Source organism: Hibiscus syriacus, unplaced genomic scaffold (genome assembly GCF_006381635.1).
Source record: "Hibiscus syriacus cultivar Baekdansim isolate YM2019G1 unplaced genomic scaffold, ASM638163v2 tig00111151_pilon, whole genome shotgun sequence".
In the NCBI taxonomy this organism is placed as follows: Eukaryota; Viridiplantae; Streptophyta; class Magnoliopsida; order Malvales; family Malvaceae; genus Hibiscus; species Hibiscus syriacus.
Window position 1 is genome coordinate 1,573,824 of NW_024062999.1, and position 72,089 is coordinate 1,645,912.

General features: G+C 33.7%; 6 protein-coding genes, 1 long non-coding RNA gene, 1 other non-coding gene and 2 pseudogenes across 8 annotated transcripts; 6 read left to right on the top strand and 4 right to left on the bottom strand.

Moving 5' to 3' along the window:
* Positions 1–4,966: 4,966 nt before the first annotated feature.
* Positions 4,967–6,426, bottom strand: LOC120154793 (PRA1 family protein E-like). Its single transcript, XM_039166444.1, has one exon. It carries the CDS (start codon positions 6,305–6,307, stop codon positions 5,744–5,746), a length of 564 nt encoding a protein of 187 aa, XP_039022375.1. The 5' UTR covers positions 6,308–6,426; the 3' UTR covers positions 4,967–5,743.
* Positions 6,427–7,530: 1,104 nt separating this feature from the next.
* On the bottom strand, positions 7,531–11,932 carry LOC120154792 (annotated as a pseudogene).
* Positions 11,933–13,144: 1,212 nt separating this feature from the next.
* Positions 13,145–15,035, bottom strand: LOC120154896. The gene is made up of 3 exons (XM_039166526.1): positions 14,981–15,035; positions 13,706–14,341; positions 13,145–13,224 (listed from the first exon to the last, which is right to left on the bottom strand). The coding sequence occupies exons 1-3, from the start codon at positions 15,033–15,035 to the stop codon at positions 13,145–13,147; spliced, it is 771 nt and encodes a 256-aa protein (XP_039022457.1).
* Positions 15,036–15,040: 5 nt separating this feature from the next.
* LOC120154897 (receptor-like protein kinase ANXUR1) lies at positions 15,041–17,617 on the top strand. The gene has a single exon (XM_039166527.1). It carries the CDS (start codon positions 15,041–15,043, stop codon positions 17,615–17,617), a length of 2,577 nt encoding a protein of 858 aa, XP_039022458.1.
* A 456-nt stretch (positions 17,618–18,073) lies between these two features.
* Positions 18,074–18,144, top strand: TRNAG-GCC. The gene has a single exon. It is a non-coding gene; the product is annotated as a tRNA-Gly (tRNA).
* A 13,752-nt stretch (positions 18,145–31,896) lies between these two features.
* On the top strand, positions 31,897–32,801 carry LOC120154794 (histone H1.1-like). The gene is made up of 2 exons (XM_039166445.1): positions 31,897–32,071; positions 32,152–32,801. The coding sequence occupies exons 1-2, from the start codon at positions 31,970–31,972 to the stop codon at positions 32,671–32,673; spliced, it is 624 nt and encodes a 207-aa protein (XP_039022376.1). The 5' UTR covers positions 31,897–31,969; the 3' UTR covers positions 32,674–32,801.
* Positions 32,802–36,549: 3,748 nt separating this feature from the next.
* On the bottom strand, positions 36,550–38,931 carry LOC120154898 (protein WVD2-like 2). Its single transcript, XM_039166528.1, has 6 exons — positions 38,731–38,931; positions 37,880–38,023; positions 37,637–37,710; positions 37,404–37,497; positions 37,139–37,321; positions 36,550–36,977 (listed from the first exon to the last, which is right to left on the bottom strand). Exons 1-6 carry the CDS (start codon positions 38,929–38,931, stop codon positions 36,672–36,674), a joined length of 1,002 nt encoding a protein of 333 aa, XP_039022459.1. The 3' UTR covers positions 36,550–36,671.
* A 4,291-nt stretch (positions 38,932–43,222) lies between these two features.
* On the top strand, positions 43,223–44,922 carry LOC120154842 (uncharacterized protein At2g34160-like). The gene is made up of 5 exons (XM_039166490.1): positions 43,223–43,422; positions 44,140–44,188; positions 44,350–44,412; positions 44,502–44,566; positions 44,658–44,922. Exons 1-5 carry the CDS (start codon positions 43,312–43,314, stop codon positions 44,748–44,750), a joined length of 381 nt encoding a protein of 126 aa, XP_039022421.1. The 5' UTR covers positions 43,223–43,311; the 3' UTR covers positions 44,751–44,922.
* A 489-nt stretch (positions 44,923–45,411) lies between these two features.
* Positions 45,412–56,370, top strand: LOC120154843. Its single transcript, XR_005518912.1, has 3 exons — positions 45,412–45,421; positions 49,914–49,919; positions 56,187–56,370. It is a non-coding gene; the product is annotated as an uncharacterized LOC120154843 (long non-coding RNA).
* Positions 51,799–56,179, top strand: LOC120154841 (annotated as a pseudogene).
* Positions 56,371–72,089: the final 15,719 nt, after the last annotated feature.

The window sequence follows — 72,089 nt, forward strand, 5'->3', positions numbered from 1 at the left end:
TTGATTGTTTAGTGTTTAGAAACTATATTTTACAACCAATTTCATCAAAATCTCACAACTTTTCAAATAATTTTTGAATTTTCGAAATATTTAAAAAAATTTATTTTTAAATTATTGTGTTTTGAATTAATTGTGTTATTTACATGTTAACTATACATGTGTTTTTCAAAATTTATTTTCAATATTTTTCAAAACTTTGCCCATTAGATTTGTTTTAGAGAACCTTGAAATATTGAGGACTCAATTGAGTTTTGGGATTGATTGAATTGCATACATGTGTTTCTCTAAATTGCAAGTTATCCATTCTATTCCGATTTCTTAAACCATGTCAAAACGAGCTAGGTCTAGTCGTTCAAACCGTCAATCAAACATTCTTCCAAATCCTCCTCCTATCCCACCAAATCCTATTCATAATCCCATTGATCCTAATTTAACTATCCAAAACTCGTGCTTCAATCAACCTGGTCCTAGAAATCATCGTTTTTGGTATTATCAGTATTTTGACTCGTATAAAATTAGAGAATAACGTATCCCATCTTTTCAAGCGATGATTGATATCAATTTTAAATATATCCTTATCTTACGAGAATGGAAATTTGATAAACTCTGTGATATTGAACCTAAGGTTTACCATCAGCTTGTTCGTATCTTTTATTCTAATGATGTTTGTATTAAAAACCGAAATTAATTCGAAACCATAGGAGTTCGTTCCTACCTTCTAGGACAATACTTCTATCTTGACCCGGCTTACATAGCCAATGCATTAGGATTAGATAATGATGGTTTATCTAATGAAAAATAGTTATTAGGTTCCCGATATAAAAGAAGGGATAGTACAAGTGTCTTAGATCTTCATGAGCGTTTTCTTCATCTAATGATCACTTGGTGGTTTCGACCATCCGAAAGTCGTTACTCTACTCTTAGAGCTTTGGATCTTTGGTGGTTACATTATTTTGAAAACAATATTAAAATAAATCTTCCTGAGATTATTTTTGCTGAAATTGTTGAAACCGTAAACTTAGTTCCAAATAAGAAACTTTGTTCTTCTCTAGTTTATGGTTACATTCTGAGTAATCTTTTTTCTAAAGCCGGGCTTAGATTTGGTCTAGATGCCTCCTTTCCTCTTAAAAAACAAATCAATATTCTTTCCTTAACGAGATCGGGATGGACCAAGAATAAAGAAACCGGTTAATGGGTTCGATCTTCTGAGAATACTCCGGGAGCTAGTTCTTCACAAGCTCCACCAGAAGCTGACGACGATCCCGAGCTTGAACAATTAATGCAAGATATTGACGAAGCCGACGATGAGCCGGAGCAGCATGAGGAACAAGCTCAGCAAGAAGATCAAGTGCCTCCATATTTTCAATCATTTATGGAGACATTTGATTTCCGTTATGCATCATTGGATTCTCGCTTCACTTCCATAGAATCTCACTTCTCGACTATGGAAGCTCAACAATTGGAAATTCTCCGGGAGATGCGTGCAAACAATGAAGCAACCAACGCTCGTATTGATGCACTCACTCATGAAATGGCAGCTATGCGAGCTCATTTCCCTTCTTCCGATCCTCCTACGGATGCTTGAACTTTGATCTTTTCTTTGCTTGTTTGGATTGAACTTGGATATTTGCATTATTGTTAAAACATTTTGAATGCTTTTGGATTGTTTATTTTTGGTTGTTCGAACTTATGTTTAATACATTTGATTTGGATTTCGTGTTTATTTTGCATCTTTAGACATATATGACCAATTATCCATTACATGTTTATGAATATTGATTATGAAACTAATGGCTAACCTCTCTTTTGATTGTGATCTTAGCAGCTTAAGCTTTATATCAATAAATCAATTGGCTTACGTTTTTCAAAATTCTTGTTTAAAATGTTTTTATATGGTCTTTTTGATTTAACAAAAATGGGGAGAAAGTGTTAAAGTAAGGGGGAGAAAGTGTTAAAATAAGGGGGGGGAAAGTGTTAAAGTAAAGGGGAGTAGTATTTTTCAAAATCAAAATTCATTTTGAAATTAGAAAATCTTAAAATGTTTTGTTATATCAAAAAGGGGGAGATTGTTGAAAACATTTTGATGCTTCGATATAACAAATTAAATTAAAAGAATTTTAATTTTGAAAATGATTTTTCTAAGCATATTCGATATATTAAATCGAATATCAAAATATTACTGAAAGTATTTCAAAGTTCATTTTAAATCCTTACTAAAGTGTAAAATTAAGTTTTAATCTTAAAATAATTTCAAAACAATTTTATAAAGTATTTCGAACCGTTTCAAAGCCAAAAATTACAGTTTGTCCAGAGGGAACCGATTCCCCCTGAATGGTTTTGCTCCGAGAAATAACAGTTTGCTCGGAGGGAACCGATTCCCCCCAGGGGGTATCGATCCCCCCCACTGTTCAACGATCGAATATTTGAATTTTACACTTAGGGAACCGATTCCCCATGAGGGGGTAACGATTCCCCCCACGCTCCAAGCAGAAATATTAATTGTTTTCACACTTAAACGGCTCCATTAACTTCATTAATGATCCCCAACGTTCAGAAGTGATTCAAGGTGTATTTAAACAAGCTTAGAAGCCATTGATCAACAACAAGAAACAACAAGCAACTAGAATCAAGAGAGAATCAAAGAGAAAGCATCAAACGTCAAGTTTGTGCATTTCAAGCCTATTTTTCATTCAATATTCATTTTGCTTTCAATGACACTACTTGTACTCAATTGTATTCATTCTTGAGTGTTCTTTTCTTTGTTCTAGAATTGTGCAAATAATCTACCTTGTGAGGATTTCCTTGTAAGTTTGCAAATTTGTAATATTCTCTTTGGGAAAGAGTGTTCTCAAGAATTGGGGTATATTCTTGAGGGTGTTGTAAGGTTATCTGTTTGGCCTCAAAAGAAAGAACAAAATAGTGAATTTGTTGGAAAATCCTTAGTGTGGATAGCTAAGGTAGTGGACGTAGACTTTGATTGAGAAAGTTGAACCACTCTAAATCGCTGTGCAATTACTTTCAATTTTCTGCAAAAGCTTCCACAAAATTTTAATTGCCAATTCACCCCCTCTTGGCCGATTCCGTCAATCAATTAACTCAACAGTATGGTTCAGGGAAACCTACACATTTCAGTGCTCGCATGGGGTATTGATTATTATTTTTAAAAAGCATGTTTTATAAATAAACTTTTATTGAAATATTTATCTGAACATTTTTACTCACCATATGGAGCACACTGAGCTTTTTAGCTCACTCTTTAAATATTTACTTTTCAGATACTATCCGACAGTAGGTTAGTGGATTTGGCATCATAAGGATCGATTGTTCTCCCTTTTGATTATTGTATACTCCTACATGCCACTTTTGATATATTTTGGTGAAACGTGTTATACTACTATCCTGATATATTGTATTACCGGTATTTTGTTTTATGACGTTGGTAACTTTATATGTTTATCGTATGAATATTTCTAATGGATTATGTTGCACCATACCTATTATGGATTTTATTAAACGTAATGAATTTTAAATATGGAAAAGAAAATATATTCGATGTGACCGTCTAGATTCGATCGTAACGTCCATGCCGAGTCTATAGGGTTACACAACACTTTTAGCTCTTGGATTTATTTGGTAAAAAATACATGGTACATAAAGTTTTGTAATGTGGTATTAAAAAAACTCAAAACTAGCTGAAATTTATGACCTTTGAAATTTTTTAGTTATGCTTAATTTATTTTTTTAAATGCATAAAAATAAAAGATGAAAAAAATTCCTAAAAATAAAAAATCGATTACTTTAAATTAAATTCTAGGTTTTTTTAAATCTTTTAAAGATTCTTTTCATTTTTGTAATAATTTTTTAGTTTCTATTCTTATAAAAAATTATTATTCTTTATTTTCTTAAATTTCTATGTAGTAAAATCTAATTGAATCACATCATTTTTAATGAAAAAAATAAGGGCTAAATGTACTGACGGAATAGAAGTTGAAGATCCAAACTGACACAATATAGTAAAAGGGTAAAGTGAATATTTTATTGAAGTAGAGGGGCTAAAGTAAGTATTATTTCTTTTTATGTTAATAATTTTATTTTTTTTCTTATGTTTAGGGTCTATTTTTTATTCAAGTACGGATAGTTTTACAATGTGGATGTCTTGATATATCCCTTCAAATAAACGGTTGAAATTTGAGTGGTACAGAGTCGAGCAATGAAACATGATAGTAATCAAGAGTAGACACCTTCACTTTTACCAGTAGGAGAGGACTGAAGTCTATGTTCTGAGCAAGGATTAACTTCACAGTTTTCGTACAGTTCGATTCCATAGATCGGCTTGAAGAGTTATGACGATGTCAAGAGCTTTTTGAAATTCAACAATCAAACTATCAACATTACACCGTAATAGATCTTCGATGTGCTTTTTAAAATTTATGTGTTTTCTTTTCAAAAATTTTTTATTTTTTTTTATATAAAATTTTTAAAAGAATCATATTGTGACATACGTCACTTAACGGAAAAAACTAACACCGTTGAAGGTCTGGACACTTAAAATGATAATGTTTGTAACGTTAAGCACCTAAATGGACCAAAAAATAATGTAAGCACCTATTCAACACAAAAGATATAATTTGAACACTTATTTTGGACATTAAGCCTGATTTAAATAATTTTATAATTTTCAAGTTAAATAAATTTTAAATATTGGGATGACATTTTTTATTTAACAGAAAACTAACGAATCATGTTATAAAATGCTTATATGCCAAAACAAGCTCCTAGCATAGCATCATGCTTTATGACACCAATATATATGTTAAGGTAAAACCATTCGGCTTTAGCAAATACAAAACAGCCAAAGGTTATATTATGCTGAAACAAACCTGTGAATTAAGGTTATCAAACAACCATTACGAGACATGCTCTGAGACACAGAGTTTGCAAGGAAATAATTCATTTATCTTTAGATTCATTCAGATTGTATGCAACGAAATCAGTGATTACACTTTTGTGACTAAAACAGAGTTACTTCGGGAATCGAAACAATCCGATAACAAACTAATCACCTCAAAGCTTCCATGGTGTCATTCTTGTCAGCATTTGCAACACAAGTTCATCATCATCATCATCCCTATCCACACCCACATGATTTCATTTAACAATTATGTTAATTGGCCACAAGACATAACCCAGCATTACCATCCAATAAGCAGGCAGCCACGCCTTCTCCTACATTTCCAGGATATACAAACTATTAAGCCACAAGATCTCATCTCTTCAACCAGATAAACCAGGACAAAAGGAGAAACTCCGAACAAAGATCGATCAAGGGGATCATTTCATGAACGAAACAACCCATACCTCAAATACTAACCACTAAAAGGAGAAACCAGAAAAAACAAGGGCCAAAAGATACCCTTCGATCCCCATGACACAGTTCAAAGCAAAACTCCAAGAAACCACCAACTTCCACACCAGTGCCAAACCTAAAAACACCATAATATCTGCTCCAAGTTCGATTTCAACCAACCACAAGGATGAATTCATGCATGTAACAAGTAAGAACTCAAACACTATCGACCTCAAAGATTAAACTAATAGTACCTAACCACTAATAGGATCATTCAACAAAAATGAAACAACCGATTCCTCCACTCCAATTTCCACACCCTCAAAGCTAAACCCCACTTCAAATCGACACCCATAAAACAACTTTTTGCAACAATTGGACACCGAAAAGATCGAATCAAATCCTATTATATCCAGAAGTTGGCCTCAAAGGCTGAGTTCCAACAACAGAAAGCAACCCATTTTCCTCCTCTTCAACAGGGGATCCCAAATCTTCAGTTCCTCTAAAGGCAGCATGAACACCAATAACAACCACAGCAATAATCAACCCAACCAACACATTAACACCCACATGCGTCAAAACCAGTAAAAGCACAGTAGCAAAACTCAAAGCCCCCAAAACAACAGTATCATCCACGGTTTTGTTGAAAATAACTAATGGGTTATCATTAAACAGGTACAAGAACCACCAGAAAATGAAAGTTATAAGAAAAACTATCATCGAAGTAGGGTTCCAAAGGAGAGTCAAGAAGAGGATCGTCAGCGCTGTAATTACGTAATTTACCCGGAAGAAGGATACATTAAGCTTTATCCGGTCTTTGGCGTCGGCGGCGGAGATAGGGAGGGAGAAAGTGGGGAGGGAGAAGAGTTCCGGCCATGGGCGGCGCGTGTGTTTGGGGTGTGAGGAAATGAGGGTTGGGGCGGACGAGATGGTGCCGTAAGTTGTGGTGGTTGATGGCATTTTCGGACAAAGATTGGATCTGTAAGTGATTCGGGAAGAGAATGGGGAGATTGGAAGGGATATTAAACCCTAAAGTTTGGATCATGTGGGAGTCTTTTAAAGAGTTTCTTCTTTGTGAAGAAAATCTCTGAGGAAATCTCGAAAGAAAAACTCCAAGCTTTCCAATTTATTGAAATACCAAAAAAGAATTCTTGTGGGACTGAAAAGAATTATCGAAGACACGCCGTCTGTGGGAATCGAACCCACAACCTAAAGCCACGCGCCCAACCAGCTGAGCTAAGACTGCAAGGTTGACCCATCTTTTCATTAATATTTTAATTTGCATAATAAAACCATCAAACCACAAAAGCCCTGAGTCTTAATTGTATTATTATTGTTGTTATTGCTTATTATAATCATTGTTTAAAAGAGAATATATTTCAAGATAGGGGTGTAAACGATCCGAGTCGAACTCAAATATTGTTGAACTTAACTCGACTGAAAAACTCAAATGGAATTCAACTCGACTCGAAAATCCACGAGCTTAAAGTTTTCAAACTCGACTCGAACTCCTGAACTGAAACTCGTGTGCAAGTCAAAAAGACTCTAAATGAAAAAAAAATCTTAAACTTAACTCGATCGAAACCTCAAACTCAAACATAAACCTTAAATACATGAAAATATTACTGTATTTAAAAAAAAAATCAATACATAAATGTTAATATTATTAATAATTTATTTTAAAAAAATAAAATCTAAATATATTATATTTTCGAGCTGCTCACGAGCTTTTCGAGTCGAATATCAAGTAGCTCATTTCGGCTCGTTAAGAACTCGAGTCGAACTCGAGTCCATTCGATCCAAGTATTTATCAAGCCTTGATTGAGTCGATCTCGAGTAGCTCGCGATCTGTCTCGTCTCATTTACAGCCCTATTCAAGGATAATAACCTCAGCAAAAGTATTTAATAATCTTATCAATAAATGATTTAAACTACACTTTTGAATTTAATGATCTTTCGATATGATACTTGTACTATTAAAATGTTCAATATGCCCTCTACCTTTGGCATTAGTCTATACATCTAGCATATCTACACACATGAACCACTTATAATATCATCAATCCAATAAGTCAAAGGACTTTGAAATGATTAAGCCACTTTCAAAGGACTAAAAAACAATTTACTCATAAACCCCAAAGCATGTAAACCTCTTTTAATTGTGATAGAAATATGTGCAATAGTAATAAGAAAGTGTGTAATCATTGATGGACAAAAATGTTCATAAAACATGCTTCTAACGTACACTCGTGTTCATAAAACTTCCGCATCTTTTCAATTGCTTTTGGTGTTACCGGCAGCTAAGCAGAAACTTTGGGTTGTTCCTTTTCTTCACTATGAAACTTCCTCCCTGCTTCCACAGCTTCCCTGTAAATTTGGCGAACCCGTAAACGAAGCTAGAATCTTTTAGCCCCCAACGCATGAATATTACTTAGATTCGAGTGCGAGTGTCAAACATGAATATGTTCAAAATTTTCCTAAATGATTCCATGTATTTGAAAAGGTGTTTGTTCAAAATTTCCGTGTGTTCGAGTGAGTGTGTCAAACATGCATGTTACCTCCAGCAAAAGGCAAAATCAATTCACTGGCAGCAAAACATGGAGAACCTAAGTAGAGAGGACAAGGAGGTGAGTTTACAAACCTAAAAGCATTTACGAGTTCCTTATTTTCGGGGTCGAGCTGCACGCCCTCATAAAAGCATTGGCTGCTTCATCATATTTCTGCAGTAAAAGGAACAGCCGAAAATGGTTAGGAAACAAAGAATGACAATACTAGACTTTGACAAATTGGTTAACTAGATAGTAACATGCCTGCAACAATCGTAGAGCGGCACCTTCCCGATAGCAGCTTTTGGCCAGTCTGGTCTTAATGCTCTGCAAGCCTTTGCATCGGCTAAAGCCTGCTCAGGTTGTCCAATACGGATCCAACAAAGGCTTCTATTTGAAAGCAACGTAGCATCAGTTGGATCAAAATCAATTGCCTGTAAATGCACCAACACATGAGATTAAAGCACGTGATTACGGCACATAAACACTCAATCAACCAAATGCCAGAAAACTTTTCCTTCATGCGATGTACCACGCTTAGAAATCAAGTGCTAGCGTATGCAGTTTTGGATCATTTGAACGGAAAAGAGGCAGAAAAACAAGCCAAAATGCAAATTAGACACAATTAAAGTGAAGGTTAAATTTTTAGACGCAATTTCTAGTCTGGGAGTGGGAACAATAGGATCCAAGTCCAATCTAACAATAGAATAGCGGAAACATTGTTAATGCTTTTGCACGGGATGAGATTAAAGTCTTACTTGTGTATATGCATCCACAGCTGTAAGAAAATCTTTTCTTTTGAAAGCCTCATCTCCTCTTGACTTGGCTTCTGCAGCTTTCTTCTTTGCTTCGGGCACCACCTAGATAAATTGTTTATGGTTATACAAGGAGAATAATATATATGTTCTTTCATTACTTCAAACTCTCGGGTAATAAATCAGATATAGATTCCAACCATGGAAATTACTGAGCAACAGCTAACCACAAACAACAAAAACAAACACGGGAATCAAATCATTTAAAGGGAACCCACTCAAAGTCAAAGGGAAGAAAGTAACCTATCTAGAATGAAAAAATCAACAAGATAAATCACTGAATAGAAAAAAGTGGACACCTCAGGGAGATTGCTAGTTGGCAACACGGTGTCCCTCGTTCCCTTAGCTTCCTTCACATTTTTCATTTCCTCCTGCCAAATTCACCTCAGAAATAAATGTGAATAAGCGGTGTATATAGACATTTCCATTCCGATAAAAATAAGAAAGTTGAACAAAGTAGTGAAACTCGTGGCAATCCACTTAAATACGATTGACAAATCTAAGCAATACTAGACAATATGTTTTCTTTAGAGACAGATTTCCTCTTCTACCTCGTAAGTTATGTAATCAATTTCCTAGCATATGTGCATATTAGCTAAAAAGCAATCTCAAATTTGCCATACAAAGATGTAATTAGTTGAAATTTTTTATGACATCCATGTGAGACTTGAAAGGCACATGAGAAGAAAAGAGTACAACCACTTCATCACATTTTAAAAAAAAATCACAATGCCAAATGAAAATAGGAGTAAAAATAGATAATTGTACCAGTTGTTTGCTAGTTTCGGATTGCATGTATTCAAGAATACCATCTACTGTCCACTCTGGAATGGCGTCGATTCTTGATGTTAAAGGAAAAAGAATCTCAACAGCCTTGCGTTGGCCTCTGGCTGCTGCAACCTGTATGGGCTTCTGGCCATCCTGCGATGAGATGACAAAAATAAAAAATGCAGAATAAAGTCAACTAATAAATCTATAAAACCAGCACTCTTTACTTCGGTGGGAATTATACATTAATTTCCTCAACAAGAAGAGAAAAAAAACTAAAAATCCACGTGAAACAATTTTTGACTAAAAATTTTCTCAAAATAGAGAAGTAAGTTTGGTTAATCTTATTCTTATCAAACTTATGCTCAAGGTTCCAGTTGAAAAGGAGATGAGATTGCATTAAATAACAGCTTGGTACTGCACCATCCGACACATAAATGTAAGAAACTTCCCACTTCCTTACTAATAAATTCATATAGATCAAGAAAGTATCCCTAAAAGCAAGAAGACGACAATTATTGTCTGATAAATGAATGCATTAGTGATCTCACCTCATCAATGAGGTTAGGATCAGCTCCAGCTTTCAGTAAGCTGTTTATTAATTCCAGGTTACCATGGTCTGCCGCAATATGCAATGGGGTTGCTCCCCCAGCTGTAATATTAACTTTGGCACCAGCCTGCATGCGAGAAAACGCAAAACTCAGTGACAACGATGAAAATGTTTTGTGAGATGGCATAAAGTCGAATACAAAAGTTCCGTCTTGCAAGCATTATATTAGAAACAAAATAGTATCCAATGAACTCGAGAACCAAGAAAATACAAGACCTGAATAAGCAAGTCCAAGCATGCAAGTGAACCTGCTGCTACAGCCGACAATAATGGAGTGACATTATCCTCAGTTTCAGCATTAGGCTTCATAAGTAATCATAAAAAGCAGTAAAAGATTAAATCACATCAAAGAAAATATTAAAAACCGAAGCGTCTAAATAAAACACAGAAATTCTCTACTACTCAGAATTTTTGTATGAAAGTATTATAACATGAAAAGGGAACATACATTAGCATTATGCTCCAACAAAAATTTTACAGCATCGTGTTGACCGTGACCAGCAGCCCAAACTAAAGGGGTGCCAGCATCACTTTGCAAATCAACCTTAACACCCTTGGCCAGTATATGATTCAACAACTCAATATTCCCTGCAAGCAAAGTAGTGAATTTGAAGTAAGAATTCACAAAGATCCATGTACCATAGTAATATCGTACCGATATAAGATTAGCGAACTACCAAATCAGAATTGAAGTAAAAAACAGAAACAAGCCCCACTCTCAGAAAAGGAACACACAAGCTAAAACGAACACACCTATTCCAGCTGAATGATGCAACGCTGTGGCACCTAAGTCACTAGGAATAGTAGGATTGGCACCGCATTCTAGAATGTATTTCGCAGTGAGAGTATGACCTTGTCGGGCAGCATGAAGAAGAGGAGTCTCTCCTGCATTTTTAAGTAATTTAAAAATGTAAGTCAACAAAGCATCTTTAGCATACAAAGAACAAAGTAGTAAGAATGTTTTGGTCGTGTATGATGTAAAAAATCAAATGCATACCATCTTCATCTCTTGTATCAACATCAAGATTCAATTCTTCCAACAAGAATTTGCACACTTCAGTCTTTCCCTCTCTTGCTGCAAAATGAATTGCCCCTCTTTTGTTCGCATCCTTAATATCAGTCACTGTTTTTGCCAGTCCCTTCCCATCGTCAAGTTGAGAAGCAATCTCTACTCAAAACAATCATCCAAAGATAAAAAAATAAAAAATAAATTCATAAAAAAGACATTTCAGATTAACATTTAACCATTGGAATACTAAACTAAAGACAAAACATGAGTCGCCTTACTCTTGAGAAGATCAAGATTCCCGGTACAAGCTGCATTCAAAAAGTTTTGAACTTTCTGCCTCACTGCAACATAAACACAAACAAGTCCCCAAATTCAAATTCAAAACCATCGAATATTTGCATTCAGAGCACAACAAACAAAAGAAAATTCTTCAGCTAAACTACATATAACCCAAAAATCATAAACTTCCATCTATAATACACACATAAAGAGGCAAAGAATCCCACTAAAATATTCAATTTTTATTGCTCCAAAGGAATGAACGTTCTATCCTGAAAGAATTAAAACTTCAAAAAAAAGAAAGAAAGAAAAACCCAATAAACAGCAATGCAAAACTATATGCATAAAACACAGATAGCTGAAGAAAGTGGGAACCTGCAAGGGCAGCCGAAGCATCAGGAGCCATGGTTACTGTTTCCTCTGTAAAACCCTAAGCAGAATTATTTCTCTTTTTTATTGCTTTTTGTGGGGTTTGCTCTTGAAGTAGAAAAAGTTGCGAACTTGAATTGAAATAGTGGGCTGTTATTTACTAAAAAGAGGTTTCTGGGTCTTTTAGGGTAAACGAACATTTACAAGAGTTCTAGAGAGTAGAGATGGAATGTAATTTTTTTGCCTTTTTATAACTTATTTAATTATTAGAATTCAAACTAAATTTTAAATTATTTATTACCAAATTATCATTCCTTATTTAAATTTATTTCTTTTTTAAGTGAACTAAAATTTAGTTTTAAGAGGTAATACAATTTTATTAGTATATTATATCCGATTAATCATGAACATTAAATGTAGAGTTAATTGTATCATATATCCTCAAACTAGAACCACCATTTTAAATTGGTCCTTAAACTTTGGAATATTCTAATTACATTCTCATTCTAAATTAGTCCTTGAACTTTTGGACATTCTAATTTCATCCCTAAACTATGACCATCTTTCTAAATTAGTCTCCTAAACTTTTGAATATTCCTCTTTCATCCTCAAAATCATCCAAATATGTAATTAGTTTCAACCATAGTTTAACCTAAATTTTGTTTTCTTAAACATATAATAATATAATTTCACCTAATAATTTTATTAACAATGGATGTGATTAGTATTTATGTATAATTTTGGATGGAACTGGTTCAAAAAGTTTGGGGGTTAATTTAGAATGAATATCATAATTTGGGGATGAAATTAAAATATTTAAAAGTTTAAGGACCAATTTAAAATGAGAGTCATACTTTAAGGACATGTGATGAAATTAACTCTTGAATTTATGAAATTTATTTAAGTTTGTTGTATATTATATCCGATATAATCTGTTTTCTTATTCCCTTTTGGATTCTTATTTGTGTTAATAATTTATTTTATGTTTGGTTGATTAGTGAACGAAATTGGTAAATTTTCTGATGCAAAATTGAATGAGAAAATTCGAGAAAATCTTTGAGGAGATTTTACGGTCTAAACAAGTCTAAATTTTATTCTGAGCTTCTTAAATTATAATATCGATACTATCAGTATGTTAAACGTTTAGAGTGATAATTAATTTGATATCGTTTAAGTAAGATTTCAAGTTCAAATCTTTGTGTTTGATGAAAATCTCCGATGAAAAATTCACTCACCAAAACTAAGTGTATGGCCCGAGTTGATTCGAATTAGTTAAGACAAAACCTTCAAACTGGAATATCTCAAAATGCTTCACAATCTCCCTTTCTGGTACATATTTTCTTTTTCTTTATTCTTTATTCTTCTCCTTCTATGCGAGCAAGCTAGCCCCAAACACCTTTTCTAATATGATTGCATCACAGAACATGCCACAGCCTGCGCCCAATGCCTTAGCCTTGTCTTCACTAGCTCTGGATCTTCCCCTGGTCAACACAAATCGCCAAATGGCACCACATTTATGTATGTATGCATGCATGTATAGTTAGTTTGTGTGTGCTTTGGTATGACATAATGACACAATTAGTATTCGACTTTTATACAAATAGTAATTTTGTCTTATATGTTTTTAAAGTATTTAATTTCAACATTTTATTTTTTGATTAAAATAACTCATGTTAAATAAAAACAATTAGTTAACTAATGATCAATACATGTTGTTGATGTAGTATATACAGTGCCATCAAAGTGACAACTTAAAATATGTCACGTCATTTAAAATGATTATGTATCATATGCCACATCACACAAGTAATGGCGAGTCATGTATGACACAATCAGTTTAAATGATACGATATATATCACATAAGTAACATGTGTTAATTATTAATTAATTAAGTTTTCGTCTAATATAAGGGTAAAGCGATTATTTGTTAGGGCTATTGCCTTTTGGCATTGAAACGTTACCTGGGATACAAATCTTCCAATCTGACTCGCTTCTAGGACTTCCTAAAGAAGATGACCGATCACTGATGGATAATGTCGACGATGAGCATTGACTTTGAGGGGTCGAGACCGGAGTCGGAGAAAGCTGGCGGTTTACGGCGAAATAAAGGTCTAATGCAGGCAATGTTCTTGTTAGTTTTTTGCCTTCTTCTTCATTGAACCGGAATCCGAGCTCTAAGCACCCTTTAAGTTCATGCAGGTCTTCATCAGTCAATCCATTACCACTAATCCCATTCTTTCCTCTCCCTTGACGAAGAATCTGGCGACGCCTTCTTTCCCAAGCAATGTCCCGGTACGTCTCCACCATCGATAACTGCTTCGATAAATATCCCTTGTTGTTCTTCATCAGTGGCAACGGCACCAAGGACATGCGTTCCAAATCTTCCACTTCCGAGTCGCATAATGACGTTGACGGTGTGATGGCCTCTCTTCTTGGCTCTCTGTCCTTCACCATTTCCTTGTTCGCAATCAACGGAACTCGAATCGGAAGCTTGTTTTGTCGCGTCTTACCGGCCACCGAAGGAACCCGAGCTAATGGTGCCGGCGGCTGAGCAACAGTAAACAAAGAAAGTGAAGTGGTGGGGGAGGAGTGCTCTGCTGGAAATAGCAATATATTGCAAGTTCTATGTATTTGCTTCTTTTAAAATTTTCAATATGAAACAACACCAGCTCTACCAGGTTAACCCCGGAGAAGATTTCGAAGCCTTAAATGGAGAAAGAAAATGGATGGAATTCGTTAAGGATGATTCCGGTTGAATAATAACCATAAAAAACACAGTTCTTCCTTGTCAGTTGCATTGTATTTTGCTACAAGCTTTTGTTCTTACTAACTGTGAAACTGTCTGATGTCTTGTCTGAATGACAAGTGTGATACAGATTCTATTAATATCGAGAACAGTATTAAGAAAACGTACAACTTAATACATTCTGGTAATCAGTAGGCAAAACAAGTAGTTTTTTTGTCTGTTAAAAGAGTTGGAAACAACTTCTGAGAGTTCTAGCTTTCGTGAGAGCTGAGAAACAGTTTCAACATGAAAAATGCTAAATTTAGCAATTTTTGGCTCTCAGTTTCCAACAACTCTTTTTTTGTTTCTCAACGTTATCCCCTTTGTTGATCTTTCTGGTTTGATCCCTTTAATAAAGGGAAGTTGGTGCAAACCATGGAAGGATAGAGGATTATTTAGACTAATCTCATAAACTTCAAACACCAAAAATATAAACTAGTTTAGGGTTTACAGGAGAACTTAAAAAGATTTGGTTTTGTGTTCTTGCTTTGTTTTCCTCTCGCCATTGATCATGTTTCTTAGGGTTTTGTTTCCATTTTCAAACACCTTGAAAAACAGACAACGTTTATTGCTTTCCGTTGTCTGGTTTTCTCTCAGTTTCCATGTCTTTGTTCTAGTTTCGAGCAAGCCTTTGGCCGTGGCCTGTGGTTCCAGTGGTGGTAAAGATGAAGACGGTAGGAACTGGGAACCAGATCAGAAATTCCTTAAAACGTCCGGTAGTACAACTCAGCTTCAAGCTGATTATCAAGACCCTTCACTTCTTACAATAATCCCATACATGAATGCTCGGATCTTCACGTCGCCGGCGACGTATCGGTTCCCGATAAAATCGAAGGAACAATACCTGGTCAGGTTTCATTTTTATCCTTCAGCTTACCCCAACTTCAACATCAGCAATTCATTTTTCTCGGTGACTGCTGGGGGACTCACCCTGATGAACAATTTCAGTGCTGAAATCACATGTAAAGCCCTCACGCAGGCTTATCTCGTACGAGAGTATTCGTTGGCACCTTCGGATTCCGAGTTTCTAAACGTCACCTTCACACCTAGTACCAAGTACACAAACTCTTTCGCGTTTGTAAACGGGATCGAATTGATCTCCATGCCGAATCTATTCGGCGAGACAACCGTGGTGGGATATGATTCATCCGACCTCGATGTTTCGTCCGAGAATTTTCAGACGATGTTCAGGTTGAATGTTGGTGGACAGTTTATTCCCCCTAGCAACGATTCCGGAGGCCTTTTGAGGAGTTGGTATAATGATGATCCTTACATTTTCGGTTCTGCAAATGGTATCCATACTGAGGCGAACAAACACGTTCGGATCAATTACGAACAGTTGTCTCGTTCTTCGGCTCCCGAAGATGTTTATAGGACAGCTAGAGAAATGGGACTAGATTGTGATTTGAACTTAAAGTTCAACCTGACATGGTTGTTTCAGGTTGATGCCAATTTCACATACATTGTGAGATTACATTTTTGTGAATTCAAATATGACATGGCGAACCAGAGAGTTTTCAATATTTACATCAACAATCAATCTGCACAGTCTGATCCGACTCCGGCCGATATATTCGCATGGACAGGAGGAATGGGTATTCCAACTTACAGAGATTATGCAATATCTGTTAATGATGGCACAGGTGATGAAATGATTCGGATACAGATGAGTCCGTCCACAGAATCGAAACCGCAGTACTACGATTCTCTGCTCAACGGAATTGAAATATTCAAGTTAAATGATGAGAACAAGAATTTGGCTGGAAGCAATCCGCAGCCTTCGTCCATGCTTCTCGAAGCGGGGAATGAACCTCCGAAGTCTTTTGAGCCCAAGTCCAACCATAGTTTTGTGATTGCAGGGGCTGCAGGAGGTGTTGCAGCAGCTTTTGTGGTGGTTGCACTGGCGTTCCTCGCCTACAGAGAGAGGAAACGAGGCGGGTTCGACTCGCATACGTCGAGCTGGCTTCCGCTTGGGAACTCCCATGCAACCAAGAGCAATAGTAGCAATGCTTCGGCGTTGGTTCAAGGCCTTTCTCGCCGTTTCTCCATATCAGAAATAAGACAAGCCACAAGGAATTTCGATGACTCTAATGTAATTGGAGTCGGAGGCTTTGGTAAGGTGTACAAAGGAGTTATCGAAGGAGGCACCAAAGTGGCTGTCAAGCGATCCAATCCGTCATCCGAACAAGGCATTAACGAGTTCGAGACCGAAGTCGGGATGCTCTCGAAGTTGAGACACAAGCATTTGGTGTCACTGATTGGTTTCTGTGAGGATGGTGGTGAAATGTGCTTGGTTTATGACTACATGGCTCTTGGGACATTTAGGGAACACCTTTACAACAACAAGAAACCTCATCTTTCTTGGAAACAAAGATTGGAAATCTGCATTGGAGCAGCCAGGGGACTTCACTACCTTCACACAGGAGCAAAGTACACCATCATTCACAGAGATGTAAAAACAACAAACATTCTCTTGGATGAAAAATGGGTTGCTAAAGTTTCGGATTTCGGGCTGTCGAAAACAGGTCCCGGAATGAGTCAAGGCCATATAAGTACAATGGTAAAAGGCAGTTTTGGTTACCTAGACCCCGAATATTTTCGAAGACAACAACTCACCGAAAAATCCGACGTTTACTCCTTCGGTGTCGTCCTATTCGAGGCCCTATGCGCTCGACCGGTCCTGAATCCCAGCCTTCCAAAGGAACAAGTTAGTCTTGCAGATTGGGCACTCCTTTGTCACAAGAACGGAACACTAGAAGACATCAGTGATCCTCATTTGAAAGGGAAAATAGACCAAGCATGTCTACAGAAGTTCACAGACACAGCAGTGAAATGCTTATCCGATCAAGGAATCGAGCGGCCTAACATGGGAGATGTCCTGTGGAATCTCGAGTTTGCTCTTCAGCTGCAAGAAAGCTCGGATACCGCCGGCGGTTCGATTGAACGAGACACTCCCGCATCGAGAGATTCCGACGAAAGAAGCCAAAGACAAGGAAACAGCAGCCAAGGCAGTGACATTGAATTGAATGAAGAGCTTAACAATCAGGATGACATATTCTCTCAACTTTTCCATCCACAAGGCAGATAAAGGAAACAAATTTTTTTTTTTTAAAAAAAAGGCCGCCATGGATGGAACTGAAGCAGTATAGGAAGCACAAAGCCGTATTGGTATTGTACAATTTCGAAGCTGTAGTGATACTGTAGTTAAAATTTGTGTTTTACTATAAGAATCTACCATGTCAATGATTTGCAGTGTGATGGTAGGCAATTTCGTTATATAAATTAAGAAAACAAATTCAAACAATGCTTGAGTCTTGATTATTGAAATTTAAGCCTAACTTTTATCTTAAAAGAGTTTATTTTTTGTTTATCCAAATCTACTTTTCAAAACTAATATTTTCATCTAAACTATCTTAAACATATTGATTTCTTTTAATATGTTACAAGTATATTAATTGAATGTCTTGATCAATTCTATTGTTTTTCCAATTTAATTGAAACCTATTTGTTTAATTATTGTATCCGAAAAAATGTCTTCAACCAAGCTCCAGTGGTCTAGTGGTAGAATAGTACCCTGCCACGGTACAGACCCGGGTTCGATTCCCGGCTGGTGCATTTTTTATTCTCGTTCTCAGCCTCAAGCTTCTCTCTTCTTCAGTTCTTTTCCCTTTTTCAGCAAGGTAAATCATATGTTTTTTTTTTCTTCTTATTCATCCCGGTTTAGCTTTTGTTTTGTTTATGTATTTTTTCATTCGAACAATTGAATTGATTAGTTGATTATCCATCAATAAGCCGACCACTCTGAGCTGTGTTCAAGTTCTGCTGCTTTTCTCATTTGATTCTTCATTCTCTTTTTGGTTTGTTTGGATAACCATTAGCCTAAAATCTTGACTGTGTTTTTGACTCATTTCACTTCAGTTCCTGATTTTGTTTATAGTTTCCGTGAAATTCAATCTGGGTTTGTTTTATTTTTAGGGATTAACATGTTAGCTAATCCCATTCCCTTGAATTTTAATCTAACCTGTATATTTAGAAATTATCATTTTACCTTTAATTTTTGGTTGTTAGAGGCTCTTTGATTACCAAAGACTAAATTTTGTGCTAAAGAACTATTGTATGAAACTTGTTTTAGTTAGGTGAGAAAATTGTAACTAAAACAGAAGTGCTCAATGAACCTATGAAACTAAGCATAATTTGGGAAAATTTTGTTGAATAGGAAAATACATGTTTTCATGAAGTAAGGTACAAGGATGATCCTCTCCTAGTTGCTTAACATGTTAGTGCAATACACAAATTGAACCATGAAAGTTTACCTTTAAAAGCTTTGGAACCCTATGTGAATTGTTCATTAAAAAAAATCTTACATATACAAGTTGGATTACTCAAACTGAACCCCATCCAACACTCATAAAAGGATAATTATTTTGGTCCAAAAATTAGACTATATATTGACTATACATGACTGTTGTGGCTTTTAGGACTAATTTTCAACAAAACAGTTAAAAAGGATTTGCCTAAGGGGTGACATAATAAGAATGGATGACATATAGTTGACAATTCAACAAAACACTTGTAATATCCGCCTGCTAAATCATTTATACTTACTGTTTTTTTGGTGTGTTGTACTCTAACAAGAAAACCTTCAGCCCATAACAAAAGAAAGAACAAAAAAGGATCAAAAAATGGCTGAGCAGCAGCAGTGTGTTGAGATTCCTAGAGTGAAACTGGGAACACAAGGGCTTGAAGTTAGATTTTGTTCTTCTTGCAGTAGTTTATGTGAAAAGCTGTTTCTGAGTTGCATATAGGCCATGAACTCCTATTATTTTTGGTTCAACTGATGATTTGCAGACTGTAGAATTTCTGTTTATGATACATGATTTTCTTTGGTGGGTTTCAAAGTTGGGGTTTGGTTGTATAGGACTTAGTGGAGGTTACAATGACCCTGTCCCTGAAGAAGTTGGGATATCGATTATCAAGCAATCATACGATAGAGGAATCTCTTTCTTTGATACATCAGAGAACCTACTATTCTTAGTTGAATATGGAGTGTGCATGTACAAAAGTTATGATATCTTTACTTTTTCAAACCTACTATTCTTTTTGTTTTGCTATCAACAACTATGAAGTTTAAATGTGAGATTTATCAAAATTTTACTAGGTATTTATAATTTATTTATTTATTATTATCAATGTTTAAACTAAAAATAAGTTAAAATTAAGAAAAAGGTACCAGAAAAAAATAATGGGCATTTTATTTATTATCATCATTAATACTACTATTGATGCTAATATAAACAAATACTAAAAGCAATACCTCAAATTCAATATACACCGAAAGATCATAGAAATAAATTGTATCCATTATCAAAATCATAACAATTTAATAACTAAAAAGTGTTTTACATAGTTTCGTTCATAAATTATTCAAATAATAAAATTCATAACGGAGGTCTTTTACGGAAGCTGTTCTCAACCTGACGTTGGGGGCATCCTACTACTCAACCTCTCCCTTACCCCCATTACATATGGGAATAGGGTCAGCTAATTTTTTTATATTGCTTTTCTAAGTAAGAACTGTTACTCTCACTAATTCCTATCAATTATAAAAGCAGTTACTATGAGCATAAACAATCAAAAAATAAATTTGACAATTTTAATTTATTTATATCAAATCAGGATCGAATGAAATATCGATAAATTTATTATAACTAATTTATAAACAAATAGTTGAAAAAAATATAAATTATGGTAAATGAAAACTCTAACCTCTAAAAACAACTTCAATCCACTGCTCCCCTTATATGCTCAAATATTATGATATTTTTTATTAATATGAGATAAGTGCAAGACAATTTGTTCAAAGATAACTCTCAATCATTTAATATGAAAGTTTAAGAATTATTTTAAAACATTTAGATAATATATATTATATGATTTTAGATCTTAAAAATAAAAATATTATTATTTTTTTAATAATATATATATATATTTCTAATTAATAAGTTAAAAATAATCTATGAAAAATAAAAAAGTAACACATGTACATTATGATATGATTTAAATACATTTTTAGATAATTGATGTAAAAATTAATATTAGTTAGGAATATATGATATATTTATCTTTTAAATGTTGTAATATGTATATATAAAAATTTAAACTTTATAAAAAATATAAAAATTAAAAATAATTAAATAATACATTTTCTATAATTTTTATCTAAATATTTTTATTTGAATATTCAAAATTCAATTGGTTAAAAAAGAAATAAGTATATCACAATGATAATTTGATAAAATACATTCCGGTAATCTTTTATTCATTTAACCAAATATTTAAAAAATTTATATTCCTACCAAATAAACCAAACACAATAATGTAACATTCTCAGTAATGTGTCAGGTAATATTATATTCCGATAATTTCATTTTTAAAGATAATATTACATTTCCTAAATCAAACGACCCCTTAGTACGAGTATAGGAAAAAATGAAATGAAAGAAGTTCCAACCTTGGAATGCATCACATTTGTCATTGAGCTATCCGAAGAAAACGTTGTACAAGTATTTGCAAACTTTCCAACTAAGCATCAATGGTCTAGTGGTACAATTGTATTTTTTCCCTTAGGAATTGTTTGTTTACTGGAGAATTTGAAGATTGTTAAGCTGGTGAGCCATCATCCATTTTCCTGGAAAGAAAAAACCTGGGAAAATCAAAAGGAAAGTGGAAAAGAAATCAAAAGAGCATTCTTTCTCTTATTTGAATATTCTTAATAGGGGAAATGATCGCGTGCGACCGCCTTAATATACGGTTAAAAAATGCATTACCGAATTTATTATTATTTAAATAACAAAACCGGTAAAAATTTACCGGAAACATTATTATGTCTACTGGTTTTGTTATTATTGGGCGTTTTACCGGGTTTGGTAATGTATCCGGTAGAAAAATAATGTTTTAGGTAACGCTTTACCGAACATATTATCAAGCTCGGTAAAGCACCCAATAATAACAAAACCGATAGAAATAATCATGTTTTAGGTAATTTTTATCAATTTTATTATTTAAATAATAACAAAACTGATAATATATTTTTTAATCGTATATTAAGGATATATATTAAAGGTGTTGTACAATAAATTTTTGAATAATGATGAAACAAGTAATACAAAGTACAAATTACAAATCCGAGAACCTCCAATTGTTGTCTATAGCGTCGAAGAGGTCAGAAAATTCAGACTTCAAAAAATAACAATAATTCATCTATTACTGAGATCGTTCGGTTCATGCTTCTTTCATATAATATTGATAAAGAATTAGAATAATAATAGGATAATGGTGAGCTTTCTTTTTATATATTTCTTTATTATTTCATCATTAATCTTATTGATTTAAGTCTAATCAATGTTCAAGACGACCACCAAAGTCAATGTTGCGTGCATGCCTAGATTACTCGTTCAGTTGGTTTCTTTATATATATATATATATATATATATATATATATATATATATCAATCATCAAATCAACGTGTTAAAATTTTAATTATTTAATTATTTTTTTATTTTCTTCAATTTTATTTTTTATATGGAGCAATACTTTAGATGCAACAAGTTTAAGAGAATTTTTTTTGTTATCTAGATTTCAAGGATTTGTCTTAATTAATTTGGATCGATCTGCATCACACACCTAATTTTAGTGTATGAGTTTCCCAGTATGTATTTTCTGCATACACAATGGCTCAAACTCGAAACATTGTTTAAGCGATATCAAGTTGCTTACCACTTGAACTAACATTGTTTGTAAGTTTAAGAGAATTTAAATATGCTATAAAATGTACTTATGAAGGAATTGAAAAAATAGAATGTCTTTTTTTTTTTAAAAAAATAGAGTATTTGTTATCATAACAATGATTAATATTTCTAGTTAAAAGATTTGTTGTTATCTCTTAATATATTTAGTTTGAACATTACGTATGTAAAGATATGAGTGTTCGTTATCAAAAGATTGAGAGTTTTTGAACAGATAATAACTTAATATTAATTTATCAATACATATAATATATTATAATAGATTAAATCTAATATTAATTTGACCCTAGTCATCCGCAACTTGTACTAAATCACCAATATGCATATTTCAAAAAATTCATATATTAATTATAATATAAGTTACAACCAAAAATCAATTAATCTAGTGGGATCTTTTAAAAAAAATTAATCTAGTCGGATGAGGTATTTAATTTCTTTAGTAAGGTTTGGATTTCGAATTTTGATATTTTTTTATGGGAGTAAATTGAGTTGGGAGAATCGCCCACATAACGTATCTATACTAAACTCGATTCAAAAAATAATCGATCAATAGATTAGGTACCGATGGTTAAATGAATATATATAATATAATATAAGTTACAAGATATATTAAAATTCCACATATTAAACCTAGATTATTCGTGCTATATTAAAACTCCCATTGCTTTATGAAGTTGGGGGTTAACTAAAAGAAAGTGGACTTATTCTTTTTGTTTTTCCTTAGTGGGATATCATTAGAGGGTGTACAGCTTTCCAACTAAATTAAATCTAATTGGAGAAAAATATAACGTCAACCCACAAAATATCTGATCGATATATCCAATTACATCCATGATGGAATGATAAAGAAGGTTTGAATTTAAAATTTGCTTAACCAAACAATGAGCCATTGTCGTTTGTTATTGTTTTGGTTCAATATTTCTACTCATATGAATTGAATCATTGTAATATGAATGAATTTGATATAGATTTAGGTTTAGGTTTTTAGTTTTATTTTTTAAAAGAATATAATGATAAATTTATTATTATGATTGATTTTTAAAGAGATTTGGAAGGTTCTGGATGAAGTTTGTGGAGTTGGGGATATTTTCAATTAAACGGACACTAGATTCGTGTTTAGAATGTAAAAAATGAGTTAACTGAAAATTTTGGGATTAAATGGTTGTCCGCAGTGATCGATGACAACAACCGAAAGTGATGAGTGGTGACATGGACTTTGACTGGATTCAGATAAGGGACAAACACATTATTTTATGTTATGAGACGAACTTAAATTTATAAAATTATAGGGGGACGAAAATAAATTTTCAATAAAAATACATAAAAAAATCTAAATATATAATAATTTTAAATTTCAGAGGACAACCGCTCCCACAAATCCCGCCTAGACCCATCCGTGATTAGGGGTCAATTGATATTTTCTATCTAAAGTTCAGATATTAAATTAATATTTTATCTAAAACTAGCGTCAAATTAATATTTTATCTAAAATTTGTATGTCAAATTAAAATTTAATCATTTTACTAACATGACACACCAACAAACTAACGAGAGACATCGATTCATTGACAGAATGAGACAAATCAAAATAAAAGTGACCAAAAAGTATTTTTAAAAAAACCAACCAAAATGGAATAGACTAAAAAGAGAAGGGATTATAGTGATGGTTAAATACTGTTTATAAATATATTATACAAAATGGATCACAGAACAAATATAATATAAATTAGGTGAGTCTCAAAACCTATAATTGTAAGACAAAGGTAATTTTAAAACAAAAATGATTGCAAAAGAAGAATCATATGTCTTGTCCAATTGTCATCTCACACATTTATGTTTTAAGTATTATTTTATTTTTTCTATATCTTATTGCTTAATTAATTTAGTTTGGATTTTGCAAAAATTTAATATGAGTGTATCTTTTTAATTCAATTTGCTTAACTCATAAATATAAAATTTGAACCTTTAAATTTAAGATAAATTATATGTTTGGTAATTGAACTTTACTCTCTCATATATTTCACTCATTGTACTTTCAACTTTTTAATTACTCACTGAATTTTATAGATTAAATTTTTTGATCACTTCGCCATTAAATGATTAAATAACGTTATGACATGACAACTTACATCAAACGAAATCATTTTGATTAAAATACGGCTATGTCATAACGTCGTTAATTATTTAACGACGGAATCTATAAAGTTCAGTGAGTAAATTGAAAAAAAATGAAAGTATGAAGAGAGAAATAGGAAAAAGTAAAGTTCAATTATCAAACGTGTAGTTTACCCCTTAATTTTACTTGAAGAGCTTAATAACTCATCTCATTAGACTTACTAATTATTAGTGTATATTACTATATTAATAAATGAAATCTTGGCTTTAGCCTTTTCATACGATGATAAAGTTAAGGGGTAAATTATACATTTAGTACTTAAACTACTATTTTGATCCATTTTAATACTTGAACTTTTACTTTTTTTTTCAAAAGCATATCTAACATATAAATACTCAATCATTGTAGTGTGCTTATCATCCATTGTAATTCATTTCTACGGTTAGTAAAAAAAACCTATTAATTCCCATTTATTTGTTATCACCTATTGACTTCCTCTTCTTCATTAAGCACTATCGTCAGCAATGTCCGACCATTGTACCGGAGTATCAACATTTCATCATGGTATCATTCGCCAAAAATGTCTTAATTTCGTTTCATTTTCCTTCAACTGAAGGTATTGTGGCTTGACGATTTGTTTCACCATTGTTCATTCAATTAGTTTATCTTTTTTTTTAGCTTGTTTGTTTGTTACTTCTCTCAAAGACACTTCAAGAGCTATAGATGAAGATCACGCAGGTGACTCATAAACCAAATCCTAAACTGTCCAGCCTGTTCTCGTTTTCCTTACTCGATCAGTTATGGTACTCGCTTTGTTTTTTATCGTGTGCATCATTTCTTCAATCTATGTTTTTGCTGTAAGAGTTTCCTGTTGAACCGTAAGAAAGTCTACTCGTGATGACTCGTTGTTAGAAGAGTAGATGAGTGGTTGTTAGGAATTCTTTATATTGAAAGATGTGTTTATTGATTTGTTCTTTGCCTTTGAAACTCTATAGTTTCTTGAAGGTTTTTTGCTGAGGTTGCTTCTGTTTGGAGGGTGTTTGTTTAAAGAAAGTATAGTTTTAGGGTGTTCTTTCAAGTTTGTACTCACTATTTGTTTGTCATATTGCCTAAGAGGATATGGTTTTTCTTTGGTGTTAACAAAGAATCAAGATGCTCGTCATGTTACTGCTGCAAGTTCTTTAATTTCAGTTAATTGGAATCAGTTTACTTTTATCATTGATGGTTTGGAGAAGAATGTGTTTGTGTGATTTTCTTGTGAGGTTAGTTGATTTGGTGCAAAGGTTTCCAGTTCAACAGTATCATATGTTACTGCTCATTATATGTTTGTAGAAAAGTGTCTAAGAAGGGTTGGAAGGTTTAGGTTGTTGTTTAACCAGGTTCAGTGAGGATTTCTTTTTACTGCATTATGACTCAAGATTTACCTCCTACAAACACGTTGATGTTTCATTCTTCAAATTTGATCACTCTGATGGATTGCCAACACACACTTTGTTGAACTATAGCCCTATACAACAATTCACTAAATATGATACTATTAAATGTCTGAGCATACGTACATATTTTGGAAACATCAAGTCACCCTAATTCTTGATGGTTATGGCTTGCTGCAATATATTTCTAAGAATAATGTAACTCTCGATCAGTTTATTTCTAATTATTCAAGACAAGTTGTGGAGAATCTTTCTTATATCGCTCATTATCAACAAGACAAGTTATTGGCATCCTGGTTATTATCTATAATTCACTAAGTTGTTGTGCCACATCCTAATGGATTTAATACTTGCTATCCATGTTTTTTAAGGTGACCAAACATATAGTGAGAGGCCTAGTTGCATCCATTTTTTATGGGCAGCGGGTTTTAGCTGCTGCTGACGTTCTCAAGGAAAAGAAATATATTGCATGCTCCGCTGTAAAGCTTAATGTAGTCTTGGCAGGAACAACTTGGTTAGAATCTGACCTTATAGATCGTTGTTTCACTAATGGAAATATGGTTACTGGAGTAGCTTGGCCAGGTCACCCAGAGTTCATTTCTCAGTTAATGGGTTTGTTTCATCTTGTCCTTTTAATATGAGAAATGATAGAAAATAAAGGTGAATAAATTAGAATGTAATGAATCATCGTACTTTCGATTCAAGTAGAACGAAATGAGGTATAGAACTTTCGATTCTCATCTAAAGTAGAACAGAAGGAAGCATCGCACTTTCGATTCTCGTCTATGTAGAATGGAATGAAGCATCACACTTTCGATTGCATCATACTTTCGATTCATACGGAATGAACCATCCTAAATCCGTGAACACTTAAGAGTGTCTCAGATACAAAGATTCTTTCGTATGTCAGAAACAAACAATATATTCTGCTGCTTGATTTCTTTTCTAGAAGTTATCTTCAAGACCACAACACCCTTCCCCTTGATCTTGGAAGTCACAACATTGCCCGTGCAGAGCTTCTCCCCATTGTCGCAAGGTATCAACTTAGAAAATGAATCCTTGTTGCAACATATTCAGAGATCACAACACATATATCCAAGTCCTTTATGTTCTTGACAATTCCTTTTACAATATTTTCCTCGTGAGCCTTGACTTTCTTTAGTTGTCTGGATTCAATAGACTTATACCCTATTTTTTCACAATTGTTGCACTTTCCCTGGAACTTTTCTCTCTTAGAAATTTCACATTTAGGTCCTAGCTTTGACCTATTATTGGGATGTTTTCCCTTCTTGAAGTCCATGACTTCAACCATGTTTGCCTTAACCTCCTTGAAGAATTCTTTATTGATCTTTTTTAACATTAACTCTATTGTCCTCTTCAATGCGAAGTCTGACAATAAGTTCATTCACGATCATATCCTTCCTCTTATGCTTCAGGTAATTCTTGAAGTCATTCCATCTGGGAGGTAGCTTCTCAATAATAGCTATCACCTGGAATAATTTGCTTTTGACCATATTTTCAGCGAGAATTTCTTTAATAATCAGTTGTAATTCCTTCACTTGTTTTACTACTGGTTTGGAATCATTCATAGCATGCTTCAAGAACTTGGCAACTAAAAACTTTTTAGTTCCAACATCTTTGGATTGATATTTGTCGTCCAATGTCTTCCTCAATTTCTTTGCCATTTGATATGTAGAATAAACTGGATACAGTGAATCATGTAAACAATTCAAGATATAATTCTAGAATATGAAATTAGAATGCTTCCAAGCTTCAACCATATTAAAGGCGGTGACATTATCCACCTCTCCATCTCCTTCTCCTTCTCCTTCTCATTCTTTAAAGGCAAGAGGATATTCCTTTAGGAACTTAGCATAGTTCACCATGGTTAGATAAAACCACATCTTTTGTTGTCATATCATGAAATTTTCCCCACAAAAATTTGATGGCCTCTAGCTGTAGTTAACTGCCACTGTTGATTGATTCGTATTCATATTTTAAACCTGAATTATCATTCTAGTATCTGAGTTGGGCAACCTATTAGAATTTGTTACTTCTGTTGTTTGTAAAAAAAATAGAAACAGAATTAGTAACCAATGTTATTACACTGATAATTTTGTTAAAACAGATTTGTCCACTATATGCAAACCCGTTAAAACGGTAGAATAATTCCTGAAAACAAATTAATTTGCTTCGATTTTTACAAGTTTTTTAATAGTCTCGGATATGTTTTAAGAAAGGTAGAAAAAGAATATGTTTTAAGATTGTTACATAATAACAATCCGAAACCAAAATAAAAATAAAATAATATTTTATTAATAAAGAAAAAAATATGTTTTAGTATAGAGAACCTGAATATTGGCAGAATATCAAACTTGATTAGACTATATTCGTGAACTGCAAGTCATTAATTAGTATCTGAATAAAATAAAAAATAATTAATTAATACCGCCTTAATTTCCTTTTTAATTCAAAATATTCAGAATATTTAATTTGTAGTGGTTAAAATATATGAGGCCTCAGATTGCCCGATTGGTCTAGACATTAACGTCGCCCACATCATGCGGGTGTGCCCCTAACCCTAAAAGGTTCGACGAGCTTTCATTAGCAGCCCTTGCGCCTGCGCACAAGGCATAGTTTCAACCCAAGGCATTCAATGACAAGCAAGTTGGTTTGTGTAATAAACCATTTCCTTACTTGATATCCCACCAATGTGGGATATGGGTTTTCTCATTTTCCTTACATAACACAATTCACATATATCATACTTTGAGCATCAATTTCTCATTCATCACTTAACCGTTTCAAGCATATGAGATACCGTTGTAAAGATCTCACGGAGTAGAATATGAATCAATAAATTTATTATTCGATTCTCCATCTTTACACTCAGAAAATATGCCTCAAAGTTTTCAATTTGTTACATTTTCCCAACAATTTGTGTAGTCATTTTTTGTTGTTAAATGACATTAAGCGCGTTCATTTATCGATTAATAGTGGCCATAAGGCCTCACATTGCCTAGAAAAATTCATCATTTTTTACCATTATGAAAAGTCACAACACTCAAAAGAATAATGCAAAGTGAAAAATGAATAAAAGAAATAAGAAACCTCACTATTCACTTAAGGAAGTAATACACCAAGAGACAAGTAAGTCGATCTTGTATTTTTTAAAATTCTGTTACCAAGAAGTCTCACAATGTTCGTGTCGGAGTTCAATCTCTAACAAAGATGAAAAAAATAACTTAGAAAGAAGTCAAACAAAAGTTATGACTCCAATTGAACGATAATGCAAGGAAGAAGAAGTATGCTAACTATTTTAATCTTACTAACACAAGAAAAACAATGTGTTAGATGATGTAAAGAAACAAAAAAGAGAAACAAAAGAATCTAAAGTAATAAAAAAGTAGAAAAACATAACCCAAAAACCTAGAAAACGCAAGATCAACTTGGGCAATGTGTTTGAAAGGGTGTTCGATATTCAAATGACCTAAATTTTTTGTGGAGGTCGGTATTTTAGTTTAGAAACAACATGTAAATTTTTAGCCTAAAATACCTGTAGTAGTAACTTGTAGAAATTCTTGAATGGAGAAACTATGTTTCTGTCAGTTTTCATTTATCAACACGTTTGAAGGGGTTTTTGAATTTAAAATGACCTTATTTTTAATGGAAGTTTATCTTGTGGTGGGGAATATTCTTGTATAATTTGAACTCAAAATTCATTCCATAGAATTTTCTAGAAAATTTTCAATGAAGAATTCTAACTTTGCTGAACAAATCCGAACAACACTTTTGAGGGGCATGTTAATGTTCGATTAACCTATTTTTTTTATTGAAGATCACTATTGAGATGAAGAATGTACCTATAAAAAATCAGCTTCAAATTCCTTCGTTTTTGTTTTGTGATTTTTTTTTACTTTTTTTCTTTTTTGGATGCAAAGGAGCAAACTAAAAAGAAATGATTGAAATAAAATTAAAAAATACAAAAAGAACTTGAAAACGATCAATCGTTGCGAACTAGTTCCGTTGGGATACCTTGAAGTTGATGTGTGTAAGAACAAGCAAGATTGAAGAACCGATTCAAATATGATACCAATTGATATGGGATAACAACAGAGTGATGAACATTGTTCATAGGTGAAGAATCAAGACTCGAGGTCTAAACTCAATCAAAGAACGAGAAAGATGATATATTAGATTATTGTCGGAATATGAGGTTTTGAATGTGGAATAAAGTTGCTAGAAAATTAAGATAAGAACACAAGATTAAGATTAAGACAATAAATATAAAAAATAAAAAAGATAAACAAATACAATGAATAAATAAATATAGGAATACTTAGCCAAAATTAGGCTTTTGGTGGTGATGGGCGATAATGGTGATTTGATGATAATCATGGTGGTGATTGATAGATAGTTGTCCTACGAAGCCTCCTAGCCGTAATTGATTAGGTAAACTCGATAATCGACTCTAATCAGCCCTCTTAATCGTAACGAGAAGGCAAAATGAAGTGTGAAGATCTCATTCACGAAGAACTTGAAGAACTTAATGATGAACAATGCTTCGAAGTCACAAGACAATCATCACTTGCAAAAACATTCTCACGTTGTATTATTAATCCAAAGAAATCTAGTTTACAATGGTGAATGGAGCCTCCTTTACATAGGATGAGGAGTTCCATGAATCTAAGTAATTATTGAATAAAATAATAATAAATTGAAGATAATATTTTTGATTCTATCCTAATTCTTAATAAAATAATAATAAACTAAAAATAATGTTTTAACTCTATCTTACTTCCTAATAAAATAATAAATCTAATATTAAAAGATAATGCATCATTATATATTAAATTATATTACAAATGATCAATAAAAATACTGATAATTCGTAATATTTACAAGTCTACTGTTGTTTTAGTCTTCTTTTCGAAGACACGTCGTATCTCTAGAAGACACGTCGACCCAATAACACATGCATCCCATTCAAAAGTCATCACAAGTCTACTGTTGTTTTGGTCTTCTTTTTAAAGGCTTGGACGTGTAGATCAATTGAAATAGGTAATTCATCTTCCTTTGATGTGAGTTTTATGGTGCATGTATCATCATCTCTCGCTCTCTTAAAAAAGAATCGACCTCGAATCTGAAACATCAAAGGGATAAACGATAGAACCTTTGAATGATTTGCTCACATTATACTTACCGAATAGATATGCTTTGAATCTTCGAGACTTTGTTCTTCTAATAGGTTCAAATAGAAATATTAGTCCAAAGATGAATGAATTATCATTATGAACTCTGAAGCATGTATCACTAAGGTAGTGGATGTGTACTTGATTTAGAAGTTGAGTCACTCTAAAATCGTTTTGTAAAAGTTGTATTTTCGATTGCCTCCTTCACAAATTTTCAATGCTAATTTATTCTTTAGATATATGATACTTGAAGCATATATCACTAAGGTAGTGGATGTATACTTAATAAATTGACATATTTATGCCTTAGGTATCCATATTATTCTTCAAGTACTGAAATTACCTATAATCCAAAATTTGAATTTAGCGCACAAAATTATCCTCAAATATGTTAAGGTTTCATGTCACTTTAAGAAAACCAAATTTTAATTACTTCACATTCAAACTTAAAATTCTCTCAATTTTCTTAGTTAAATTTCTCTATTAGACTTTCATTGGAAAGCATAGATCCTAATCTACAAATTGAATCAATTACCATAAAAATACATTATGAAAAACTCAATTTACATTCTTTTAAAATCAGCTTAAAAACACAATCCCAAACTCTCATTTTACTTTTAAAAACTTCATCAAGACCGCTTCCCTTTTACCCATAACGATCCGTGCCTTATCCAAATTCATGATCTCAACCGTTGATAAGATGTGAATCCAACGTTCAATATTTAAACTTTTGGATCATAACCTATCTCCGTCTCTTCCTTTTCCACCAATCAGCGTTCTCCATTTTCCTTATAAATCTCCCTCCCTTAACTACACGTTAGCAAAACCAACATAATCTGAAAAAACAAAGGAATCCAAATTTGTTACGGCTCGTACGATCTTTTAGAAGAATAATGGTCCCCGCCACGGCCTCCGCCGTTGCTCCCGCCGTGAAGAAGAAAACTGCTGGCGCTAAGAAGCCGAAGGCCGCTGCTTCTCATCCTCCGTTTCTTACTGTATATTCTCCGTCCAGAAATCGTAAGTTATTCTGTTTATTGATCGGATTTTAATTCGATTTGTTTATTGATTTTCGCAGATGATATCGGATGCGATCCAGTCGTTGAAAGAAAGAACTGGATCGAGCCAATATGCGATTGCGAAGTTCATCGAAGAAAAGTATAAGCCATTGCCTCCGAATTTCCGAAAGATCTTGCTTGTTCAGTTAAAAAAGTTTGTTGCGTCAGGAAAGCTCGTCAAGGTCAAAGCCTCCTACAAGCTCCCTCCGGCATCCTCCGTTGCCAAGAAGCCTGCCACCGCGAAGCCGAAAGATGTTTCCTCTGCTGCCGTGAAATCGAAGCTGAAGGCAGTCAAAGCCGCGGCGAAACCGAAAAGAAAAGTTGTTACGCCTGTTAAGCCAAAGGCTAAAGTTACGGCGAAACATAAGGCCAAAGCTAGAAGTAAAGCAGTGACTAAGCCAGTTAAGGCAGCGAAGACGGCCAAAACTACTATACCGGCAAAGAAAGCGAAGTCTCCGGCAAAGAAGAAGGTCGTGGTGGCAAAGAAGCCTAAGAGCGTGAAATCGCCGGCTAAGAAAGCGGCGAAGAAGGCGAAGAAATGAGAAGGATGGTTTAGTTAGCAGAGTAGGTGTTAATTTGACTGTGAATTAGGGGTAGTTCTGGAATTGCAGGCTAATATATGTTAATATTATGTATTTATTATTGATAAGACATGGTTATGAATTTTCCTATTTTCATTTCATATATTAGGTTGTAATATGAGCTTTTGATTTGTTAGTTAAATGCGAAGTACGTTCCATCACAGAGTTTAAAAGGGTTATTTGAGTTGGACAGTATTAGTAGGGGTAAATTATATGTTTACTAATTTTATTACCTCTTATTTTATTATAATATATTTAATTTTTTAATTTATTTATTAAATTTTAAACATTAATTTTTTTTGTTACTTCATCGCTATATTTTTAATGTGTAATGATGTTAAATTAAAATTAAAAAATTAAAAGTATAATAAAGTTTAATAAATAAATATGTGATATTTTTATTATTAAAATATATTACATAAACACTCGTTATCAAGTAGAGTATATGGTCGAATGGACAAATTGTAAAAGTACGGGAAAAAAAGTAAAATAGAAAAGAAAATAAAATTCAAAAACGTTTTAGTAAAACACGTCTTCTTTCTTCGTTGAAGTACTACAACTTTACAACTCTGATAGTACTAGGATTAGATGTCTTGTATCTTTCGTCGTGTAGTCAGACATCGAGATACCTTTATTTTATTGTTGCAGTTGGGATCCCTTTTCTTTAATTAAATGTGTATTATCAAAGGGAAATGAATGTTTCCACCTTGAGATATTGTTGTCTTTAGGGAGGCGATATACCTCCACTTCAAGGTTATAATTCATGGAAGGTTTAAATATATAAAAGATGTTTAATGTATGTATTTCGTTTTAATTTAGTGTCTAACGTTTATTTCGTTTTAATTTAGTGTCTAACGTTTTATTTTATTGCTTATTTAGGTGTCCGGATCGTTAACGATATTAATTTTTCTATTAAGTGATACATATCATAACTTGGTAATTTTAAAAAATTTATTTAAAATTAAAAAATTAAAATTATATATCGTTAACGATATTTTTTTTTTGAAAGAGGTACCTTGTATTCAGAACGTTTAAAAAGTACATCACCTCGAAGACCTCGTTAAAAAACCTCACTAATCCTAAATAGAGGAAAAAGAATATACTTTGAGGTGGTAAAAAAACACATAACTGTAACAACACACAACCATACTCCAGCCCTAGAACACCCCAAACCATTTTAAGAAATTCAACACAAACTAACAATAAAAAAATGAACTAAGAACTGAAAGGAGATCGGACACCGATAGCATGACCAAAGTGACGAAACAAAAACATCAAACATAAAGCACCCGCAACCATAGCTTGTGCGAAACCTAGCCCTAAGTCTTGGAGAACCACACTTGCAAGAACTGAACCAAAGATGAATTAAGTCTCGATGTTCTTAAGAACCATGCAGTCTTGAGAAAGGTGGCCATCAATAATTAGCAGAATAAAAAGAACACTGCTCCCAACTTACAGCTGCTATCAACAAACTCATCCAAGGACCGAAGCATAATACCTTATATTAAAGGCTACACGTCCAGCATAACCGAAGCAACTTGATGCTTATTTTAAGAGGATCCTTCCCTAATTAAGGAATCTCCACACAAATGAGCGATGGCAGCCACCAGAGCAACTGGTTCCAGACAAGGAAACACCAGCTCCAATCTATACCACCCGCATAAAGAAGAAAAAACAGAATAATCTAAGGGGAAAACCAATAATGAAAACGGTTAGAACTAATCCCTATCACCACCCTCAATCTATAAACGATTCTGAGCTACGAGCAGAAGATTATAAACACTCGGAACCTGCCTTGAATAAGAGACCCTAGAATTAAACTACACCATCCAAATCATAAGAAAACATTACTAAATTGTTTTCTAACATATGAATACCTACCATAAAAATAATTTAACGCTTGTTAATAAAAATCAATGCTTCAAATTGTATCTTGATGAGTTCTTTTTATGCAAAATAGCCTTGTTCATCACTTCAAATAGTTTTAGATAATGACATGTTACAATAGGTCATCATCATCATCTAATTGGAGATTAAATTTATTAAATCGAATTAAAATTATATCTGAATTGGTAAAATGCATAAATATTAGGTCTAAATGTGTAAATGATAACAATGTGTGACTTGATTGATAACAATTAAATAATTAGATAATCTAATTGACAAAATTAAAAGTTTAATGGTCAAAATAAAAAAGTAGTAATAAATAAGCTATCATAGGTATAGTTTACACTATTTTTTATTGACCACTTCAATATGCCTTTTTTACTTACCCAAAATGTTTACTTTTTTTTTCAACATATTTGGGTTTTCCTTATAAAAATTATATAAATTATCTTAGGTTCAAAATAAATACTCTATAAACTTATATTTCTTGATTTTTTAGAAAAATCAGAATATAACATGCTCTAAATTCATTTACATATTTATAAAACAAGACAAATGATTAAAAAAGGGGTAAAACTACACAGGTTATTATTTAAAATATGATAAAAAATCACTTTGACTACTGATGTTTCATTTCAATCAAACATATCGTTCAACCATTTATATGGTTCATTGAAGCTACACCTTGTTTAAGGAAAACAAATTTTGAAGATGGGGCAAATGCTCCATTTGTAATTATAATGCCAACTTTTTTATATATTTTGTTTTAGATTATTTCACACATACACACATATATATATATTAAATTATTGAAACAAATCTAATGAAAAAAATTATATTTTTCACACATGCATGTATAATTATAGTTAATACAAGATTTATAAATAAAAATGAATTTAATATTTTAATATTTTTAAATTAAATTAATTTCTTCACAATTATTGTAAAATAATTATATGTGATTTATATTTAAAAATAAAATTATATTAAAATTTCATTAGAGAATATAAAGTAAAAAAACAACTTAAATCATAAAATAAATTTATAATCTGAATCTTAACCTTTTGTTTTCAATTTTTATAAAAATTATTTCTCATTCGCTTTATATTTATAGTTATTTAAAAATAATTGTGGAAAAGAAAAAATATATTTTAATTTAAAAATATAAAATATTAATTCATTTTTAGTTTTAAATCTTACATTAACTATAATTATATATATGTGGGAAAAATATAATTTATTTATTAGATTTATTTCAATAATTTAATATGTACGTGTATGTGTGAATTTATCTAAAATAAAATATATAAAAGAGTTTGTAATCTAATAATAGATGGAGCATTTACTTGTTTGGTTAAGGCTTTCCCAAGGACACCCTTGGTCCCTAGTTCGAAAATCCTTGGCATCTTCGCAATTTGTTTCCTTTAAAGGTGGTGACACGTGTCACCTCCTTGTTGGTGGTTAAATCTATCAAATTAAAATATTAAAATTAATTAAAACACAATTCTCCTATAATACGGTGACACGTGTCACTTAAAAATATGTCACAATAATATGTTGACAATTGGCACCTCCAGATTGGAGGGTAATCTTTTAAAATTAAATTAATAGAATGTGTAAGTATATAAAACCAAATGTATAATTATACAAATTATATTAACTGACATGTCACTATCACCGTTAACAATTAACGGAGAGTGCATTGAATGAATCATTCAAATAGTTGAGTGGTATGTTCGATTAAAACGAAACATCTATTGTCAAAGTAATTTTTAACCATAATTTACTGGTCACGTATAGTAATTTACTCTTAAATAAATCTCTTCACCATTGTCAACACGTATAATATAGTGGTCAACAACTCTTTCATATATGACCAAGATTATATGTAACAACATATAACTTTCAAAACATATACAATTAAACTTCAACACAAACCACTTTAAAAGAAGGAAGACACAAGTCATTGCTGCTCACAAGAAGACATGCTAAATATTCCTGTCAAGACATTCATATGATATGGGAACTTGGGAAATTCAAGGCCAATGTGTTAGTCGTGAAAAACCAGATGTTCATGACTGCACCGCGATGTTAGCATTACTCTCCTCCGCCAGTTTAGAGGATTTCGTCGTATCTTTTACCTTTTTCACTCGATCTTTCAGCTTCCCACCTCCATTACTGCCCACTCCATTCTTCTGACCTTTAAATTTGAGCTCATCTGCAGGATCGATCCTTTCCATATGGTTACCACCAAAGCTGTGGCGGTGGCCCTGGCAGCAAGCTTTTGGCTTTTCTAATTCTTCCTCGAATAGGTGGCCTGCATCACCACAGCTCTTTCTTGGGGAAAGATTTGGTGACTTTGGCCGAGTTAAAGGCAGCTGAAATGAAATAAGAACAAGAATGAAATGGTTTGTATCCAAAGCTGCGTGAAGAATACAAGGGTTTTGTCTCGGAATGTTTTTGTGAAAGGGAAACATTTTCAGGCCTACTACTTCGAAGAACTCTTTGAGAAAGGAGGAGAAAAGGTTCAACGAAATACCTTCTTCAGTTCAACCTTTGGTGGAGGTTGTTCGTAGTCGAAACTAGGTACCGGATTTGCTTTGACGACCAAGCTCTTCCGCAGCTGCTTAAGGGCTGCTTCTTGCTCTTCCAGCTTAAGGGCTGCATACTGCTGCCTCTCGGCCTCCAGAGCTTGGTGTTTTCCCTCTAACTTCTGGTAAAACTGGATTGAGGAAGAATATAAATTTTATCGATTGTTTGATTAAACAGGGTGCAAATATCAATTGTTAGAACAAAGAATGTACATCCTTCCGTTTCTCGGCACGTTCAGCACTTCTAAATGTCGGGGCAGTCCCAATTGTTACCCTCGATCTACCAGTTCGAACAGATGTAGTAGTACTAGACAAAGCTAAGGAAAATTCAGCTAAAATGACAACAGCTAATTACACTACAACAAACCTTTCTGGTAGAAGAGTTTCAATAGGGAAGCCCCCGATAAATAAAAAGATAAGTGCATATAACATTGAACAGAGGATACGAGGAAGCGACGGACCAATTATCATCGTCATCATGATGTTTCCTTGTCATCAGAGGAGTCTTTGGAGAGTTTTTCTGAAACAAATGCCAAAAATCCAGAAGATCAGCACCGCGCATGTACAAAAAGTTCTGACAGATGAATAAAAGCCGTTAGCAGGGCATGCTTTAAAAGCGAGTGCCATTCTCTAACTTGTTGAGCCTCGTATACAGAAATTCCAACTTCACTCTCGAGGATCGTTGTTACCTCATAATCCTTGGTAGGGGAAGGTGTATAGTCGGCATTTGTGGTATCATTTGCACCAGCTTTGGAAGGACCGAGGTGTGCTTTAGGCCAGATGAAATGAACCAGGCAATAGCAAAGACATGAGTGAAGAAAAAAAATCCAAGACTTTCAGACCAAAAGTTAAAAACCAACAGAATGAAAGCCTTTTACAAGACTCCTCATTTATTGGGGTGCTGGGGGGGGGGGGGAGACTTGAGAAAATAAAGCACTTTGAATTAAACTTAAAAAAATTAACTGACCATTATTCTACGTGTAATGACGAATGAAAGCCTTTTACAAGACTCCTCATTTATTGGGGGACTTGAGAAAATCAAGCACTTTGAATTAAACTTAAAAAAATTAACTGACCGTTATTCTACATGTAATGAGGTAAGAGAAGGTAATATAATCAAGTTGAGAACTCAAAATTAAAAACATTATGCTCTATTGAGCTGGATGGTCACTTTGAATTAAACTTGAGAGAGCTAAAAGAATTCCTCAAAACCCAGAATTAAAAAGAGAGAAAAATTTACCAAAATTCTTCATTTCTTAGAGAACTTCCACATAAAACAAACAGAAAATTCTTCATTTCTTAGAGAACTTCCACATAAAACTAACATGAACAACAGTTCAACAAGGAAAAAAACCCAGAAAACATGATGAGAAAGAAGCAATATACCTTGAATAAGTGGGAAATCAATTAAACAGAACAAATCCACATTGCTTATGTAAAAAATACAAGGACAAAAGAAACAAAAATCAAAACTAGAAGAAACGATAAGAATTTTGATGTGTGTATTGACTTGCAGATTCTCTTTGTAGCTCGATCTGACAAGTTCTTGAAACCCTGTTCCTCTTCCTCCTCGTCTTCTTTCCTTGCAGTTTCTCTGTGGGTGTCCTATTTTAGTCTTAATAACAGATGATTCTCCTTTAATTAAGCTCTTATCTTTGAAAGCTGTGTTTTTAAATTTCTTCCCTTTGTGGATGAGTTGTTGGTTATTTACAGGGGCAGTTTTTTCAGTTTTCATCTCCATGTTCTCACTATTTTCCCACGGCGTTACCCTCACTTTACAATTTTTAAGGCTTATCTTTTTAACTGCATAAAACTAATCTTTTTAAACTCATCAAACTTAGAAATGGTAATGAGTCGAGTTTTGGTCGGATTTTGATCAATCTAATCTGATTTAAAAATTATAGATTATTTATTTGATCCGATTCAATCTGATTTTTTGAAATAAATTTCGAGCTCAATTTCATCCGACTATAAATAATATATTTATTAAAAATATTATTTTTATTCATTAAAAATAAAGATTTAATTAAAAAAAATAATATATAGAAGGGTATTATTGTACTTATCCCTAAATATATAAGATAAAATTATATTTTTGAGTCAGGTCAAGTCAGGTATTTTCACCCTAAATCCAACCTCGACCCCAATATAACCTCTAAAAAATTTGACCCGACCCGACCCGACCAGATCCGACAAGATAAAATATAATCTTGCGTTTTAATATGGCAACTTTAATTCAAAATTATTATTATTATTTTTAATAATAACAAGATTTTTGTTTTTTTAAATCTTAAACAGTGACAGATGCAAAATTTTATATTAAGGCACAAACTTCTAAAATTATAGAAGAAGATGAACCTAAACGTTGACGTAGCTTTAGTAATCGAGATACGAAGCAAAAGTGGCATCTCTCATCAATGGGGCTATGAAACTCAACACCGACGTAGTTGTGAATCTAAATACTATGGCGGCTTCTGACGGAGGAGTTCTGTGCGACATCAAAGAAGTGTGGCTAGCATTCTTTCATCGAAACATCGGTCGTTGCTCGGTTCTCCATGCTGAACTCTGGGTTGTGCTAGATGGTCTAGTCTTAGCATGAGATCTTGCAGCAAGACAAGTCGACGTGGAGGTTGATAGTAGTGCGGTTGTGAGGATCCTTAACTCCCCAACCCAGCCGTAGGAAGCGTCGATAATGGATCTATTTTTTGAATAGTCTAAGGTAGATACAATTTAATAATTGATAACACACGCATGCAGAAACAAATTGTTTGAACTTAAGATCTCTAGAACGCTGACCACTTAATAAGTTCATAAATATTTAAAATTATATATAATTTTTTATCTTCCAATCTCTTTAAAGCAGACCACACACGTAAATTCAATAAATTTAATCCATTAATAAAATAATGCAATTAATGTAAATTAAGAAAAATATGAAACAAGTTTTGAAGGAATAATCTTGGGACCTAGGCGAAACCAAATTGTTTAGGTATTAAAATGAAAGAAAATAACAAATGTGTGGCCCATGCAGGTATTTGAACCTTTTTTAAAAGAATTATTCAAACCATTAAACAATAGTACCTACACAGGTCATTTGGAAGTGCGTGTTGGATACGTTAAGAAGACCTAATACATATCCGACTTTGGTAGTTTTCATTCCTCAATGGTCAAATATCGCAAAGTGATCTAAGCATACAAAATTTCAGATTCTTAGGGCACCTGTTCTATTTGACCCCATTAATGTCCCTATCAATTTGGGGAGGGGGGGGGGGACTCTACATTCACAACATTTTCATCAAAATATAGAACCAAAATTCGAATTTTTGTCTCATTTTTTTAATATGCTTTTTAAGGTCATTTGTTATAGGCTTAATATCAACATTTTTATCAAATAGGTGGTTAAATTATTTTTTGTCCATGTGCCTAATGTTACAAACGTTACCCATTTAGGTGTCTGTGTCGTCAATTACATTAATTTCCCCGTTAGTGACATGTGACACAATTTGATATTTTAAAATTTATTTTTTAAAAAAATATTAAAAATATTATGACATTTATATAATAAAAAAACTAACCTTTCTTATATTATAAAACAAACCCAAAATCCTAAATACTAAACTTAGTCTATCACCTCCGCCCTTTTCAGTTGTGACCACCACCACCAATATAGTCCCTATCATCCTCCTACTCATACGTCATCGTAGTTTTCGTCGATTGGCTGTCGGAATCTCGTGGGATCACTATTTTCATCCTAGGGTTCGCGGGGTATAAAACGTTGATTCGTCGTTGATTGACCATCAATCGGTCACAATTTCATGGGAGTTTTGGTCATCGGAGGTGGGGATGTCAGGTGGAGCTTCGTTGACAGCAAAAGGCAACGGTCGACGTGATTTAGGGACACATGTCATTTAACGGAGGAATTAACACCGTTGACTGCCCGAACACTTAAATGGGTAATGTCTGTAACGTTAGGCACCGTAATGAGTTAAAAACTAATTTAAGCACCTATTTAAGAAAAGAGATATAATTTGGACACTTATTTTGATATTATATCTTTGTTATACGTTGGTATAACTAGTAAATATGGACCGAGGGGTGGGTGGGATAGTGATATTCTTATACGAAGCATAGATTCCGCTGGGAATTAATTTTTTTAAATAATAAATTTTTAATATTTTTGAAGATGATAAATTAAATTTTTTTAAAAAATTAATAATTTTTCCCAAAATTTTAGGGGTCATGATTCTCCAAATCAAGTACGAGCTATTTCAGTATAATATATAATAATAAATGATAGTATTTTAATTCTGATTGATATTAAGTTTTGAATTTAATTTAAGATAATATTTTTTTCTTTTCCTTTATTAAAAAATATAAAAATTAATATTCATATTACAAAACTAAAACATTTTTGAATTAAACCGTTCATTTTTTTATAAAAAGTTGTTAGTTTTATTAAAAATAGAAAATATTCAAAATTAAATGAAGATTTACAAACATAACCGTAAACGTAAACTAAATTATATTTAGGATATTTTCCTATAATCATTAACACAAAAATTAGTCACCTAGATCACACAATGACCATAAAAAGAAAAGGTTTAAAAACCTAACCAATGCTCGAATAAAATAAAGATACGAACAAATCTGATTGCATCGGCAAGTGAACCACAAAAGAGAATAAAACTACAAAAAAACCACCGATAAATCATAAATCAGAGTCAAGCGATGTGAGAAAACTATCAACGAGCGCAAAATGTATATCCAAATTAATCTGAGGGTCCAAACCAGGGAAGATCAACAGGATAACAAATAAACGTCATTTAGATCAGTCGTAGCGATGTCAAATCCAACCATGTGAAAAAAGATAAACGAAAAAACGACACAAAATTGTAAGCTACCAAAAGGCATTGAAAAACGGGCCACAAAGACAGAGATAAACATGTCATAAAGACAGATAACATATAACAAAGACATAAATAAGATACTAAGTCAGAGACATATAGAGGCATCGGCTCCCAAAATTAATGTTTTTATTAACCCTTTAATGAAGGGATGAATTGTACTTTTAAAATTTAAAATAATTGTTTGATTTAAATCATTTTAAAATAAATTTACAAATTTAGTCCAAAAAAATTATAATTTTATCTTATTGTCTTACTAAATTTTAGAAAAATTGTAGAAATTAATTTAATGTGGACATGGAAGCAGCATTTCGCGGTAAAAGTTCATGAAAGTGAATTATTTTATTAGTTAATCTGATTTTAATTTTATAAAATTTAAATAAAATTTAATCCCCACATCTTAATTACAACAACTCAATCTCTTTTTTTTTCCCTTCAATTTTCTTTAGTCTTTCCCTCTTACCAAACACAAATTAAGAGATCAATTCTACATGTAAATGGCACATAGAAAACTTGACATTTATGGCTTCAATCCCATGTAATAGAACTGTATCTTTGGGGGGTATAACGTTTTCTGGTCCAATAGTGCAGCCCAAATTTTTTTTTGCGAAATAAGATACATACATTTTTATTTTGGGATCTACGACATATTTTACGGTGCATGAAACTCATCACGTTTAGAAAATGAGTTTGAATAAAAAAAATTATTCAAACCTTTTACTTTATGTGATAAATTTTAATTAAAAATTTATATTTTAATGAAACTCGTCGCGTCGAGATGATGAGTTTAAAATTTTATTTTTTTAAAACATGTCACCTCAACGTTACAAGTTACATGAACATTATAAAAAATATCGTAGATTCCAAAATAAGAACCCAGATACCCTAATAGGCTAAATAAAAAACCCGGATGACCTAACGGGCAAAAAAAAAACCGGGTATAACTGTCGTCTTATCCATTAAAGAAACCCCGTCTTTCTCTTACTACGTCTACAATCAATAAGGTTCCACCAGGCGTTCAATTCTCATTGGTCCATTTGTACCCCTATATAACCACCTTTCAGTAACGGTATTTTCTTCTCCCCAAATTTCCCGCTACACAACACAACATAAAGAAATCAAGAAAATGAGAGATTAACGGAAGAAACTAAAATCAAAAAGAAAAAGAGAAGAAATCAAAATCAAAGAATTATTGGAGCATTCATCCGAGGAAGACAATGGGCGCAGAGGCAGTTGCTGCTACAGGAGGAGTAGAGGCACAGAAGAAGAACAGAATTCAAGTGTCCAACACTAAAAAACCTCTCTTTTTCTATGTTAATCTTGCCAAAGTAAGGCTTTTTTGATCTTTTTTATTTTATTTTAATCTCATTTGTTTCATGCAAAAACGCTTTTTTGATCTGGGTTTTTGTTTTTATGTTTTTGATTGATCCATTTTATTACATTGTTTCTTTTTTGGACTTCTATTTCTCGATGTGACAATGCGAAAATCGATGATTGAATAGTCGATCTCATCCGGATTTTTTTTCGTTCTTTTCGAAAGTACCAGGACTCAGCAGAAAGCTTTCAAATGGTTCTGAGCTTTGAGAGCTTTTCTCATTATACTTGTGTCTCAATAATGTATTCTGTCACCTTTCCTGTATGTGAAAAGTCAAGGAGCTTATGCATCCTGATACTTAAACTGCACCAAGTGTATTTGAATCGATGTTGTTCGACTTGATCTGACCGGTTTTACGAACAACTTTGTTATACGGTTTTAACAATGGATTTGGCAAGTTGAAGCTGGTATCCATGATTATATGGTATGGAAATAGATGTGGAAATCAGACATGAAATGGAGACACTTTATATGTTTCTGCGGTCAAATTTTATCTGTTTTTTTTCTTATTTCCTTATACAGAAATTAGCTACTATAGCAGTATTAGGTTTTTAAATGCAATTTGTTCTTTTTGGTTCGATCTTTCCTTTAGTTTGTCCATCTTAATGTGTATGGATGATCACGTTCAAGCTATGCTACATGTTTCAGTTTTGTTTTCCTTTTGATGCAGAGATACATTCAGCAGCATAATGAGGTTGAGCTTTCTGCCTTGGGCATGGGTACATTCCTCAGTTTTGTTGCTCTGAATTGTGAACTTTAAACTATGAACCCTGTTATCTCGATCTTTGTAATAAAGTTTCCACCTATTTACGTTTCTCGGCATTGGAAACGATTCATTTTCAAGATGCTTCCTGATTTTCGCCATCAAATTGTAATGCAGCAATCACTACTGTTGTTACTATTGCTGAGATCTTAAAGAATAATGGACTGGCTATTGAGAAGAGTAAGAATCTCGATCTCTTAATCCGAAAAAGCTTTCCATCCTTGACGAGCATGAATAATTCGATACTGATTGTTTATGGAACAAAGCAGAAGTTTCAACATCCACGGTCAACATGAAAGACGAGAACAAAGGGCGTGCCATCCTAAAAGCCAAGGTGGGTTTATATTCTTACAGTATATATATATATATTGATTCTGAATTTGGTTGGTGAATTCATTCTGATCTCTACTTGCTTTCTGTTTTAGATCGAAATCGTGTTGGCGAAGTCCGACAAGTTCGACATGCTGATGAATGCTTCCAATGCGGCACCGGAGACCGATACCAAAAGCAAGGAATGACAATTTAGTGAAGCAAAATGTTTGATGTTCATTGTTGTAGTTCAATGTTCAATGTTCAAACTTGTGGATTAGTTAAATGCTTAAGAGAGTAGAGAGTGACAACTTCTATAGAATGATATAACAATGAGCAGTTTCCAGTTGTATGCTTATCTCTATTCTCTGTATGGAGGGATCATCTATGATATTATATTGTTTCTTTTCTGGACTTGTATTTCTCAATGTGGAAACACGAAAATCGATGACTGAATAGTCAATCTCACCCGAAATTTTCTTTCATTTCTATAGTATCAGTTTCTCATTTGTGTCGAACGCATATGCAGAAGGGGTATACAGTGTTTGATCCAACACTCTCCGATCAAGTCCGGGTTACATGGTTGATGCCTAATTCTTACCAATCTGTTTGATGAAAATGAAGATGTATAGATATGAAATATGCAATTTGATTCTGTTCTACATCTGTAATCAGGACCCTGAACCGAATGCCAAAGCCCGAAGAGGTTCTTCGGGTTAGAGATACTTTAGACAGATCTTTTCTGTATGTGAAAACTCAAGGAACTTATGCATCATGTTACTTAAACTATGTACACTACATGCTTACTTGAATTTGATTGTTCGACTTGATTTGGCCGGTTTTATGAACGAGTTCATATGCGGTTTTAACAATGGATTTGGTAAGTTGAAGCTGGTATCCATGATTACATGGTATGTCAATAGATGTGGAAATCATACATGAAATGGAGGCACATTATATGTTCCTGCAGTCAAATTTAAACTGTCCTTTTTCATTTCCTGATACAGAAATCAGCTATTATAGCAGTGTTAGTTTTTAAAAAGCATTTCTTGGCTCTCTAACCTTACTGAGGTTACGATACAGTACCGATTCAATACATTCTTTAGAATTGCCCTGTCGCCGTCGTCTGCAGCCTCTCTAAGCATTGGATTTCGAGTTCTTTGGTATGCTTGCATGATGATGATCATGCAACCTATCGTTTCTACACTTTCTGAACTCCACAAGTACTGTACTTTGCTTGTTTCAGTCATATCGAACCCATCGAACATATCATGTTTCTTTTCCGTAGTTAAAATCTTCCGATTACGAGTCACAGTCCATTGCTTGCGGTGAATGCTGTCTACATGGTAGAATCTGCTATGAAAATGATGCAGATGGCCTGCTCTGTTGTTACCATTGCAAAACTTGTGTCCCCTACATGTTTGTTCCACGGCTGTGTGGAGCATATATCAACATAGGTCTTGCCCCCTAATTTTTGAACTTAAATACATCATAGGTCCCTAGTTTTTTGAAGTTAGATAATTTAATCCTTCTCAATATTTGATCCTAATTCCGTACATTCTTATCTCTAGTTTTCTTCGTTACCATTTTTCATATTTCCTACCAAACAAAGGTGCCCAACATATGGCGCCTAACTTTTTTTTTGGTTCAATTTGGGACGAACGTTTCATTATGTAACTCACTTTGGTGCCTGGCCGTGACGAGCCATTAAGGTGGGCCGTTAAATGCCACCTGACATGGGTATAATAGTAAAAAAAACGGATTTTCTAATTAAAATAGTAATAAATTAATTAATTGAAATTTAAAAAAAAAAAGAGAAAAAAACATTTTTGCCTTTAACTCTAAATCATTTTCCCTCTCTTCCCCTTCCTTCTCTTCCCCGTCAGTTTCTTCCCATTCTTCTCCACCCTTTTTCTGGAAAAAAAAGGAAAATTATTGGTGCATTTCAGTTTTATTGTTGAAGAACTTCAAATGATAAACATGGTTTATTATAAATTCATGTTCAAACTTATAAATATTTAAATTAATTTATATAATATAATAAAATCATGTTCACTAAATAAATTATTTAATGAAATTAAATAATTTTTTATTATTAAGATTTATAATATAAATATTATAATTAATATAGAAATTAAATTTATTAATTTAATTATCATAACTAACAATTTATTTTAACTTTTAAAATGTAATCATATTAATTATCATAGTTTATTATAAATTCAAAATCTCACAACTTCATTAATTGTAACTCATAAGTCAGTTAAGTATCAGATCAGTTCAATAACAAGTTGAATCATTTACAAGTTGAATCAATTACAAGTCAAGTTCATAGCAGGTCGAGTAATACCAGTTATTTACCAGGTTAATCTTGGGTTCGAGATCATATTAGTCGGATGCAAGTCGGGTTTGGTTATCATATTATCGGTTCAATTCAGTTTCAAGACATTCTCAGATCATAAACAGGTTAAGATCCACAATTTTCAGGTCCAACTCGGGTTCAAGTCAACACTAGTTCCGACTCGAACCGGTTTTGGATCACCACCGCTCGGGTCACAAACAATTTTGACTCAAATCGGTTTCAGTCAGTTTTGCAGGTCAGTTTTTTACATCCCTAATCTTCATTATTGAAAAACGATTGAACATATTCATACATGATCAAAACACACTTCCATCCAATTTTCAATAAATTACACAAACTTCAAATGCAACTAATTAGGATACATCAATTATACATGCTATTCATTTTAAATATTTATATAGATCTTAACATTATATAATCAACTACAAACACTAATTAAGCATGCTATTGTTTTCCCATCGAACTACATACGCTTAGTAGCCCAAAACAAATAGATCTTGTTACCAATATGCTCCAGCTTTCCATAGCAAGCATGCCTCCATGATATGATGAAAAACAGGGGAGCCACCACTCTCCAAAACCCCATTACAAACCCAACAACCATGCTCGCATAAAACCCATTTATCTTACTTCTCCCACTGCTCCCTCCGTTCTTCGTAGCATCAATCGGAACACCTTCAGTGCTGCGGCTTTTACTCACAGGCAGCCCGCAGAGATGATTGGCCATGAAGAAAGAGTTGTCAAAGCTTTGAAGCTGAGTGGATGTTGGGATTTGTCCTGTCAGGTTGTTGTAGAACACGTTGAAGTGAGTCAAGAAGTTCAAATTGGAGAAACTTGAAGGGATTTCACTATGCAAATGATTCATCGACAAATCAAGTGATTCATTCAACTCCATGTTGCCAATGATGTCTGGTATATTTCCTGTTAGAAGATTCCCTGACAAATTAAATGACAATAGCCCAATGAGACTTCCAAGTTCTTCTGGAATCTCTTCTATAAAAATATTAGCTGAAAGGTCTATGCTGGTAACAAGTCTAGTGTTGTACTGTGTTCATTTTCTCTTCCTTTTAGCACCAATGATGCACCCATCAAATAATCATGGTAATAATCAAGCTGCCACTCTGGATGGTAGTAGTAATTACTTTGTTTTTCTTTAGTGGCCATTGCAATTAAATTTCTAAAACAATTTGGAATAGCTCCTGAAATGTTGTTATGGGCAACGTCCAAATTCTGAAGATATTGAAGAGCACAAATCATATGAGGAATATGCCCATCAAAGTTTTGAGAGCTTATCACCCATCCATGTCAGTATTCTTTCACTGAAATGATTTTCACTGAGATCAAGAATAACCAAACCCCTACAGTTTTGCAATGTGGAGGGTAATTCTCCAAACATGCTATTGTTCCGAACGTTTAGCATTTCAAGACTTGCATCTCCCAAAGAAGATGGGATTCTTCCTGTCAAATTGTTGTTTCCCAAATTTAAGATCACCAAGTCCTGCCAACGATTCCAGCAATCCGGAATTTCTCCAGAGAGAAGATTCGTATCGATGCCCTATCGACAATGGAGTGGGACCAGAGATGTTGTTTCCAGCAATGTACAGAGAGTTGGCTATATGCCATACTTAATGACTCTAAGCTATCCAATCCCTTTTCACTTGGATTGACCATGCTTGACGCGGTAACCGACGTAAATTCCGAAGAGTAAATCCGTTTCTATGCTCCGAAGAATTTGAGTCATAACTATTACCCAAGGCTGCCTAAATCAACTTCATTTTCAGGTTTAATTTCAATTTCTTTATTTTATTTAATATAATTTCTTCATTTTCTTTATAATCTTTATTTTAGTTTAATTTTCCCAAAACCCCTCGTTTCTTTTACTTTCCAGGCAAACACGCCAAAGGTCCTCAATCAAAGAAGCGAAGCAAATCATTAGTCTCCTTAATCCCTGTGAAATCGACCCTATTTCTATGTACTATTCCATCTAATTTCTTTATTTATTATTTAATTTTTTTATTAGAGAAGAAAAGAAATTATTTGACGCAAAGACGATGTGCGTAACCTACCTAGAACCTTGTTTGGAATTATAACAAACCCATGTCCGTCATTTAGGCTTAGGACATGCTCATGATTATTACTTAGGTTTAGGTCATTCTCACGATCATGATTTGGATTTTTGAACCGAGAAGAGGATGTTGACCGCAGTAATGGGCATGATAACGAGTTAGGTATGGATAAAAAAACCAGACCATGGTGACAATAAGTTAGCTTTATCTGAGAACAATGAGTTGATTGTTTCTGCAAACCAAGAGCTCGATGATAGTCTGGCATTGGCTGTGGGTGACAGCCAGGATATGGTAATTGATCCTGCCCAAGATTTACAGCACTCTTAGTCCATAGATGATAATTAGTCTTCCTCATGTTCGGAATTGAAATCCGAGTTATGATCTCGGATGTCAAAAGCTTTGGTAGGGCGTTGAAGGATACAACTATTGCCCTTCACTTTGAAATGCAGAACCATACATGAGACTCAAGGCATTGCTCATCTTGGCCATCAACAAGCCTCTGTGCAGTGGGTGGCAAACACTATGGAACAAAGATTAAGGGGAGAAACCTAATTACAAGCCTAAGGAGATATCGGAAGAGATTCACCGGGTTCATGGAATCACCTTATCTTTCAAGCAAGCCTGGAGCGTATCACGGCTGCTATGTGTGGATCTTTCAAGTAAAGGTATCGCTTACTCCCTCAATATTGTGAACGGATCAAGCGGACAAATCGTGGGAGTATTGCATTTGTCTATGCAAAGTTGGAAACCCAACTGATAACAGTTTCCAACCTCTTTTCATATCATTTCAGGCCTCCACTTATGGTTTTCTGAATGCTCTGGCATTTGGTGTTGATGATGAAGAGAACGATGAGAACTGACATATGGTTTCTCCCTACACTTCATAACCTGCTTGAAATAATACGAAAAATATGCCAAGGCTTACAATTTTGTCAGACAGACAGAAGGGAGTTGCAGATGGTGTTGAAGCAAATTTCAAGATATCATTCACAGTGGCGGATCCAGAAAGTTAAAAATAGGGTCTAAAATTTTAATTTTTTTTCCTTTTTACTTAACATACTAAATTAAATTTAATCAATTTTCTAAAATAATGGGATGCACTTGACCTCTATAGGAGTTTAGTGCATCCGCCTCATTCACCCACCCAAATCACTTAAACCGCCCGGTCGGTCGACAATGGAGGAAGCGAGTTTGAGGAGAAAATCGTGGCCATGAGAAGCGAGTTGTGCATTGAGCCGTAAAGTTCGAATTCTTTAAATATGTTAACGAATTATCATTCATTCGATTTACGAAGACATGTAAAACACCAACATAACAAATGATTATCCATTTCGACAATCTAAAAGGTTTGGATGTAAATCAAAGTAACCTAAACAAATTTACGGTAACTCAGTTATGCCATTAAATTAATCAAAAATTTAATAATTGAGCTTGTTGAAATAACTCCATGGAAGACTCGTCCATTCCATAACGCAGTCAACACGGTTTTGCGATTTTCTGTCAATTTAGTGGGTTTTTAAAGGCTTAATTCCCAAATAAGTGTCCAAACTATATATTTTGTGGCAAATTGGTGCCTACGGTATTTTTGACCCATTCAGGTGTCTAGCGTTACAAACGTGACCACTTTAGGTGTCCGGACGTCAACTGTGTTAATTTTCTCCGTTAAGTGACACGCGTCAAAATATGATAATTTTAAATTTTTTTTAAAAATATATTAAAATTATTATTATATTTATAAAAAACCCTAATTTCTTTTAAATTACAAAAAAGCCTCAAAATCTATAAACCTAACACTAACCCACCACTTGCCCCCTTTCCGGCCAAGACTATTGCCACCGACGTAGTCCTTGCCATCATCTTTGTTATATGCCACAGTAGTTGTCGTTGATTCGCCTTCTAAGTCACGTGGGATCGCGATTTTCATTATAGAGTTTATGTGGTATAAAAACATCAATTTGTTGCCTATTGGCCATCGACCGGTCATGATTTCATAAGAGTTTTAGTCGTCAGGGGGAGGGGATGTCGAGTGGAGCTTCTTCGACGGCAAAAGTCGGTGGTCGACGTGGGTTTAGTGGTTAAAATGAAGGTTTTCAAAGTTTTAGGGTTATTTTGAAATTTATGTGTTTTCTCTTTTAAAAAATATATAATTTTTTAATTTTATATAAAAAAATTAAAATTATCAAATTGTGACACATGTCACTTAAGGAAGAAATTTAACGGTGTTGACGACCGGACACCTAAAATGATCACGTTTATAACGTTAAAAACCTTAATGACCCAAAAAAATAACATAAACACCTATTCACACAAAAATATGGTTTTAGCATTTATTTGAGAATTAAACCTTCTAAAAACATTCAAATTTCAGTTGGTTTAACTGTCAAATCAATGGAAAAAGCCGAATTTTCTTTGTAACCTCAACTAATCGTCATTGGTCGGTGTTTCCCTCAACGCTTTCCGCCATTGGTTGGTCACTTAATTTCTTCTCCAACCAATCATCATCACCACTAAAAAATTACCATTTTTATTTCAACAAAAGTTTTACAGCTACCCCTTTTCCATTGATCGTCCATAGCAAATAACAATATACTTAACAATGAAGAGAAATTTTCTTTCCCCCCCCCTTTTTTCTCTTGGGGGTTTATTAATAAAAATTGAACCTTTTGCTCTGGGTTTTTGACAGTGAATTATTTATGGGTTCTTTTCCTTTACTTTCGGCTTTTGGTATTTTATGAATCAGCAGCCGACTTTGTGTGGGTGTGGTCTTTGTCGGCTGTTTATTTTTTTCTTCTGTTTTCCCTTTATAAAAAAAATACAAAAAAAAAAACGTGAAGACAACGTGCACACTTTGTTGTTACCTCTTCCATTTGTTCTCATATATAATAAACTACTTTAACTTTTGTTTTCTTTTGTTTCAATAAGTGTTTGATGAGTTTCATTCATTGTAACGAATTTGAAGACGGGTCACTTCGATCAGACGATTTTCCTCTGAATTTTCAGTGATCTTTTCTGGGTTTTCTTCCCTGAGTTAATCACATAAACGGGTCAGCTTTCGCGCGCTCTCTCTCTTTTTTTGCCTTGGAAATATCATAGTTTGACTTGCATATGTAATTCAGTTTTTGTTCTTGAATGATCTTAATATGATCAAGTTAGATTCAGCTTCTAGTCTTTCTGGTTGATGAATTTTGATTAGGTCTTGTGAGTTTTGACTGAAAGTTTACTTACACCTTTTTTGTTAAGCTTCTGATTTAGGCTTTTTATGTTGTGAATTGGGATCTTTTATTTGGTGTATTCATTGTTATGAGAAATTCGCTTTTCTTGTTCTTGACATAAGAATTTACTTCATTAATTTGTTCTTTGAGATTTGTTTGTGACAACTATGACTATTTATCCTGTTTTGGAATTGTGTTTATCCACTATCTCTTGAATGCATAGATCTTCTATGAGAATCGGTTTCGAGCTTTTTAATAAATGGCATAGAAACATCATTCATGATGTTGTTGCAGAGAATTTTATCCCATGGATTTATGTTTCCACTTGTGTGTCCTTTAGCATCTAGGTTGCAATCACTTTGTTTCACTTAGCTGAAATAATTGCTTGTATTTGTTCATTTCAAGAACTTTTGGCTCTTTATCGCCATTGAATTTAATAAACGGCACAGAATCGGTTTCGAGTATTTTTAATAAACAGCATAGAAACATCATTCATGATGTTGTTGCAGAGAATTATATTCCATGGATGTATGTCACCACTTGTGTGTCCTTTGGCATCTACTCTGCAATTACTTTGTTTCACTTAACTGAAAGATTTGCCTGTATTTGTTCTTTTAAGTGAATTTTAATAAACGGCACAGAATCGGTTTCGACTATTTATAATCAACGCACAGAAACATCACGCATGATGTTGTAGCACAGAATTTTATGTCATAGATGTATGTCTCCACTTGTGTGTCCTTTGGCATCTAAGTTACAATCACTTTGTTTCACTTAGCTGGAAGATTTGATTGTATTTGTTCATTTCAAGAACTTTTGGCTCTTCATTTCTGTTGAATTTTAATAAAGGACACAGAATCAGTTTCAAGTATTTTTAATAAATGGTACAGAAACATCATGCATGACGTTGCAGAGAATTTTATGTCATAGATGTATGTCTCCACTTGTTTTTCCTTTGGCATCTAAGTTGCATTCACTTTGTTTCCCTAAGCCGAAAGATCTGCTTATATTTGTTCATTTCAAGAACTTTTGGCTCTTCATTCCTGTTGAATTTTAGCTAGTTCGGTGTCAGCCGGATGTTACCTTTTCTGCAATATTTTCTCTTATCTCTGTCGATTTTTTGTTTTTGTTGTTGGCAGCGTTCGATCTAGCCTTGGACTATTGATTTCATTTTGGGAGTATTGGACTTTGATTCATTTGAAGCAGTTAAATACCTTGTCCTGAAGTTACATAATCTTCTAGGACATGGGTAGAGGGGGAACTTCATCTGTTAACTCGGAGAAAATCTCCCATCGGTTTAGAATGGCTCTATCGTCAGCCTTTTTCGAATGGCTGTTGCTTTTTATGATCTTTATTGATGCTATAGTTTCATTCCTGATAAAAAAATTTGCTCATAAATGTAAATTGCAAACACCTTGTTTGCTATGCTCGAGGCTTGATCATATTTTCGGGAAAGAGAAACGGAAGTTTTATTGGGACCTTGTATGCAATGATCATAAGTTGGAGATTTCATCCTTGGTTTACTGTCATTCTCATAAGAAGCTTGTTGATGTTCAAGGAATGTGTGAAAGTTGCCTTTTCTCATTTGCTAAAATAAATAAGTCTAATGCGGAAACCTACCGATTGTTGGTCGGTAAGTTGGGGGAAGATTTTGATTGTAGTCTCGAGGAGGATCGCTCACTTGAGAATCATAAACTTGGATGTTCGACTCAAAGGCGTTGTTCTTGTTGTAATGAGCCATGGATGCCAAAAGGCTATGCCAAAACATCGATGCAAACACGATCAGTTGTGTTTCCAGCTTCTGAATTTGATAAACCTTTGCCGGTTTCCGTTGAACATGGTAAGTATGAGCAGAACAGAAGTGGCAATGTGTCTGTTTCGGTAGAAGATATACATCAGAGAAAAAACTGGTCCGATCCTTTATCTCATGTATCATATTCGGAGCTTAAGGTTGCTTCTGATTTGGAATCTGAAGTGAATAGTGCTGGCGGGGAGGAAGATGATGTAATTATCCGAACTCATCATCTAGAAAGAGATCTTGTTGATCAACATGTGCAGCCAGAGTCTCAAACTTTTACTTTGTCCGACGATTTTCCTTCAGAGAAATTCGTGGATCCCATTTCTGCACTTAAGCCTCCTGTATTCATTTCACAACCAGAACCGGAGTCAACCATCATTGAAGAGCCTCTTAACACTGTATCAGTGGAATCTACTGATTCAAACCACATGGCTTGGAGGAACTTAATTTGGAGCAAGCCAGTTGCAAAATCGAGCCATCCGCTTCTTCTAAGCTTATTTCTCTTGATGACGTCCCTTTATCGTCAAAAGACGGGGAAGCTTCTATCGATGTGCCAATAGAAATGAATCTTGGTTCCCTTGATAAGGACTCTCCATTGTCAAATCCTGGTGAAGTTCCTATTCAAGTGTCTGAAGAGAGTAAGCTTATTTCCCTTGATTTTCTTCCTTCGTCGCTAGTCAACAATGAAACTCTGGTCGAAGTACTCAAGGAGAGCAAACACCATACCATTGGTGATGAAACTCTGGTCGAAGTACCCAAGGAGAGCAAGCATATCGACAATGAAACTCTGGTTGAAGTACCCAAGGACAGCAAACACAATACCATTGGTGATGAAAATCCGGTCGAAGTACCCAAGGAGAGCAAGCATATAGACAATGAAACTCTAGTCGAAGTACCCAAGGAGAGCAAACACAATACCATTGGCGATGAAACACCAGTCGAAGTACCCAAGGAGATCAAGCATATTGCCATCGACGATGTTTTTCCATCAAATGCCGTTGCATCTTCTGTTGAAGGATTAAAAGAGAATAGTAAGTTGAACTTTGTAGAAATACCCGTCCTAGTTCTCTATCAGCTGCTGTGACACCCTTGATAACTTTCATTTCATGGTTATTCTGCCAATAGGTGTTATCGGAACTGTTGAAGTTGCGAAGATATCTGAGGCGAAGTGCGAAGATAACCACGCATCAACAGAACAACCACTTCCGGTACCCGAATCAGCGGTGGAAGAAAATCAAGTCACTACTGGCACTAGCATCCAGGCACTCAATTCGTTGGACCTAAGTGATGCATATAAGCTAGCAGTAGGTAGTAAAGGAAGACAATTATCTGGTTTGCTTTTTGAACAATGGATTGGAAGAGATTCTTCTAGACTTAGTGAAGATCTAAAGGTGTTATTGTCACAATTATCTTCTCGAGGAATGGATCAATTGATGAACGATGGAAGTCCTCGGATCGCTGCAAGTCCTAAGATTTCTGTAAGTCCGAGGATATCTATAAATAGTGATGATTTAAAAGCATCAGATTCTTCAGCATTTAACGGAATAGAGATGCTTCAGAGGAGGGTCTCACTGGAGAGAAATGAGTCTGGTTTGTCTATAGATGGAAGCATTGTTAGTGAAATCGAAGGCGAAAGTGTGGTTGATCGGCTAAAACGTCAGGCCGAGCACGACAGGAAGTTATTGAGCGCTTTGTACAAGGAATTGGAAGAAGAAAGAAGCGCGTCCGCAGTGGCTACAAATCAAGCAATGGCCATGATTACTCGACTGCAGGAAGAGAAGGCGACGCTGCAAATGGAAGCCTTGCAGCACCTGAGGATGATGGAAGAACAAGCCGAGTATGACATGGAAGCGTTACAAAACACAAACGACCTTCTTGCGGACAAAGAGAAAGAGATTCAAGATCTCGAAGCCGAGCTGGAGTTCTACAGGATGAAGTTCCCCGATGAGTTAATGCCAGATGACACAGAGGATCATTCAGAAGCTACTGGCATTGAAGAAAACGCAAGCTTACGTACAGAGCCAGCGACTGGAAAACCAAACATCGGCGCCATCGACGAAGAAACTGATCAATTGTTCGATGTCACAGACAAGGTCACCATGAAGAATCAATTGTCTGGACATGAACAAGGGTACCATGATGAAGAACTCATTCCTTGACGCTTTACTTAAAAACACCATAAAAGTGAGTACTTTGATTTTTATCAGTTGTTTTCTCCTTGGACAGAACATAATATATAGGACATGATTTCAAATACTATTGCAGAGCTTGTGTGACATCTTCATGTCATGTCTGTCTGTAAATAGCTAGCCTGACATGTTCCGCATACCATCAAAAATGGAGTTGGTGAGGGTTTCTTTTTTTTGCAATATGAGTTTGAAGATTGAATCATTCCTCTTTTTCTCTTGATTTTTTTTTCATTTTCAGCTAAATTTACTGGTTTGTTTGAGTGATTGGATTTTGTACAAGGTTGTGTGCGTCAATTGTAAAGTCAAGTTTGATATAATGAAATCAGCCCAATAATGTTGGAATAAATTAAATTCGGTTTAATTTTGTTCGGACCAGATCGGATCTAGTTCAGTGTACGGTGAATCGAATAGGGTCGGGTCGAGTCATTATTGGATCGGTTGTTTTCTTGTTCGGATCAATATTGGATCAGATCAATATCGGGTCGGGTTAATACCATATAGGTTGATTTTTGGGTCGGGTTAATATCGGATCGGTTGATTTTCGGTTTAGGTTAACCTTTAGATCATGTCAATTCAGGTTGAATTGGTTATGAGTCTAATCAAAATCAAGTATATATATAATAATGATATATACTTATAAAAATATGTCTTCTTATTTGTTAATTTTATCATTTAGGTTAAATTTCAATTCTCAATCATTCAATATTTTAAATTAAACCATCATTTAGAGATGATAAATCGATAATTTGACATAAATACGATCCTATAATACGTGTTAGATTTTGTTATCAAAATTTTATATTGATTTTGTTATCAAAATTTTATATTGATCTCGTACAAAAATTTATAACGAGAACTATTTAATAAATAAATAATTTTTTAGTAAAAATTTTATTTCCAATTATAAATTTAATATTTTATTAAATTTTAAAAAATAATAAATAACTTTATTTGTTAAGTTTTAGTTGTAACATAAGTAAACTTTATATTATTTTTATTATAAATATAATTATTCTTTTGTTTTAGTTATTTTCTATTATTTTATTGTAAATCTAATATTTTTATAACAAGTAAGATAAATAAATTTTATTTATTACTGTTTTTAATCTTACAATTAGATTCTTACTTTTATATTCTTCTTAAACTTTATATTATTTTATTATAAATATAATATTTTTAATAAATTATCAATTTTATTTAAATTAATTTATTATTGAAAATAACTTTTATCGTTTAATAACTTTTATCAATTTCAATATGTTCAAGTTGCTTTCGGGTCGGATTAAATTCGGTTCAGGTTGCTTTCGGATGGGGTTGCTTTCGGTTCGGTTTAATTTCGATTCTGGTTGATTTCAGTTTCGCTAAATTTTGGATCTGGTATAATTCGGATCGGGTATCAGATCAAATTTGATTATCATGTTCGAGTTAATATCGTGTATGGGGTTGGGTAAATAGGTTGAGGTAATCAGATGGTTAAGTTTGTCAGGTCTAAGTAAAATCTAATTATACTATGTAAAATTCTTTTAATTTTATACTTTTTAATACTATTAGATAAAATTAATTAAAGGCTGAGATTATGTGACTACTGATGAATATTAGCTATTTTATTTTTCTCTTGAAGCTTAAGTTACAATTAAGATTTTAAATAACGTTCATTATGACCGTAATTACGGTAAACGAGATATAAAAAAAAGCTACAACGACATCGATTTGAATCCCTGTTACTATCGTTAGCAAGAAGTTGAGAAGTACAAGTTGGGAAGTCCCAAAAACTATCACTATCTTAACCAGTCAAAGTGCTTTGAACTAGTCGGTGTAAGTGATGCCCAAGATTATCTTGCGACACGGAGAGCTATGGATATTGTCGGGGTGGTTCTGCGGTGCGGCGCCTAAAAAACGGCTAATATACGACGTGACCGGTTAAACAAGTGACCGGTTAAAATTTAGACCGGTTATGTTATATTATTTAACCGGAAATATTATAAAGTACAATAACATACTAGGTAGCGCTTATATAATGTAATAGGTAGCGCTTATATTTACCTATTTTATAAGTAAACCGGTATATTTATACCGATAGCATTGCAAATTTACCTATTACATTATATTATATTGAAAGTGTCCATACTTTTTATAAAAAGGATCGATACTTTAACAGTGTTTCATGTTTTCCACCTACAATATTAATTTAATAATTTCATTTGCACAAAAAATTATTTGATTGTTTTGATATTTTATAAAATAATATTTAGAATTTTTAATTTAATAATAATATATATCGTAACGTAAAAATAAATCATTAGACGCCTATAATTACTAAATTAATATCTTAAAACTCACTCAAAAGATAACCTTAAATTAATGTTTTCCACAGTGAAAAAAGTATGGACACTTTTATAAAAAGGATAGACACTTTACAATATAACCACTACCTATTACATTATATAAACGATACCTATTACATTATATAAGGGCTATATACATCATATGTTTACCTATTATATTGAAAGTGTCCATACTTTTTATAAAAAGGATCGATACTTTTTTTAAAACTTATGTAATTTATGTTTCAATTTTTTAACAGTGTTTCATGTTTTCCACCTACAATATTAATTTAATAATTTAATTTGCACAAAAAATTATTTGATTGTTTTATATTTTATAAAATAATATTTAGAATTTTAATTTAATAATAATATATATCGTAACGTAAGAAATAAATCATTAGACGCCTATAATTACTAAATTAATATCTTAAAACTCACTCAAAGGATAACCTTAAGAACACTTGAAGAAGCAAGAGAACAACTATCCAAGCAATCAAAAACGAGAAAATCCCAACATGATAACAACTGAACATATCATATCAATGTTCAAACTCAAGTTGTAGATTTTGATTTCCTTTTGCTTGGCATCATATGAGATTTGGATTTTGATTTCCTTTTGCTTGGCATCATATGAGATTTGGATTTTGATTTCCTTTTGCTTGGCACCATATGAGCTTTGGATTTTGATGAGCATCGGAAGTATTTCAGACTTATGATTTGGGTGGTACTCAACTTATGATTTTAGTTGCTATTTGTTACATTTCTTGTATACCACCCAGATCATGCGCCCGAAACGTTTCTGACGCTTTAAAGTTGACCAAAAAATAAAATGGTCGGGATTTCCCTCGCGTTTATACGTTGGAAAAAAAACAATGGAAATTAGGAATAATCAATGATAACATGCATATTGGCTTGGGCTAATATTTATAGTGGAGCCGAAATATATTGAAATTCAAACTCAAATTGAAATTTAAATTCAAACTCCAATTACATATGAAATGAATTTGAAATGCAGTGTTAAATTGAACATGAAAATTGCATAATTGATTCATACTGTTCAAGTAACATGCTTTATGAACCATCAAGCTAAAAGACAATATTGATTGAGTTCAAAGCTGAGTTGTGAGTTGATGGAGTTGTCACACTTGTCACATGGTTGGAATAAAGTACTCACATGCGAGATAGATTGTTTTGTTATACATAATCCATCTCAACGAAATTAATCCAAATAATGTACCCATAACAATGTTCAATTAATGTACCCACAACAATGTTTAATTGATTTGTTGTTTAATTTTCAATTTGAATTATTTGATTTAATAATTTCATTTGCACAAAAAATTATTTGATTGTTTTGATATTTTATAAAATAATATTTAGAATTTTTAATTTAATAATAATATATATCGTAACGTAAAAAATAAATCATTATACGCCTATAATTACTAAATTAATATCTTAAAACTCACTCAAAAGATAACCTTAAATTAATGTTTTCCACAGTGAAAAAAGTATGGACACTTTTATAAAAAGGATAGACACCTTACAATATAACCACTACCTATTACATTATATAAACGATACCTATTACATTATATAAGGGCTACCTATTACATCATATGTTTACCTATTATATTGAAAGTGTCCATACTTTTATAAAAAGGATCGATACTTTTTTTAAAACTTATGTAATTTATGTTTCAATTTTTTTAACAGTGTTTCATGTTTTCCACCTACAATATTGATTTATAATTTCATTTGCACAAAAAATTATTTGATTGTTTTTATATTTTATAAAATATTATTTAGAATTTTTAATTTAATAATAATATATACCGTAACGTAAAAATAAATCATTAGACGCCTATAATTACTAAATTAATATCTTAAAACTCACTCAAAAGATAACCTTAAATTAATGTTTTCCACAGTGAAAAAAGTATGGACACTTTTATAAAAAGGATAGACACTTTACAATATAACCACTACCTATTACATTATATAAACGATACCTATTACATTATATAAGGGCTACCTATTACATCATATGTTTACCTATTATATTGAAAGTGTCCATACTTTTATAAAAAGGATCGATACTTTTTTTAAAACTTATGTAATTTATGTTTCAATTTTTTAACAGTGTACTGCGAATTTAAAATGATAATATACTTGTAGTTATTGTACATACCTAAATATGTACTGCGAATTTAATGTTGTACCCACCCTTTAACTACCACTACCAATGCCACATCCTATTGAAAGCAGCACGACAGAAACATGTTCAAAATGAACCTTCGTTTACATATCCATCAACTCTTGGAGCACTGAACTTGCACAACAAAATTTTTGCCATGGATAATACTGATGTAGACAATGTTAAGCCAACCGAGGAATGCCATGAAGTACATAATGTTGATGAATCTGACAGATTGGTTGGTCAGCTCTTCTGTTCACGTGATCAAGCTTGGCACTTTTACAAGGGATTCGCACGGGAACATGGGTTTAGTGCACGTAAGGGAACAACACGGCTTGACGTGGAAGGGAATGTGAAGACACAAGAATTTTGTTGTTCCAAAGAAGGGTTTCGAGTATCAAAAGTCAATACTGTTGATCGTCAACGTGCTCATACGCCAGTCACAAGAACAGGATGTAAGGCTAGAGTCGTAGTTACAGCAACAAATACAAACGATCAGTGGGTTATAAGTAAGTCTGATCAGAAACATAATCATGCATTGTGCACATCTGCTATGACACCATTTATGCGTTCTAATCGAGCTGTAAGTAAGGCTGATATCGATGAGGCAACAACATTGAAAGAGGTCGGTGTTGGCACGTCACAAGTAATGAACTATTTAACGCAGCAGGCAGGGGGCTATCATAATGTTGGATTTACACATAAAGACATCTACAATGCACTTCAAAGAGGTAAAGCAAAGGAAATCGTCGATGGGGATGTGAATGCGCTTATTGCCTACTTGATTATAAGAAACATGATGATCCCGGGTTTTTTATGACATACTCGGTAGACGAATCGGGGGCATTGTATAATCTTATTTGGTCGGATTCTACATCGAGATCGGATTACACATGCTTCGGTGATGTAATTGCGTTCGACACAACGTACAAAGATAATTGTATGGTCGACCAATTATGCCTATTGTTGGTGTCAATCATCACCATAACACAATTGTGTTGCCACTGCCATAATCGCTGACGAAACGTCTCAATCTTTCGAGTGGGTGCTACAGAATTTTTAGAAGCCATGATGAATAAATCACCTATTTCTGTTGTAACCGATGGGGATAGGGCAATGCAGAGGGCTATCAAATCTGTTATCCCTTATGCTAAGCACAGATTATGTTCTTGGCATCTTTCTCGCAATGCACAAGCTAACATTGGTGACCCAAAGTTTACAGCAGCATTCTCAAAATGCATGGCTTCCTGGTGGACAACCAAGGAATTTGATATTCAATGGCGTTCGATTGTTTCAGAATTCAACGTCCAAAAGCATCCATGGGTGATTGAGAAGGGAAATACACGACACTTATGGGCACAAGCATATCTAACCGGTCATTCTTTGCCAATATTCGCTCAACACAAAGGTGCGAGTCTATGAATGCTTCACTAGCTATTGCACTGAAACACAAGAAGACATATTTAGATGTTGTTCGTGCAATTGAAGATGGAATTAGTAGAATGCGTATGAACGAGTTGAAAGCGGATTACTTAAGTTCCCATACGAAGCCCTTCCAGATCACAAAACTGGTCGACCTTGAAAGCCATGCCGCTGCGATTTTTACCCGCGAATCTTTTCGTGTGTTCCAAGATGAACTTATACGGGAGACATTGTACCGGATTGAGGCAGAGATTAAGTCCTTATCAGATGAATGTCAACATTATATTTTGTCAAAGTACGCAGAAAAAATAGGAAATTTGAAATTAGTTTTGATTCTCGTACGAAAACTCTAATTTGCTCCTGCAAAAAATTCGAGACCGTTGGACTTCCGTGTCGCCATCAACTTCACATTTTGAAGCAATTGGACTACACATATTTGCCCGGGAGTTTGATTCAAAGTAGGTGGACTAATGATGCGAAGGCTTCTGCACCCAGCTATGTTGATTTGAATGTGTCTCCAGAAGTGATGCAAATGGCAAGGTTCACTGCTCTACGTTCAACGTCAAGTAGGTTATGCTACATTGCATCAAAGACAGACGAGTCTTTCAAAACCGCAAGAGATGAGATGAAAAAACTAATAGAAGAATTAGAAAACTCGTTTGGTTGAATCATTCAGTCAACCAGAGTATTGTAGTAAACAATGTTCGTGACCCTCAACGAAAACAACGCAAGCGAAAAGAAGTGCCGAAGAACAAGGTCGAGAAGAAAATTAGGCGATGTGGGTACTGCAACGGTGAGGGGCATAACAAACTAACATGTCCTCAAGTCAAGCTTAGTTTGAGGACAAGCACACAGCCTACATCAACTGATTTTTTCGAAGACGGAATGGAATGACAACGATCTCCATATAATATATCGTAAGTATCAACATCACTCCTATTGTATGTACATATAAATATTTTGAATGAAGGAAGAAAAACCGCGTTACTTCAAATTACCGACACTTTTTTAAATGGTATCGACACATTTTTATTCCAATCTGGACATAAAGTACCGACACAACATTATAAAGTGTCGATATAGGTTGTAGACCTATTCGCTCATAAAACGGTATATTTATACCGGTTATATTACAAAATTATCTATTACATTATAATTATGGGTTCCGATGTGTAAAATGTCGACACTTTTTTAAATCGTATCGACACATTTAATAATTTCATTTGCACAAAAAATTAGTTGAGTGTTTTGATATTTTATAAAATAATATTAAGAATTTTTAATTTAATAATAATATACCGTAACGTAAAAAATTAATCATTAGACGCCTATAATTACTAAATTAATATCTTAAAACTCACTCAAAAGATAACCTTAAATTAATGTTTTCCACAGTGAAAAAAGTATCGACACTTTTATAAAAAGGTATCGACACATTTTTATACCGGTTATATTACAAAATTATCTATTACATTATAAATCTGGGTTCCGATGTGTAAATGTCGACACTTTTTTAAATGGTATCGACACATTTTTCTTCCAATCTGAACATAAAGTACCGACACAATATTAGAAAGTGTCGATAAAGGTTGTAGACCTATTCGCTCATAAAACCGGTATTTTTATACGGTTATATTACAAAATTATCTATTACATTATAAATTTGGGTTCCGATGTGTAAATGTCGACACTTTTTTAAATGGTATCGACACATTTTTCTTCCAATCTGAACATAAAGTACCGACACAATATTAGAAAGTGTCGATAAAGGTTGTAGACCTATTCGCTCATAAAACCGGTATTTTTATACCGGTTATATTACAAAATTATCTATTACATTATAAATATGGGTTCCGATGTGTAAATGTCGACACTTTTTTAAATGGTATCGACACATTTTTCTTCCAATCTGGACATAAAGTACCGACACAATATTAGAAAGTGTCGATATAGGTTGTAGACCTATTCGCTCATAAAACCGGTATATTTATACCGGTTATATTACAAAATTATCTATTACATTATAAATCTGGGTTCCGATGTTTTTTCAATCGACACTTTTTTAAATGGTATCGACACATTTTTCTTTCATTCTGGACATAAAGTACAGACACAATATTAAAAAGTGTGAAAACTTTGTTGTGGATATCGAAAACAATGCTATAGTCATGTGTTTCGATACATTTGCAAGTAGATGTAAAAATATTAGTATTGATATTTCAACAATCCTCAAATGTATATGTACACATAGAAGCGAATATGGAATAATTAATGAAAATATACACACAATATAATCACACCAAATTATAAATACACAAGAATGTTCAAATAATGTACCGACAAACAAAATTAATCCGATGAAAAAGGGTTGTTTCTAACGAAGTCCGGAACATTAGAGGCCTTCAACAAATTTTCCAAATACTCTCGTATGTTTCCGCCTTTTTCTGAGGACATACATAAATAATTTCAATTATCAAACTAATGAGGTGCAATTTTACTAACAATAAATTAAATTCGCATAAGCATGAATAAATTTGTGTCATACCTAGAGCTTTGTCGTTCGAATGGGAAGCAACGTCAAAGGTATGTGGACATATGTAATTGTATTTCTATATAAACATAAGTTGTTAAAATAATCAATGTCTGAACACCTGTTCAACTGGAAAAACATATTGCATAAATGCAACTTACCGGATTATAAATCATTTTTTCCGCTGAATCATCGACCAAAAGTGTATTTAGCTCGTTAAAATCTGGACACGCGTTCCAAACATCATTGAGATCTTTACAGTAGGTAACAGAATCGTATGTTTTGCATTTTTTTTGATCCTGTTCACAAACAGTCGAACATAAATATGTAGGAATCATAGACAACGAAAAGTCAGCAAACTGTAATGACATTCATCTTACCCACACGAATAGAAAATGCTCGGAAAATACAGGTAGTTTCTCAAGTACACGGTCGACGTTATGCCTGAGATTGTAATCAAGTTTGAATGTTAACATTCAAATGTATATTAACGATTTTGACTACAGTAATTCAATTGCCTCAAACATGTTCTAACCTCATCTTTGAAGACCAAAGGGCAACAACAAAATTGTCGACACAAAATTGCATAAATTCAAATAATCCTCTTCTGAGGACAACATCTACAACATGAAGAAAATGAGATTAAAGTTCTACGCTTATATGTTAAAATAATGGATACAAAAGAATAGAATTAAAACCTGCCGGCAGTCTTGGGATGTAGGCAATGACACCATTGAGATCAAAAATTAAAAGTTTTCTTGAAGGCGGCGTTGCAGACACGATATACTTGTTTGGATCATCATCTTCATCATCATCATCATCATCGTAATCATCTTCATCGCCAGCTTCATCGTCATCATCATCATCGTCGTCAGCTTCATCTTCTGCGACCGCTTGGTTGTCCACATCTGTTAAAAGAAAATAAAATAAAGTTCAGAACGTGTAAATGTTAAGAAACATAGATAATGAATTACCTAACTCGTTTGATGTCGTTGACGTAATTCGTTACGCAACATGGAGACTTCACGTTGCAATGATGAAATATCGGATCGCATTCCACTCACAAGGGAATCAATATGCTCCCGAAAATTGACCATGTATTCCATCACGGTCTTAATTGTGACATCCTCTGCAACTGGAGCTTCTTCCATCATTGCGTCTCCACTTGGTTGCTCTTCTTCATGGCCAACGAGGTCCATTTCCTCCCTCTCTTGATCTAATCCGACCTCCTTGACACGCTTCCAACCGAGTTTTTCAACAAAATCATATCCCGCTTTTTTAATAAATACCATGTCAATCTTGCGGGTTAATCGAACAGGGGCGTCATGCGAAAAATCAACTTCCTTCTTCTTCAACAGATGGGTGATGACACATCCATATGGTAGTGTAGTTGAAATTGTTGCTCCTTTGTGACCATATATACAATTGTATTAAATATGAGTTTTGCAATGTTTGGAGCCGTTTTGGATTTATACTTTGCTATCCACCAATAATCGCTGTCTCGAAGCGTTGAATGTTTTCCCCCACTAGGCCGGATATACCATGTGAGCATTTTGTGAAACACTCTCGACTCTACATCGAGGTGAATTGGGCTATTTCTAGTAACCGTTTAATTGTAGACCAATCTACACCATTTTCATCTGAATCCCCTGTATTCGCTACACCTAAACCCTCCGCAATCGTTTCTGGAGATATATATATATCCTTCCCATGACATGTGTATTAATTCCTATTATATTAGTCTTATTAGGCTCGTGCTGTAAGGAAGCATTGTTGTAGAAGACTCTAACTAGGTTGGGATAATATCTTGGTTCTACACCAAGGAATTCAAGCCAACCCCAAGATGTAAATGTGGATTTAAAACTAAATGCATATTTATCATCAAACAAGAAACCCAGGTCAATGACACGTTCGTGACGAATCTTCCTTACTTTAAAACTCGTATGCCATCTTTGTTTCTCCATGTCGGATCTAAAGTTCAGAGTTTCGAAGGACCTGATTTCCTCAGAAGAATCGTTTGTTACAGAAGGAGGTGGTTGAGAAGAACTGGGTTGAGAAGAGCTTTGAGAAAGACCTCGCTTCTGACGCTGACGTTTTGGAGCCATTTGGTTGGATGCTACCCCTATTACAATGGAACACAAACACATTCAGGATAAAAACTCCAATATAGAAATCAATCAAACCCATAGAATATCGATAAATTTACCTGAATATCTGATCGTCACTTATGATAACGGTAGAAGAAAGAGGAAGATCTGCCTGCTTGCATTTATGTTTAGGGTTTCTCGATTAAGAGTACTATATATCGTAAACGGTGGAAAACACTTGATATTTAAATTAGTATCGACACAAACTATATTAGTGTCGACACATTATTTAGACATATTCTCTCATAAAACCGGTATAATTGTACCGGTTAGATTGAAAAATTACATATTACATTATACTTTTGGGTTCGATGATTTGGGATCGACACTTTTTATATATGGATCGACACTTTATGGGTGCACCTTGTTTTCCATTCATTCTGGGAAAAAAGTATCGACACAAACTATATTAGTGTCGACACATTATTTAGACATATTCTCTCATAAAACCGGTATAATTGTACCGGTTAGATTGAAAAATTACATATTACATTATACTTTTGGGTTCGATGATTTTGGGATCGACACTTTTTATATATGGATCGACACTTTATGGGTGCACCTTGTTTTCCATTCATTCTGGGAAAAAAGTATCGACGCAAACTATATTAGTGTCGACACATTATTTAGACATATTCTCTCATAAAACCGGTATAATTGTACCGGTTAGATTGAAAAATTACATATTACATTATACTTTTGGGTTCGATGATTTTGGGATCGACACTTTTTATATATGGATCGACACTTTATGGGTGCACCTTGTTTCCATTCATTCTGGGAAAAAAGTATCGACACAAACTATATTAGTGTCGACATTATTTAGACATATTCTCTCATAAAACGGTATAATTGTACCGGTTAGATTGAAAAATTACATATTACATTATACTTTTGGGTTCGATGATTTGGGATCGACACTTTTATATATGGATCGACACTTATGGGTGCACCTTGTTTTCCATTCATTCTGGGAAAAAAGTATCGACACAAACTATATTAGTGTCGACACATTATTTAGACATATTCTCTCATAAAACCGGTATAATTGTACCGGTTAGATTGAAAAATTACATATTACATTATACTTTGGGTTCGATGATTTTGGGATCGACACTTTTTATATATGGATCGACACTTTATGGGTGCACCTTGTTTTCCATTCATTCTGGGAAAAAAGTATCGACACAAACTATATTAGTGTCGACACATTATTTAGAATATTCTCTTATAAAACCGGTATAATTGTACCGGTTAGATTGAAAAATTACATATTACATTATACTTTGGGTTCGATGATTTTGGGATTGACACTTTTTATATATGGATCGACACTTTATGGGTGCACCCTGTTGGCCATATTGTAAATTTGCCTTTTACTTCCAAGTATCGACATGACCTTAATGTGTATAAGAAACATGTACAACAACATACTCTGCTAACTTTCTCATCTCATTCATAATTATATTCACATACAAAAATATAAATCGTATACAAAATTATAATCTTATACAAAATTAACTCGACATTTACATCATTGCATCCTTTTGTTATTCTTATGTAATATTGCAGCTTTTGTTATCTCCTGTCTTCGTTCATTTTGATTGTGGCTTACGAGATCGTTTAATACTCGCGATCGATCCCAGTCTCCAACAACCTATTCAAATTGTCAGAACGTTAAGTATTGTCAACTACAGCATTCAATCTACGACTTTTAACAATTTTACCACAAACAATTTTTTCTATCCACTTACAAAATCACCAGTTGCCCCTGTAGAACCGATCGATTCCATCCACATCATCACATACATGCCGCAATCATATCTGTTACAAAATTTGAAAACCACACATGTCAATTATGATGAATACTGCATAAATTAAGCTTTCTATTTGTGATAACATCTCATACCCATTCAATTGCTTATTCTTCTTATGCTCCACAAATTTGAAATTTTCAAGGGATACTTTCCTAGAGATCCACATGACTCAACCCAAATGCGTTTCTTATTATAAGAATCTAATATTTTAATCTGCATTAAAATAGAAGAAGTTATGCACCAAAAAAATTATGCATTATAATTTACATAATGTCCTTTCATACAGACATACATACCAATCTCTTAGCATCCTTCACTCTGTTTAGCTGCTTCAGTTGTAAAACATACATCATATATTGTTACAACATGATCTACCATATCCAACACCAACAGATACCAATGTGAATTATGGTAGTTTATTGTGATCATTATCTGCAACAAATTTCACACCCAATTGACAAAATTCAACATTCTATATCCGAAAACATCATTTGCAATTGGTATGGTGTCTTACCTTCTCACAGTCGGTGAATTTCACATAGTTATCCAATATGACACCCCAGAAGGTAGAAATATTCTCAACACTTTCTTTGTTGTTGGCTTCCAACGCCTGTTGCTGTAATTACACAACAAACATTATTAATTTACCGTCTATAACACTACTTTTCAATATTTATTAATTTAACTCACCACTAAGAGGTATGGAAGGTAGCCAATCCTCCGGTGTGACTTTTGAGAATCGTAGCATATGGTCCAGGCGAGCAAATCGATAACCTAACAAAATTAATTACACAATCAGAACATATTCAATAAGTTTATTTATTTTCTACTTTCTACTTACCACACGCCAACCCATTCCGTAGGCTTCAACGTTGCAACGTCGTATACAGTAGCGAATTGATTTCCCATTGATATTACAGAATATCTGTATGAATCATTAGGATTAATATCTTGTCATGAAATATTTAAATATCACTCACAAAACAATATATTTCACTTACCCCGATTCTAACTCGCTATTCCATAAATAATCACAAATTGCAGCTTCGATGTCATCAATTCCGGTTGGAATATCCGCTTTTCAACCTACAATTTTGCATACAAATTTTGTCACAACAACATAATAAAAATCAAATTAAGTATTCTTTTATTAAACTTACCTTCTGCTTCTTCTTCTGGGGTGCAGGACATTCCGAATCCAAAACTGCTGCTATAACACTCTCCGGTGTATAAATGACATCGACTTCCTTCCTCCTCATTTCTTCCATCTCTTCTCTTCCTCCTCCTCTTTTCTTCTTCATATCTTTTCAGTTCATCGTACTTTTTTTCTACATAGCTCTTCATATCTTTATTTCACCCTTCAATTGAGCTCCTTCATCCGAGTATTTATCAACCACCCCCTTCACCCCCGTAAGTTCACTCCTCAAATCAACAACCTCCTTCACCACTCCCTCAAATTTTCTCCCGTCACCATCTTAATATCACCCCTTAACACCCCAACTTCTTTCACCACTTCACCCCTCAACACCTCTACTTCTTTCACCACTCCATCTATTTTTCCTTCCACTACCCCTTATTCCTCTCGAGTGTATCTTCGACTCTCTCGAGTTTCTCTACGACTTGATCAAGTTTCTCTTCGACTCTTGATTGTCTTTGCATGATTTCAAATTGGATTTTTTGATATCAGCCAATTCAGACATCAAAATGTCGAAGTTACTCTGTTTTGCTTCACCGTCGTCCCACTCACCTTCATCCCCCAATACAACCATCCCTCCTTTCTTCTCCTCTGCCTCCACTGCCTCCTACATCCTTGCCAATAACCTTCAAAAAATTAAATTACAATATTAAGACATTGATTATATTTTAATATTATTTAATTACATTTATTACCATTTCTTGCTTCTTCTCTCTATCCAACTTCAACTTCACCATCACTCTAACCACCTCTTCCTTCCCCCATGCACGGATGCGTGCCACTCCGGTTCTTTCATAAGCCGGCACTGCCTCACAGCCCGACCAAAAATCGAACAGTGCAACCTGCATTTATATAAAATTTATATTTTTATATAAAAACACAAAAAAGTGATTCAACTCATTTACCTCTAAGATTGCTATGCACCCTTTGAGGTATCTCTGGCTGCCCTTTTTAAAGGTGATTATTGATTCAATCAATCTCGAATGGATATATTCAGCCCAATTGAATTCACCCTTCAAGCCTTCATCGCAAATGAGCTTCATATTCCTTGTTCGTTGACGTATCACCCGTTGGACAAAGAAATATCCCGACAAGGTACAATAGAACTCGGGCCTTCAGCTCATCCCCCAAGTAAGATCCACTTTTGAATCCTCTTCAACTTCAGTATATGTCACCTTATGATTCAAACAATATTTGGAGGCAAGTGCTTTCCAGTTCTTACTCCTACAGACTTCTATAACACTTTTGCCTTTGTTTTGTACCCCCAATACGGCTGCAGCAGTCGATACCCCCAGAGGGAATGAATAATCACCATACTTAGCCATACATTGACTGACGTCAAATTGTGCCATCAAGGATCGACACAATTCCCTCCGAATAGGTCGATCCCTTACTCCGATCAACGATCCAAAACCTATTTCTCCCAGCACATTCAACTGACCCTTCTCCTTAAGGTGTTTAATTAATAAATTCACCCTTTAATGCTGCACCTTGTCGACACTTCCTACATTTTTAACAATATATAATGTTATAGTTCTATATATTTTGTATCAACGTATTTACAAGTTTAATGAATACCTTATTTTCATGTGCTTTCCTCCGTTCTTTGTATTCTTTACTATCATTCCTTGACTGTGTGATGTAAGGTTCCTTTTCAGCATCACTCATTGAATTCCATTTGGACCTCATATCTTTTTTCACCTAATATTAAACATAAACGTTTCTTAATCAATACATTAACACTAAATACTAATACTACTCAATGTCAATTTCATTTTACATACCGAACCGCTCTGTGTGCCATCTCCCTTCATCCTTTGCATTCGACCATACTGTTAACATTTAAAATTTGTAATCAATTTAAAGTTTATCGATACTTTAATCCAATTACCATTTCAACAATAATAACAAAAAGACATTGATACTTACTAGAAGTACATATATCCACCCTTTGGTTGCTTTCGAGTCTCGGCCTCAATTTCAAAGTCATCTGCTCCACCAACAATTTTCCAACCCATTGACTCCATTTTTCCTTCATATATCAGTTTACGCAAATCAAATTATTTTGTTACATACACTTTCAATATACAAATATAGATAACTACTCTTGTGGTAAAACGGTTTTCTTCAAAAGAATTTGAATGGCCACACCAAAATGTGTCGGCACATTTATACAACCTATAATATCATTTTCTACCTATAATATTTAATAAAAGTATCGACATTATATTTTCCTTGAATATCTATTTCTACCTGCAATCGGTCCCAAATGCTCCTTACTCCAAA

Bases quoted from the DNA above. Each gene is read 5' to 3' on its own strand.
- LOC120154793 (XM_039166444.1), bottom strand. From the start codon at position 6,307: ATGCCATCAACCACCACAACTTACGGCACCATCTCGTCCGCCCCAACC.
- LOC120154896 (XM_039166526.1), bottom strand. From the start codon at position 15,035: ATGGCGAGAGGAAAACAAAGCAAGAACACAAAACCAAATCTTTTTAAG. The intron at 14,342-14,980 runs GTAAACCCTAAA...TGCTATTTCCAG, and splicing joins AAATCTTTTTAAGTTCTCCT to CAGAGCACTCCTCCCCCACC. The intron at 13,225-13,705 runs GTAACGTTTCAA...TGTGTTGACCAG, and splicing joins TTGGAAGATTTGTATCCCAG to GGGAAGATCCAGAGCTAGTG.
- LOC120154897 (XM_039166527.1), top strand. From the start codon at position 15,041: ATGTTTCTTAGGGTTTTGTTTCCATTTTCAAACACCTTGAAAAACAGA.
- LOC120154794 (XM_039166445.1), top strand. From the start codon at position 31,970: ATGGTCCCCGCCACGGCCTCCGCCGTTGCTCCCGCCGTGAAGAAGAAA. The intron at 32,072-32,151 runs GTATATTCTCCG...TGATTTTCGCAG, and splicing joins CTCATCCTCCGTTTCTTACT to ATGATATCGGATGCGATCCA.
- LOC120154898 (XM_039166528.1), bottom strand. From the start codon at position 38,931: ATGGAGATGAAAACTGAAAAAACTGCCCCTGTAAATAACCAACAACTC. The intron at 38,024-38,730 runs GTCAGATCGAGC...TTGGTCTGAAAG, and splicing joins GAACAGGGTTTCAAGAACTT to TCTTGGATTTTTTTTCTTCA. The intron at 37,711-37,879 runs GTAACAACGATC...CATTTGTTTCAG, and splicing joins CCCCTACCAAGGATTATGAG to AAAAACTCTCCAAAGACTCC.
- LOC120154842 (XM_039166490.1), top strand. From the start codon at position 43,312: ATGGGCGCAGAGGCAGTTGCTGCTACAGGAGGAGTAGAGGCACAGAAG. The intron at 44,189-44,349 runs GTACATTCCTCA...ATTGTAATGCAG, and splicing joins GCTTTCTGCCTTGGGCATGG to CAATCACTACTGTTGTTACT. The intron at 44,413-44,501 runs GTAAGAATCTCG...GGAACAAAGCAG, and splicing joins TGGACTGGCTATTGAGAAGA to AAGTTTCAACATCCACGGTC.